At 40.5% G+C, this 72,089-nt stretch overlaps 1 protein-coding gene, 1 long non-coding RNA gene, 1 other non-coding gene and 1 pseudogene across 4 annotated transcripts, besides 1 other annotated feature; 1 reads left to right on the top strand and 3 right to left on the bottom strand.

Moving 5' to 3' along the window:
- Positions 1-12,829: 12,829 nt before the first annotated feature.
- Positions 12,830-19,489, bottom strand: XAGE2 (X antigen family member 2). 2 transcript variants are annotated; one of them, XM_011530836.3, is made up of 5 exons: positions 19,296-19,489; positions 18,415-18,517; positions 17,838-17,943; positions 15,841-15,966; positions 12,830-12,941 (listed from the first exon to the last, which is right to left on the bottom strand). In XM_011530836.3, the coding sequence occupies exons 2-5, from the start codon at positions 18,493-18,495 to the stop codon at positions 12,919-12,921; spliced, it is 336 nt and encodes a 111-aa protein (XP_011529138.1). In that variant the 5' UTR covers positions 18,496-18,517; positions 19,296-19,489; the 3' UTR covers positions 12,830-12,918. The 2 variants fall into 2 exon arrangements, with proteins under 2 accessions (XP_011529138.1, NP_570133.1); NM_130777.3 differs by having other exon boundaries at positions 18,415-18,503.
- Positions 19,490-29,693: 10,204 nt separating this feature from the next.
- Positions 29,694-32,547, bottom strand: LOC124905189 (uncharacterized). Its single transcript, XR_007068240.1, has 2 exons — positions 32,402-32,547; positions 29,694-29,990 (listed from the first exon to the last, which is right to left on the bottom strand). It is a non-coding gene; the product is annotated as an uncharacterized LOC124905189 (long non-coding RNA).
- Positions 40,984-42,183: an enhancer, noted in NCBI's record as "P300/CBP strongly-dependent group 1 enhancer chrX:52089469-52090668 (GRCh37/hg19 assembly coordinates)". NCBI's record gives its function as "activates an origin of replication core promoter dependent on BRD2, BRD4, P300/CBP, MED14 and CDK7 cofactors, with strong dependence on P300/CBP, by STARR-seq in HCT116 cells {active_cell/tissue: HCT116}" and the evidence as "EXISTENCE:reporter gene assay evidence [ECO:0000049][PMID:35650434]".
- MIR8088 (microRNA 8088) lies at positions 51,868-51,953 on the top strand. The gene has a single exon (NR_107055.1). It is a non-coding gene; the product is annotated as a microRNA 8088 (primary transcript).
- LOC100421603 (family with sequence similarity 156 member A pseudogene) lies at positions 61,820-62,344 on the bottom strand (annotated as a pseudogene).

Here is a 72,089-nt window from a genome sequence, read left to right as displayed (position 1 = left end):
TTTACCTTTAAATTACCAACTTGCTTTATATTTTTATTTATCATATCTGTTTTTTATTCAGGTTTTTCTGTTTCCTCCCTTCTCTTAGACGAGTTGAACATTTTATACTACACCATGTTAATCTCCACTATTGGCTTATTAGTTACATATCTTTGTTTTCTAGGGATTGCTCTATGGATTACTACATGCATCTTTAAGTAACAGTAAGCCTTCAAATAATATTACTCCACTACATGTACAGGATGTAGTGGCGTAATATTTGTTTACATTTGTTTTTCTTCCCTGTGCTTTTGGGATCATATCCAAAAAATCGCTGCCCAGACCAATGTCATGGAGTTGTCTTCTTGTGTTTTCTTCTAGTAGTTTCATAGATTCGGGTCTTACATTATAAGATTTTAATTCATCTTAAGTTTACCTTTACATATGGTAAGAGATGATGGTAGAATTTCATTCTTCTGTATGTGGATATACAGTTTTCCTGATACCACTTATTGAAGGCTGCTCTTCTCTCACTCTGTGTTTTTGATAACTTTGTCAAAAATCAATTGGCTGTAAGTGCATGGATTTTTTTCTGGGCTTGATGAGTCTTCATTACTATTTTATTTATTGATGCTGAACATAATGACAAATAAATTCACTATAATAAATCTAACAAATCTGACTTTCGTAGTTAAACTCCACTCAAAAACACAAACGTGAGTTTTGTATGTTTGACTAGTACTTCCATTCCTGGTGAGGTTCAACAAGAGATGAACTTTCTGAGCTTCAGTAACTACTTCCTACCTTGCAAGATAATTGCAAGAATGAAATAAATGACAGTGACAATAGTAGTAAAGATCTCACAGGATATAAGTACCTTGTCTACCATCTCAAGGCCTGTATGTCAGAGCCATGATGGAAACCCATGGTTATTTTGTGCCATAAGGGGACAATGTAGCTAGGACCCAAATAATTTTGCTTCAGCAAGTTGTGGTGGTTGCTTTCCCCTTTCTTCTACCTAGGGCCTAATTCTTCATCTGGCTCTGTAGCCTAGGGACTTCTCACATATTCCATGGCAAATGGGATCCCCTACATTTAGTCTCACTTTTTATTTGAACCCTAGCTTTTCAGTCCTTTTGGATCCAAAAATGTTTTAAAATCTTTGTAACAGGGAGAAATAATTGCTGTGTATATTCTTCTGCCCCTCCCTAAGCAGCGTGGATTCTGAGTAGGGCCCATTGTTGGAGAATTATCCTTTTGGGTGTGAGGATATAAATGGAGCTCAGGGTTGTTAGTCGTGTATTATGTACAAGAAGAGGCATATTAGGCTGGATCCAGGCAGCTGCAGGGGCTTCTGATTGAGATGTGGTGACTGTCAGGCTCAGAAGAAAAAGAAAGGTTTGGTGTTTCTCCCTCTCTGCCTTGTATCATTTAAAGAAAGGACATGTTTGCAGGAGATGTTGTGGCATTTTTCCATGGGGATTGAGACATCAGTTCTTTTCTCCATCCCACAAACTATTTCAAAAGAATTTAGTATTCTTATTATATTTTTTCTGTTGCACAGTAAAACAGGTATGTTATTATTAATTTTTAAAATGCTTTCATAACAATGATTTCATCTGGGAACCCGTGTTAGGTTTATGTTCCACATTTTGACAAATACTTCGAGAGAACAACAAATCCTTTTATGTTAAACAATAAAATATATGTATTTTATATATTACCATGGATTTACATGAAAACATCAGATTACCACTAAAGTCAATATACACAACACCAGTTCTGCATTCAACACTTTCAGAAGCATTTACTTTCAGGAAGCACAAAGACTGTGAACTTAGACCTTGAATCCCCATATCTGCTTCTTACTAGAGTCATTTATTGTAAATTTTATGAAAACTCTGGCTCACCTTTTTAGTGGATTTAATAATGAGGTCAGAAATAATGAAACACAGCTCAGATAACCGGTTAACAGATACTAGACAATCTATAAATATGAGTTATTATTTCCATTAAAGAACTCAATAAATGCAGTTATCATCCTAACTATTCACAGCTTTGGTGTAGTCAATCCATTCAAAAACATACACCACAGATCAAAATCAGGTAGGCAGGCCAGGCAAGGTGGCTGTCACCTGTAATCCCAGCACTTTTGGAGGATGAGGAGGGAGAATTGCTTGAGTCCAAGAGTTCAAGATCAGCCTGGGCAACTTAGCAAGAATGTATCTCCGAAAAAACTTACGTAAGCAAATTAATAGAGTGGCAACTTTTAACTGGCTGTATACAGAGGTTAATGTCAGTACAGAAACAGGAGCAGGTAGTTTTCAGAGTGACGGCATAATTAGAGGCATCTTTGTAGGGAAGAGAGGCACCTTACAAAGTTTAAAGGCATGGAAACCTGGAGCTGCCCCTTCTATCTTTCTTTTAAGTAGTGTCCAAAGCTGAAACAAAACAAAACAAAACAAAACAAAAAGACCTGCAATCTGGAAACAAACACACATGGGAAACCCTATCTCCAAGTGATTCATTCTTGCAGGGATTTCAGTTCCAGAGCATAGAAAGAGGTTTTATATCCCAATTCATTTCATGAAGCTAGTGTAACCTTGATACCAAAGTCCAACAAAGAGAATACAGATGGCGCCCACTTATGATTCTGCTTCTTGGTTATACTCAGAAGAAAATGCTTTAATATTTGATGATTCAATATAGCTTTGACCCAATTTGTGTCTCCATCTGGTGGTGTTTAAATCTTGCAGTTAGGCATCTGTGGTCTGAACTAACTTTCAAAGTAAGTCTGCATTTGAACTCTGCTTTCTGTTTTTAAAGGGGCAGTAATGTTCTCTCTTTGTATTATCAAAATTATAATATTGTGGAAAACAGAAAGCACATAATTTTGCATCTTAATGGACAGCATACCGCCTTCTGGCATTTTAAATTGATCTGATTTTGGCAGAATCTTCCCCTGGACATCGGACTATCTCCCCATTCATCCCCCGTCTTTGACTGAGACAGCTCCTTGAGATCAGCTTCCAGGTCAGGCACTAAGAAATATTAAAGGGTATCAATTGAAGCAGGCAAACAAGAATGATAAATAAGGAAATTATAATATTGTTTTTCTCAGTGTTAGGAAATAAAATCCTGTAGGCTATTGTGGTAATAAATGTGATGCAAAGATCTCATGTCTTTGTTTTCCTATATTATGAAATCTTATTTTAAATGACAATCTGAGGGTAAATCACACTACACCTCCATTTCCTATACTTTACCATTGTGTATTATAAACAGTGAGTATCAGATATCTAGGAAATCTGAAGCCTGCTGCATGGATAGCATTTTAATCATAAATTAAATGTAACTTTCTGAAGGATTAGATCAATGTAGTGGCAGGTTTATGACAAATCTTATAGCCCTGACATCCATCCCCTGTTTAGGTAACTTGAAAATTTTGGGGTAAAAATTAGTGAAAGTTATGCTTAGGTCCAAAGGCCCCATATATAACTTTTTTTCCCACTTTTTTTTTATTATTATTATACTTTAAGTTTTAGGGTACATGTGCACAATGTGCAGGTTTGTTACATATGTATACATGTGCCATGCTGGTGTGCTGTACCCACTAACTCGTCATCTAGCATTAGGTATATCTCCCAATGCTATCCCTCCCCCCTCCTCCCCACCCAACAACAGTCCCCAGAGTGTGATGTTCCCCTTCCTGTGTCCATGTGTTCTCATTGTTCAATTCCCACCTATGAGTGAGAATATGCGGTGTTTGGTTTTTTATCCTTGCGATAGTTTACTGAGAATGATGATTTCCAATTTCATCCATGTCCCTACAAAGGACATGAACTCATCATTTTTTATGGCTGCATAGTATTCCATGGTGTATATGTGCCACATTTTCTTAATCCAGTCTATCATTGTTGGACATTTGGGTTGGTTCCAAGTCTTTGCTATTGTGAATAATGCCGCAATAAACATATGTGTGCATGTGTCTTTATAGCAGCATGATTTATAGTCCTTTGGGTATATACCCAGTAATGGGATGGCTGGGTCAAATGGTATTTCTAGTTCTAGATCCCTGAGGAATCACCACACTGACTTCCACAAGGGTTGAACTAGTTTACAGTCCCACCAACAGTGTAAAAGTGTTCCTATTTCTCCACATCCTCTCCAGCACCTGTTGTTTCCTGACTTTTTAATGATCGCCATTCTAACTGGTGTGAGATGGTATCTCATTGTGGTTTTGATTTGCATTTCTCTGATGGCCAGTGATGATGAGCATTTTTTCATGTGTCTGTTGGCTGCATAAATGTCTTCTTTTGAGAAGTGTCTGTTCATATCGTTTGCCCACTTTTTGATGGGGTTGTTTGTTTTTTTCTTGTAAATTTGTTTGAGTTCATTGTAGATTCTGGATATTAGCCCTTTGTCAGATGAGTAGGTTGTGAAAATTTTCTCCCATTTTGTAGGTTGCCTGTTCACTCTGATGGTAGTTTCTTTTGCTGTGCAGAAGCTCTTTAGTTTAATTAGATCGCATTTGTCAATTTTGGCTTTTGTTGCCATTGCTTTTGGTGTTTTAGACATGAAGCCCTTGCCCATGCCTATGTCCTGAATGGTAATGCCTAGGTTTTCTTCTAGGGTTTTTATGGTTTTAGGTCTAACATTTAAGTCTTTAATCCATCTTGAATTGATTTTTGTGTAAGGTGTAAGGAAGGGATCCAAAAGTACCAAATATAACATCAAAATCACTGTCTTCAGTGAGAGTATGGGAACCTGAGGGCAAACAAATTAATGGGCATTGTTGACAGTCATATTCTGGAAACCTTTTAACAGTGAATTGCTAAAATAATCCATGGCCCAAATTTGGTCAGTATTTAGCTTGAAAATGCTACCCTTTGAGGAAATAATTTCTGTTTCATGACAATCTTATTATACTTTAAACTGTCTAATTATAAAAGTATTGAAGCAACTTTTAAAAGTCCCTTAAAAACCATACTAATATAGCCAATATAGTAATATACCTGTATGCCAGTATCCTGAATTATCCAGCTTTTCCCAAACATACTGTAAAAAATATTGATCGAAGGGAACAGTGGCTGTTTCCTTTGGTCAGTATTCTTTTGATTGAGCTCGTTTCTGGAGTTGCTATCCTGTATCACTGAACTGTGCCTTTTCCTGAGCCAATACTGAAGTACCTTACAGGAGAAGCACATTCGAGTATTAAGCATTTTAAGCAAAATCAGTCATGTTTTCTAATAACATAGACAGTAGGACAAATACAAACTTTGAAATGTAATTTGAATTCTTTGTCCGTGAGTCAAGGGTTCTTGGTAAGCCTCAATCTCTAAGCCTCAGTTTTCTTATTTATAAAGTGGGGCTAACATCCCTATGCAAATGGGCTTTATTCATGGTGTTACAGGGTAGGGTTACTTGGCACTCTACATGCTATTAAAGGGTGCTTACAACACCATTGACACCATGGCTGAGATAATCATACAACAACATTCTAAGAACATCAAATTAAACTAGTGAAATAATGTACATTTGTATATATAAAATTAAATGGTTTCATCTGATTTAGCAAGGACTGTATTTTTAAGCATGCAAAATAAACCTCAAAAAAAGAGAGAAGATTCGTTGCATCCAGGGACTTCATGAAGCTGCAAACTACACTCTTCACTTTTCCAGCCACATTTCAGCAAGTGTTTGAGAACCTTTTCTAATGTTTTCTTTCTTCTGTTACTGTTTATGGCATAATGCATGATGCACATATAGGCCTCCTCTGCCCCCACCGCCACCATAGACATTCTTTCTTTCCCTTCCCAGCACCTTTAATCTCAGCAGCACCCTGATCTTCTTCTCTCTCCTGACCATGTGTAGGATCTTGACTTTCAGTGGGTGGTTTCTCTTCTTGAGGTTCTTCATCACTGGGCTGCTGGGACGAGGGGTGTGTGTTTATGCAGATTAGAAAGTTCTGTTATCAATATATGTCAATAATATAAATGTACAGAATACATATTTTTCATCATAAGTCTAAAGACATTTCTCCAACACTATTCCATATCCTTATTCTTCATAAAGTTACTCTTCCCACAGGGAGGTCATACTCTAAGACAGTTACCTTCAAGGGCTTTGGAAGCCATTTTAATTTATGTTGGGAGGAATGTGTGTAATCTGTTATGAATAAACATGGGGAGGAAATCATGGGTGAAATCTGGGGAACACAAGATCATTCATCCACACAAAACCAGAATGTAATCCTCTTGGGCTTGCCTTTCCTTCATGAGATGCCATGATCATTTTTCAGCAGCAGACCTTTATTAGTATATGTACGCTAGTTCAACAAGACTATCACAAATAGAAATTTCTGCTAACAGAAAACATGGAATGTTAAGGCACTAATGAGCATAAGCCCAATCAGTCCAGGAAACTGTAAACTTCCTCTTGGTCTAGGCTTATATGTTGATCTTCCTTGCCAACTCATATTTCATTCTGCAAACAGAATACTGTGATTGGGAAAGTGCACTTGAGAGGATTGCTGTATTTGACCACTTCCATCGCCATATGTAAACTTGTAATTTTATTAAAATTTGGAAATACTTTGAAAGTAAGTCCCAGGACAAGTTTAAGTGTGTGTGCCTTCTGAATCGAATGCTTGCAAAGCCACTTAAGGTGGTCAAGTTAGCAGTGTCTTAAGGCTCCTGGCAAAAGACACAGGGTATTTCTGATGAGGTTTAGTTTCACAACTGGACTTTCCATAGTGGAGACATATAGGAAAATACAGCTACAGAATTCAAATTGGAGTGAACACAGCTTTCGTTACACATCTGTTAGCTAGGCCCATTTTCCCTCTAAAATCAAGTTTTGTTGAAATGCACAACCCAGCCCATTCGAACATCCATGGGGGAGTTGAAGTTGCCACACAGCACTGGCCACTCCTCACTGGACACCTATGTGGGCACTCTACAGACCTCGGGGCCTGGGTCACCAGCCCACAGCATTCCCACTTCCCAGGCCTGTTCCTTCCCACCCACCCTGCCCCTTCCTGGTTCCCCACCGAGGAGTCTGGAATCTGTCTTCTACTGGGGTTTCCAGGGGCTTCCAGGACTCAGATACCTCCAACATTACCTTCAGCACTCGCCCCATCTTCACCTGAGCTACCTCCACTCTGTGGTCCACCTTACTCATGACGTCGAAGGCTTTCACCTGCTGAGGCCAGGGACTAGGCTGCCTGAAGCTCAGGAAGTCTGCTGGCTTCTCCTCACATTCACTCACACTACACCTCCTGGGGGGACTGGCCTTCGCACCTACCAGCTGTGTCTCAGTAGAGGAGAGAGTCTAGACCACAGGACCGCCACCCTCCCACCCTCACAGCTCCACGGCATTCACCATGTGGTCGAAGGGGCCGACTGGACCATGCCCAGTGAACATGCCCACTGAGGTACAAGGAGCATGTGCAGTGAGATGGGTGCCTGCCTTGTAGGCTGTGGTACCCTGCCTCACTGCATTCTCCACTTCCTCCAAGGTATCCACTAAGGACTCTGGAATCCATCCTTTTTGGGCAGTTAGTTCCATATGCTCTAAGGATTCAAATACCTCAAATAGTGTCCCCCTTCATAACTCACTGTATGCTCACCAGGCCCTCCTCCCCTCTATGGCCCTCCTTCTTCCCTTATCCGGCACCCCCAAGCAGTGCATCGCTGCCTGTTAGGAGGACAACAACCTCAAGGCCCTTCTGCCTAGGAGGCTATAGACTGTGCCCGCGGGCTCCTCCTCACACTCACTCACACTGAAACTTCTGGGACAACTGATCTGACAGCAGGGCACATGGGCAACAAGGGGTGTACACACAGAGTCAGGCACATGCAGGGCCAGCCAGGGTTTTCCCGCTGTCCCCAGACCCACATCCACAGGCTATTTCTAGTAGAAAGAAAATGACTTAAGAGATCTTTTTTTTTCTCTCTTGCCAAACCATTCTCAGGGGGCCCATGGAAACATCGCCACATGAACCTCACTGTCCAGGAAGCTTCTTTCACAACATAGACCATGGAAAACCCTGGCAGGTATAATTTCCACAAGCATTTGAACAACAGGCACTCCCATCTCTTCTGCTCTCCCTTGTATGGCTACTGCTAGAATCTTGATAAATACCCGTCCCAGGATCCCTTGCAGAGGGTGGTGTGCCACAGCTTCCCAGGTGATGCTAATAATATGCACCTCTTAAAAGATTTGGGAAGTAGAAGTCATTTTCTTATTTCACCCCAAAATGGTCAAAGGTGTGTATGGTCAATACGGGAATGTTTGGGCAGGTGTGAATGGTGAATCTGAAAATGCTTGGGAGGTGTGAATGGTAAATGGAATGTTTGGGCAGGTGTGAATGGCGAACATGAGAATGCTTAAGCAGGTGTGAATGGTGAATGTGGGAACGTTTGGGCAGGTGTGAATGGTGAATGCTGGAATATTTTGGCAGGTGTGAATGGTGAATGTGTGAGTGTTTGCAGTGGCTTCAGGATTCTCCTACTAATCATCTGTCTCAGGACTTCAAGGGGCAGATAGGTTTGGCAGACGTCTCCTGCAGTTGCCTGAACAGGCATATTTCACTGTACTCCAAATCTAGTATGATTTCCATGATAACTGTGTATTTTATGAGACTTGATTATTCTTCCATACTATTTTTTTACTGATGCTGAACACATATAATTTAATAACAAGTGACTTCATGATAAGAAATTTCCAATACTATAATACTCTCACAAAATACCTCATTCAAATCGAGGAGGGGTTTTGGCATTTAGTGAGAGTAATATGGTATTGGAAACAGGATGAGAGTGAAAGTGAGAAGTAATTCTCTCTTGGTCATGAATTCAGGTTTTGAAGTTCTCTCATCACTGCTCAGTTGCTCAGATATAGACATCATTACATGGTTATTACATTAGTAGAAGAAGCAGGAGTGCTAGCTTATAAAATAGATACAATAATACCTCCACAAGGGCACTAAAAGTATTTCTATCTGTTTGTTAAGGCTGCCATCAAAAACTACCACAGACTGGGTGGCTTAAACAACAGACATGTATTTTCTCACAATTCTGGAGGCTACACGTCTGAGATCAAGGTGTCAGCAGAATTGGTTTCTTCTAAGGCCTCCCTCCTTGCCTTGTAGTCTGCTGTTTTCTCCCGGTGTCCGCCTTAGTCCTCCCTCTGTACATGTGTGTGTCATCATTTCCTCTTCTTATAAGGGCACCAGGCAAATTGCCTTAGGACCACTCTAATGACCCCATTTCACTTAATTACCTCTTTAAAGACCACACCTATCTCAAATATAGTTACATTCTGTGGCACTAGGGGTTCAGACTTCACCATATGAATTTTGAGCAGACACAACTCAGCCTATATGGTACTAAAGACAGTATTAAAATAAGGCTGGGCGTGGTATGAATTTTGAGCAGAGACAACTCAGCCTATAACAGTATGACTGTTAGTTTTATATTAACACTGTTTATTTTTGAGACATAGTGATTCATTCAGAGGACAGAAGCAATCTGCTGGGAATTATCAGAGGTTCCCAAACCCAGTCTACCCGTGTCTGCCCTGGCATTCTCTGTTGCCCTTCTACATACAATGCTCTTAACTGAAGCCAGCCCCTCACCTCAGCTCAGGATCCATACCCCCCACCTTCCCAGGGGCTTTGCTCCTACAGTGATCACTCCCCTCTCCTGAACCATCAATGGCTCCCTCTACATTGGATCATTCCCAAAGCTAAGGGGGAACTCACCTTCTTCTCCCATGTCCTTCTGTAGCTACTAACATGTTTATCTGCTGCCCTTCAAAGGAAAACTGCCTCAACTTATACAACTAACTTCACTGGAGTAAATTTTCAAAGTTACCTAGAAAGGAAAATGAGCCAGAACAGCCAAAACCATTCTGAAGTATAACTTTGGGGAACTCACACTACCTAATATCAAGAGTCATGTTAATTCTATAGTAATCAAGAGAATGTGGTATTGGGGAAAAATCAACAGATCAGCAGGAAGTCCAGTAATGGACTCACAGACATGATAAACTGATTTTCAGAAAAGGCACAAAGGCAATGGAGAAATTATCTTTTCGAGAAACTGTCTTGTTTTACTCCTGCTACTTGGCCACCACATTCATTGTTTTTATCCCCCTGGGTCCCTTCCCTGTGTTTCTCCTTTGCACTTCAGCTGCTCTTCTGTTTAAGGGTCTTCTGTAAAGGTGCCCTCCTCCCCCCACCAACAGTGTGACAGCCTCCACAGCAAGTACCACATATTGTTGGTTGGTCTTCTCATTTCCAGCATCCAAGACATTTCCTATAACATGGCAGTCATCAATGCATATCTGTTGAATTAAATTATCAGTCTTTTGTAATGACCCTAACAGAAAAGCATCCCCTCTATTTAGGAGTCATTATTGGAGATGGTATGTTTCTAGGCACCTTACATATGGTTTTGTGTCAGACACTATAGGGCAAAGGCTCTGCCATGGTGTCTTGGAGATCTTGCAGGTCACCACATAGGACACGTAGGCAAAGCCAGACTGCAGGCTAACCTGAATGTTGGAAGAATACCTGGATTCCTTTTGTTGCAAGGGGAGATAGGCAGCGTGGTGGGAGCTGCCACAGGTATTTTCTCACCAGCTCCCTATCTGGTTGGAGGTTGACACGAGACCATTCTTTATCCATTTTCCTAGTTTCCATTAAGCACGGGCCTTTCCTCATCTTAGGGTACAACTGTGGAGTATAAAACTGCTCACTGTCTTAGGGTACAGCTGTGGGCTCCTCACAGGCAGAGAGACCCACCGTCTGTGCTGTCATTGTATACCTCCGATTCAGTGTCATACTGTGGGACTAGGGACACAGTGCTGACACAATGCTGACCTTGCTTTTACTTTGCCTGCAATCAATCAACCATTTGGACCCATTTGGGCTCATTGTCTTCTTATTGGTCAAATCTATGGATGTGTGACAAGCCAAACTAACAACGGCAGTGGGGCTCCTTGCTGCCGTTAGCCACTACAGGTGTACTGCTTGAACACTTGACACACTATTGTGTTGTGTGGTGTTGGCTGACCAGAAGGACTTATTCTTCACGGCATCACACACAGCAAAGGGCACAGTGTTCGGCACATTCCATTGACTTAGGGTTGGCCTTGTCAGACTGCGTTTATTCACAAACCAACTTTAGAATTGATGTCATGTCTGACACCAGCTACCCTGGTTTTTAATTAATATATTTATTTAAATTAAGTAAGTCTCAGAAGTCAAATTCATTTAAAAAGGTAACTTGATACCCCTACTTGAAATTTAAGAGCAGTTATTACTTACTAAACATGTGGTTGTAAAGGCAAAGGGAATGAAAAAAATTGAAATTTTAAAAGAAGAAATATAATAAACCAAATTTATCTACAGTGTATTGCCTAATCCATATGTTATTTCATTTATTCTTCATAACAAGTATTTAGTGTAAATATTCTAATTCCTACTTTAGAAATGGGGACATTGCCTCACAGATTATAATATCTTGCCCACCCCCTCAAGGCCAGTGTGTAAGAGGCAGGATGGAATCCCATGGGTATTTCATGCCATAGCCTATAAGGAGACAGTGTAGGTAGGACCCGTCATCTTGCTTCAGCAAGTTGCCCTGGTTCCTTGCCGCTTACTCCTACCTAGGCCCTAATTCTTTCATCTAGCTCCATAGCCTAGGGACTTCTCACATATTTTGTGGCAAATGGAACACCCTTAGAAAAGATGCAGATGAGGGGACACATAGGGTGAGGTATGCAGGGAGGGGCAGGGAGTTTCCATGGCCTCTACGGGCATGCTACCCTCCATGTGTTCAGCTAGCCAGAAGCTCTCTGAACCGTGTCCTTTTGGGTTTCATGGAGGTTTTCATTATGTAGGCATGACTGATTAAAATGTTGGCTTGCCATTGGTGAACAACTTAACCTTCAGCCCCAACCTTCCCTGAAGTTTGGGCATGGGGCTGAAAGTCCCAACCCTCTAATTCCTCATCCTAGAGCTCCTAGGGACTGCCAGACATTGGTCAACTCACTAGCATACAAAAAGACATCACTTTATAGGAGTTGTATGCCAGTAAGCACAGTCAATGACCAAATATACATTTCACCATACCACACTTGTGTATCAGCTAACTCAGAATACAAAATATCAAAAATGATACTTTTTTTTGAAACAGAGTCTTGCTCTGTCATGGAGGTTGGAGTTGCAAGTGGCGTGAACATGACTACCAGCATCCTCGACCACCTGGGCTCAAGGGATCCTCCCACCTATGCCTCCAGAGTAGCTGAGACTATAGTTGCATTCATTCATTCACTCATTGTAGTAGAGAGGGGTTCCTATATTCCCCAGACTGGTGTCACTTTCCTGAGCTCTAGCAATCCTCCTACCTCAGCATCCCAAGGTACTGGGATTACAGGTGTGAGCCATTACACCTGGCCACAATTCTCAATAGTATCAAAATACCTGGGAATGAAATTAACAGAAGAGGCTGGGCACGGTGGCTCATGCCTGTAATCCCAGCACTTTGGGAGACCAAGGCAGGCAGATCACGAGGTCAGGAGATTGAGACCATCCTGGCCAACATGGTGAAACCCCATCTCTACTAAAAATACAAAAATTAGCCAGGTGTGGTGGAACGTGCCTGTAGTCCCAGCTACTCAGGAGTCTGAGGCAGGAGAATTGCTTGAACCCAGGAGGCAAAGGTTGCAGTGAGCCAATATCATGCCACTGCACTCCAGCCTGGCGACAGAGCAAAATTCCATCTAGAAAAAAAAAAAAAAGAAAGAAAAAAAGAAATTAACAGAAGATGTGCAAGACTTCTTTGGAGAAAAGCTTAAAACTTTATTAAGATATTTTAAAGTAAAATATCTAATATAAAAACAGTTTGTGTTGTTTCAGCTTATCTTCCTTTAAACCTGTGATTTCCCTTCACCTGTAATAGAAACATAACAGGTGGAACATTACTAGCAGAACTGTATTTAGATCACATTAAGATATGCAAATGACACCAAAGTTTTTGTTTCGTACAGTGGACTAAGACCATAAACCCAAGAGTCACCCTCTGGCTTACATTCAATTAGACCTCTGTGGAGACTTTGGAGATAAACTTCCAAACATATACATTATTAATATTTTTTAAACACACCCTGCTTTCTAGTGCTACAAGGAAACCAAAAGACAGTCCGAGGTCAGAACACATTAAATCAAGTGAAACTCTTAAAAAGGGATTTAATGTATAAAGCAAAAATTGTGTATAATTTTACTAAAAATATAACAAATACACACAAAAAAACTAAGAAACAAAGGAATTTATAAAAAATGTACAATTTAATATTTTGGCTTGAAACTATGGTCTGGATGTCAAATAGGCTCCTGGAAATAGTATGAAAACTATCTTTTAAGAAAAGAGTTAATGTCACATTAGAAGCTGCATATGCGTGGTGAATAGAAAGGACAGTATTGCATTTGTTTTTTCCTCTATTGTGCCAAAGTGCAAAAATGTTGCTTTGGGTTAGTTTACCCTTCTGTAGATATTAAGGTATGGTAAACATCTGTCCCCAGTTTTCACCTATAGTCCTGATGTTAATACAAATATCTCTTTTTACACTTGAAAAAATTCCCCTTTGTATAATTAATTATATGATCGCATTACTTTTAATCTATCATTATCATTATTGATATCAAAATATGAAAGAGGTATATATCATGAACAGTATGGCACGAAAAAAAAGAAACGGAAAGGGAAATGGAGATGTAGAGGAAGACATCTAGAATAACTAAATATTTATTTCTAAAAGTAAATATTATCAAGGGACAACTAGCAAATTTCACAAGTTCATGCACAGTCTTTGTGATGAATAGATATTCAGGTACTACTGGGATATATTTAATAATGCATGCATTCCTAGCTTATCAACCATTTCATCTATATTCCGAAAATATTAGAGTTTAAGAACGTATTCACTTTCAGCTGGGCGTGGTGGCTCACATCTGTAATCCCAGCACTTTGGGAGGCCAAGGCAAGTGGATCACCCGAGGTCAGGAGTTCGAGAACAGCTTGTCCAACATGGCGAAACCTCGTCTCTACTAAAAATACAAAAAATAGCCAGGCATGGTGGTGCATGCCTGTACTCCTAGCTACTCAGCTGAGGCAGGAGAATCACTTGAACCTGGGAAGTGGAGGTTGCAGTCAGCCAAGATCATGCTGCTGCACTCCAGCCTGGGTGACAGAGCGAGACTCTGTCTCAAAAGTAAAACAAAAGAAAACAAAAGAATGTATTTACTTTCAGTTATACTACATATTCAATATCTGTGTCTTCTTCATATTCTGTATTGTGCTTTTCCCATTTTCTTCAAGACTGGAGAAACAAATAGATAGTCTATTCATAGCTATTTTTAAAATAAACAATGTGTTAAATGTATTACTTTTGGATTAGTTTTCCTAATCCAAAATCCAGGTTCCTACCTGTCTGTTATTAAGTACCTCTTTCCTTTTCCATTAGGTTTATTCTGTTGCTCTTTTATTATTATATTGATTATTACTTTATCATGTAATTTGCTATCTATTCTAATAAGATGTGCATTTAAGGCTGTGATCTTCCTAAGAATACAACTGAGGCTTGTTCAATCGGCTCCTGAAAACTATCTTTTAATGTAAATAGTTTAATGGAATGGTTCAGCAGTGCAGAGTAAAACATTTAGGTAATTTCTTCCCTAAACATGGAGTTCTTCCTTTAAATTCAGAAGCTCTTCTCATTAACAGTCAGCAATTTATAAAAAAAAATGTGTAAAAGATACTTATGTTGACTACTCAAGAATTAGTACATTATAGTCTTTGAACTTTAAGTCCTATCATCTGATGTCTCAAGGCAGAAACCTGTAATATGTAACCTATGATATGGTTAGAGGTGATTATATCATGTGTGTCTTTATTACACACAGTAGCTCATGAAGACTGACAGGAGAGCAAAAAGCATGCTTAGCACAGGCATCTTACACCCACCTTGAGCATGACTGACCTACATGCATTCTCCCTACTTCATTGGCCACAGAAAGTAGACTGTCTCTTGCCATTTTATTATTCAGTCATTCAAGGCTTCACGGTGGGAAGGCTTTAAAATACAATTATTCTTTAAAAGCCAGATAATTCAGAATTTGACAAAATCCAAGAACACTCATTCAAGTCTCCATGCTGGAAAACAAACATCAAGCAGAGTGCCTGCTCATTTTCTTAGGAGCAATGAAATCTCAGCTCAGATATTGTAATTGGACTGAAGCTGATTGTTAGGAAAAACAAATCATGGGAATCAGAATATCTTTCTATTCTCTCCAACAGAACCAGAGCATGCAGAAATCAGCATTGAAACGGATTTTAATACATTTGATCTGCATTCACCATTTTCAATAACAGCAAAGATGGGTGTAGAATTTATGGAATTTGTCCAGATTCTCACAAATTGTCATAGAGCTGCTACTAGAATCTCCTTCAGTACTCAGCATATTTCACACAGTCTGGTATTACAAATGCATTATGTATTTGTTAAAAGCAGAAATTAGAAAAGAATCTGAAAATTGTTAGCTGTTGGTTATACTCAGAAGTAAGAAAATGCTGTCATATTTGATGATTCAATATGGCTTTGACCCAATTTGTGTCTGTATCTGAGAGCATTTAAGTCTTGCAGTCAGGCATTGGGATCTGAAGTACCTTTCAAAGAAAGTGTGTATTTGAACACTGTTATTAAAGTGGCAGTAATATTATCTCTCTATGATCAAAAGTATAATATTGTAAAAAATAGAAATCACATAACTTTGTGTCTTAATGAATAACACACCTGCTTCTGGCATTTTAAAGTGCTCTGCTTTTGGTAGAATCTTCCCCTTGACATCAGTACCACCTTCACATCCATCCCCAGTCTTTGTCTGACATAGCTCCTGGAGATCGGCTTCCAGGTCAGGCACTAAAAAATACAAAGGTTATTGAACTTGAGTACAAAAACATGAAGTATAAATAAGGAAGTAATAATATTCTATTCCACAGAGTTATGACATAAAAGCCTGTAGGCTAGTGTGATAATAAATGTGATGCAAAGCTGTCACACTTTTGTTTTCCTGTATTATGAATTCCTATTTTATTTGTTTTTTAATACAGGGTTTCACTCTGTCATCCAGGCTGGAGTACAGGGGTGCAGTCACAGGTGACTGCAGCCCTGACCTCCTGAGCTCAAGTTATCCCCCTGTCTCAGCCTTGTGAGAGGCTGAGACTATAGGCACATGCCACCACCAAGGCTAATTTTTGTATTTTTTTGGCAGAGAAAATTTTCTGGTGTTTCCCCATGTTTCCCAGGCTAGTTCCTAACTCTCAGGCTCAAGGGACCCACCAGCCTCGGCCTTCCAAAGTGCTGGGATTACAGGTGTGAGCCAATGTACCTGGCCTGAAATCTAATATAAAATGACAATCTAAGGATAAATCACACTACACCTTCATTTCCTATACTTTGCCAGTGTGCATTATAAACAGTGAGTATCAACTATGTAAGATATCTGAAGTTTGCTGCATGAATAGCATTTTAATAATAACTCAAAGATAATTTTCTGAAAGACTAGATCAATGTATTCCTGGGCTTATGACAAAAACTTACAATTGTGACAACCATATCTTGCTGAGGTAATTTGAAAATTATTTGGTTAAAATTAATTAAAATTATGCTTAGGTCCAAAGGCCCTAAATGTAACTTTTCATAAATAAATCCTATTGAGAATATAGTACCAAAAATAAGAGGAAAAAAAGTCACAGTTTTCCCATGAGAATTCAGGAAATTGAGTGAAAGAAAGTAATGAGTGTTGTTGACAGTCATATTCTGGAAACCTCTTAACCGTGAACTGCTAAAATAATCCATGGTCCAAATTCCGTCAACTTTAGCTTGAAAATGCTATCTGTTGAGGACACAATTTCTGTTTCATGATAATTGTATCATACTTTGAGTTTTCTAATTATAAAAGTATTTAGGCAACTTTTAAAAGTTCCTTAAAAAGCATACTAATATACCTACCTGTATGCCAGTGTCCTGAACTATCCACCTTTTACCAAACATACTGTCAAAAAATACTGATCAAAGGGAACAGTGGCTGTCATTCATTGAGCCCTTTTCCGGATTTGCTATCCTGCTTCACTGAATTTGTTTTCTCCTGAGCCAATACTCAAGTACCTTACAGTACAGACACATTCGAGTATTAAGCGTTTTAAGCAAAATAATTCACGTTTTCTAATAACGTAGATGTTAGGAAGAACACAGACCTTGGAACGTAATATGAATTCTGCCTCCATGACTCAAGCGTTCTTGGTAAGCCTCTATCTCTGAGCAACCATTTCCTTTTTATAAAATAGGGCTAATATCCCTATGCAAATGGGCTTTATTCAGGGTGTTATAAGGTAGGGTGACTTGGCACTCTATATGCTATAAAAGGGTGCTTATAACACTGTGGACACCATGGCTGAGCCAATCATACAGCAACATTCTAAGAAGATCAAATTAATCAAGTGAAATAATGTACATTTTGATACATCAAATTAAACAGTTTCATCTGATTTAGCAAGGGATGTATTTTCAAGCATACAAAATAAATCTTGAAAAAAAGAGAAGATTTATTATATCCAGGGACTGCATGAAGCTGCAAACTATACTCTTCACTTTTCCAGCCTACTTTGAGCAAGTGCTTGAGATCCTTTCCTAATGTTTTCTTTCCTCCTATTACTGGTCATGGCATAAGGCATGATGGACACATAGGCCTCCTTCCCCCTATAGGCATTATTTCTTTCCTTTCCCAGCACCTTGAATCTCAGCTGCACCCTGATCATCTTCTCTCTTCTGATCAGGTGTAGGATTCCGACTTTTAGTGGGTGGTTTCTCTTCTTTAGGCTCTTCATCAGTGGGTTCCTGGGACAAAGGGGAGGCAGTATGTGTGCAGATAAAAAGTTTTGTTAGTAATACATGTCAATAATACAAATATACAGAATACACAGGTATTTCTAATCACAAGTAAGTCTAAAGACACTTCTCCAACACTGTTCCACATACTTATTCTTCACAAAGTTACTCTTCCCAAAGAGAGGTTACTCTAAGACAGTTACCCTCAAAGGCTTTGGAAACCATTTTAATCTATGTTGGGTTGGATGTGTGCAATCTGTTATCAGTAAGCATGAGGAGGAAGTCATGATGGGGAACACAAGATTATCCATGAAGGCAAAATCAGATTGTAATACTCTTGGATTAGTCTTTCCTTCATGAGATGCATGATCATTTTTATCAACATGGAAGACCTTTATCAGTGTATCTATACTAGTTCAACAACACTATCACAAAAGAAATTTCTGCTAATAAAAAACATCAAAATATTAAAGCACTCACAAGCATAGCCCCAATCAGCTCAGGAGGCTGTAAACTTCTTCTTGGCCTAGGCCTATATGTTGATCTTCCTCGCCAACTCATATTTCACTCTGCAAACAGAATACTGTGATTGGGAAAGTGTGTTTGAGAGGATAGCTGTATTTGACCACTTTCATGGCCAAATGTTAAATTTCAGTTTTTAAAAAAGTTTGGAAATAATTTGAAAGTAAGTCCCAGGGCAACTAGAAGTGTGTACATCTTCTGAATCGAATGCTTGCATAGCCACTTAAGTTGGGCAATCTAGCAGAGCAATGTCTTAATGCTCCTGGCAAAAGATACAGGATATTTCTGATGAGATTTGGTTTCACAGTTGGATTCTCCATAGTGGAGACATTTAAGTTTATACAGCTAGAGAATTAAAACTGCAGTGACCACGGCTTTCGTCACACACCCATTTGTTTGGACGATTTCCCTCCCTAAAATCAAGGTTTTGTTGGAAAGCACAGTCCCGCCCATTCGAACCTCCAGGGTGGAGTTGAGAAGTTGTGACACATCACTGGACGCTCCTCGCTGGACATTTCTACCCGGAGCTCTACAGACCTCGGGGTCGCGGTCACCAGCTCATAGCATTCCCACTTCCCAGGCCCCTTTCTTACCGCTTACACAGCCCATTCCTGGGTCCCTACCAAGAAGTCTGGAATCTGTCCCATTGGGAGTTCCAGGCACTTTCGGGACTCAGATACCTCCAACAGCACCCCGAGCATTCACCCTATCTTCATCTGGCTCCCCTTCACTCCGCGGCCCACCTTCCTTATGACCTGGAAGCTTTTTACTCTCTGAGGCCACAGACCACGCCGCCTGACCCTCTGGAAGCCCGCTCACTCCTCCTCACATTCACTCACATTTCAGTTCCTGGGAGGACTGGCCTGCGGACCTATAGGCTGCGTCTCAGTAGGAGAGAAAGAGTCCAGACGGCTGGAACGTGCCCCTCACACTCTCACAGCTCCCCAGCGGTCACCACGTGGGCAAAGGGGTCGAAGGGAAGATGCCCAGTGAACATGCACACTGAGGCAGGTGTCCAAGGAACATGCACACTGAAGTCGGTGCCTGCGTTGTGTGCTGCAGTGCCCCGCCTCGCCCCACCCCATCCCGCGTCATGCAGTCCTCCCTCCCCTCCCTGGTTCCCACTGAGGACTCTGGAATGCATCGTCTGTAAGCAGTTTCATATGCCTCGCGGACTCAAATACCACAAATAGTTTCCCCCTTCAAAACTCACTGCTTGTTTACCTGACCCTCCTCCCATCTATGGTCCTTCTCCCTCCCTTGTCCGGCACCCCCACCACAGCAAGGCCATGGCTGCATCGCTGCGTGTTAGAAGGACGGGGACCTCAAAGCCCTTCCACCTAGGAGGCCATGGATCGTGCCCGCAGGCTCCTCCTCACACTCACTCACACTCAAACTTCTAGGACTACTGAACTGCAGACCTACTGGCTGACTCCTAGTCGGCAAGACAGAAGGAAGTCACGATGTCTCTTTGCACAGCTCTGCTGGGACAGAAGGCAGACAGTAAGGCGCATGGGCAACAAGGGACTTGGGCAGTAAGGGGCGTTCACACTGAGTCAGGCACATGCAAGGCCAGCCAGGGTTTTCCCACTGTCCCAAAACCAGAATCCCCAGTATGTTTGTAGTAGAAAGAAAGGGACTTAAGAGATATTTTTTTTTCTCTCTCTCTTGTCCTACCATTCTCATGCATCCAGAAACTTTGGGAACAGAGAGTCCCATGTCACCCTTAGTGGTTGATGTGTCTCAGAAAGACCTTTTGTGACAGAAATAAATTATTTTAATGTTTATATTTATACATGCTTTTTTTTTCCAGACAGGGTGTTACTTTGTCGCCCTGGATGGAGGGCAATGGCATGACTTTACCTCACTGCAGCCTGGATCTCCTGGGCATAAGCAATACTCAAGACGCAGCCTCCGAAGTAGTTGGGACTACAGGTGTGTGCCACCATGCCCAGCTATTTTATTTATTTATTTACTTAGAGACAGAATCTCACTACATTGTCCAGGCTGGTCTCAATTTCTGGGATCGAGTGATCCTCCCACCTTGGCCAATTTTTATTCATACTTTGATTAATCACTTCCTTCTCTGGTCTGAGGTTTTCTGCCATGCTACCAATGAATAGAACCACTTCTGTAGACTAAATAAATTCACACCTCTTCCTTTTTTAGGTGGTATTATTGCACATTTTAATCTCTGGACTGGTAACTGATTTCCCTGAATATACCTGTAGGTCATTCAGACAGTGTATGGTTCAGAAATATCCATACATATGATGTGGTTTGACTCTGTCCCCACCCAAATCTCTCCTTGAATTGTAGTTCCCATAATCCCCACATGTCATGGAAAGGACCCTGTGGGAGGTAATGTAATCATGGGGTGGTTACCTTCATGCTGTTCCCCTGATAGTGAGTAAGTTTTCACAAGATCTAATGGTTTTATAAGGGGCTTTTCCCCTTTTGCTCACTCTTCTCTCTCCTGCTGCCATGTGAAGAAGGATGTGTTTGCTTCCACTTCTTCCATGATTGTTAAGTTTCCAGAGGCCTCCCCAGCCCTGCAGAACTATGAGTCAATTAAACCTCTTTCCTTTATAAATTACCCACTCTCAGGTATGTCCTTATAGCAGCATGAGAACGGACTAATACAACATTGGTCCTAGGATTTAAACTTAGTTTATTGTGACATGATGTACAGCAGTGGTGACTGTGCTCATCATATACTCTACTCCCCAAATAGCAGCCAAATAACCTGTTCATAAGACAGCGCTGACATTATTTAAATAAAGCTATAAGGTAGAGCACTACCTCCACAGAGGCACTAGTATGTCAGATGTGGAAGGGCTTTGGGTATATTTGTTGTGCTTTTCATGTCCGGTATAAAGTGGGTATTTTAAAGTGGGGGATGGTTTGGTTAGAATTGGGTAGGAATGACAATGATTTAGGATTGGTGGATGCAACAAGACTTTTTAGGCAATGGGTTCAAAGAGTTTTGGGATTGAAAAATGTCATTTGACACTTTTTATTGAGGAGTTGATGGATCTTTCAGGCAATTGCTGGAAAGAACAATAAAGTTTTTTTGAAACTTTTATTTTCCTTGGTAAGAGATTCCTGTATTAGTAAAATTATGATAATGAAGACAGTGGAATATAAACTCTTGTTAATGTAGACAGTAAACTATGTCCATGACTCCTGTTCTTATTACTTTTATATTACCTAGCAGTTAATGTGGGGAATAGTATATGGAAGGGAAGGATAGGAAGGGAGCCCTGATCAGAATGTAGCCTTTTATAAATAAATTAGGATATATTGTTGAACTGACATCTATATATTCTATCTAGTTGAGCTTCTTTTTTTTTTTCTTTTGAGACGGAGTCTCACTCTATTATCCAGACTGGAGTGCAGTGGCATGATCTTTGGCTAACTGCAATATCTGCCCCCCAGATTCAAGTGATTCTCCTGCTTCAGGCTCGCAAGTAGCTGGGATTATAGGCACGTGCCAATACACCCAGCTAATTTTTGTATTTTTAGTAGAGACGGAGTTTCACCATGTGGGCCAGGCTGGTCTCGAACTCCTGACCTCAAGTGATCCGCCCACCTCGGCCTCCCAAAGTGCTGGGATTACAGGTGTGAGCCACCGTGCCTGGCCACAGCTGCACTCCTTTTAAGGAAATACCCTGAGTAGGAAAAAAGAGATTCCTCAATCTCTGTCTCCAAAAAGTGGCTTGAGTAGTCATTGTAGTTCTCAAAGTTTATTTAAGGAGTGAGGGCACTCATAAACTATTATTTAGTTTATCTGTTATCTTTTTTGTTTTTTCTTGGCAAGGACATTGTCATTACTAAATTTTACTTGCATTTTTCCCTTATTAACTCCGGTTTTTAGTATAGTGCACTCAGAAATGTTCAAAGAATGAGAGATAGTGACATCTGGGTTTAGATTTTCTGTGAGCATCGAATTAGCAAATGGTCAAAGTCATGCCATCAGATGGCTGGATGGATGTGCTTCACAAGGACCTGGATTTTAATGATTCCTGAGTGGACACACTCCAGCTTCAAAGGGCAGGTTTTAACTTCCTCCCAAATTTGAGCTTCCTCCTGTTATTCCCATGGCAGGTGACCCTGGTCCAGCTGGATGAGTTCAAAGGATCATAATTGGATTGGGATGGGAGCAAGTTGTGAAGTAGCCCTTGTGACACTCACAGGAAGCAGCAGAAAGTATGAGAAACTCTTTAGAGGCAAGAAGACTTGCCTGATACATGACGCTAGCAACTCTGAGGGCTGCTAAAGGAGAAGTTGGAGCTGGGACCAACACAGCCCATCTACCTGTGGGTGGGCTCAATTTCACCACATGACAAGACCTTCCCATCCTCCAAGCACTGGAATATGAACAAACTGAGATTTCCACAGGACTGTGGCTGGGTGGGACAAAGTCTACAGATTCTGAGCAGCTGGCAGTTTTCAGAGTACCATAGTAAACACTGTCACCTGAGCTCTTCAGATTGCTTGTTGGTTGAGGTCAAATTATTTACTACCTACCATGTTAATTGCAACTCCCCTATTTGCCTCATAAAGCGGGAGCACAAAAGGGAAATGGAGGTCCCTGTGCATTCACAGGGAGGTCCGCGTGAATGGATGCAATTCATGACATTCAGCTATGCTGCAGCCCAAACAAAGCCTCCTCATGATACCAAGAGGACAAGAGGTCACATGTACTTTCTGTCCCTTTTGCATGTGATTTTATGTCTGTCCAAGTAACACTTCACCTGTGCAAAACAGACATGGTTATCTGCTGATGGAACACACATTTCCTCTGTAATTACATATTTCGTGGTAGCCTTTGTGGCCCATATCAAAGACCACGTTTTTGGCCAAGTGCAGTTGCACACACCTGTATTCCCAGCAATTTGGGAGGCCGAGAAGGGTGGATCACTTGAGGTCAGGAATTCGAGATCAGCCTGGCCAACATTGTGAAACCCCATCTCTACTAAAAATACAAAAGTTGGCCAGGTGAGGTAGTGCAGTCCTGTAATCCCAGCTACTCGGCAGGCTAAGGTGGGAGAATCGCTTGAACCTGGGAGGCAGAGGTTGCAGTGAGCCAAGACTGGGGTGACAGAGGGAGACTCTGTCTCAAAACAAAAAAAAAAAAAACAAACAAAAACGACCATTTTTTTTCTGAAAAGACTGAATTCCGAAGGAGGAAGACAACATTGGGTTCTCATGTGTCTTTTCATATACTTCTATAATAACACTTATTAACCATTGAGGATATCTTGTGAAAAGGCTTTAATCTTTTCCATACTGGTTTGTCATCCATAGTGGTTCATAAGATTAACGTTGTCCTCCACAAACAGCATTTTGAAGAAATGAGATAAAATAAATTAGTAAATAGCATTCACTGCATATAGAATATTCAAACAGACTGCACACACACATACACATACATATATTTATTTCCCTACTGAATTATATACAAACTATGTATTTCCCATGAATTGTAATTTAAAAAGTTTGAAGGTCATTACTTTAGAAGTTATTGGACAAAATGTCTAGGGACAATTTCTTTAGCCATTGATGAGGATGATAGATTAAGACTTGCTAAGAGCAAGTTCACTGTTGTCTGTAGCTTTCTACATAATGCTTGAAATAGCTCTGAGTGATGTTTAAATTTGTCAGTTTTACTGTGAGCATTTGACTCTCAGCAAACTCACTTGTGGACTCATGAGTTGGTGAGAAGGAAGGCTGATGAGTTGTGGGGCTTTACTTCCCACCATGTCTTTCTGCAGCTGCAGGGTGTGTTCATGTGTGTGCTTCTGCACTCGTGTGATGGTGCTTTGATATGTTCCCTTTTATTTCCCCCTTTATTATTGATTGTGTCTTATGGTTCCTATTATGTACTTTATTGGCATCCAGTGACAGCAACATCTGTGGTATTCAGTTTTGATCCATTTTACATGTATTCAAAGATATTTTCAAGCACGAATATTTATTCTTAAAAACTTTTCCTTACATAATTGGAGGAGTTCAATGCAATTAAATATCAGTATTTGATGTTAGATCTTATTGGGCAATAATCCTGCTAAATTTTTAATCATACTAATTCCTGTTACACCTGAGCTTTTATGTCGCCATAATGCTTAGATAAATGACACATTGACTATGACAAAGATGAAAGATTTTTAACAAATCAACTTGAGAAATATGCAATCATGGAATATTTGGAAGCGTTCTCCTCTTATAACTGATGCAAGACAGGTGAGCCCAGATTTGGAGCTTAGCCCAGGAGGGTTCTTGGCTTTGCCCAGGAGAGAATTCAAGTGTGAGCTGGTGGTGTTAGACAGCAATACTTTTATTGAACAGTACTTCTCCTTTCCAAGTAGGGCTAAGTCACAGGCAGTGAGCCAGAAGTCAGCAACCTATGGGCTCTTGGCAACTGTATTTATACTCGTTTATACCTACTTTAAATTATGAGTCAGTTTAACGCAAATTGAGGGGTGGGTTATTTAGAACTTTCTAGGAAAAGGGTGCCAGCTTCTGTGTCATTGCCATGGAAAGTGGTAGTAACTAACTTCTGGGTGGTTGCCATGGAAAGGGGTGGTAACTTCTGGAATGCTGCCATGTCGTGTAAACTGTCATGAGTCTGTTTTATGCTGATAAGCAATGAATGCAGCTAGGGATTGCTCTTATCGCCATCTGCTGCTTCATGCGGGTTTCTTCACTTCATCCTCTCGGGACCAGGAATTAAGTCCTGCGTTTCTTCTACTTCAAAACTACAGAGGGAATGTAGTGTTTTCTTTCTCATTAAAATCAGGTATCCCTTTAATTATTGGCATATTTCTCATTGCATACAGTCATTCAAAGTTTGCATTTTATACAAAGTCTTGTCCTAAATCTTCTATTCAGCTTCACTTTCAGCTTAGGATGTTTAGGAAGACCAAGTAGCCAAATTTGATGCCAACAAGATTTCCGGGATCCCTGTACTAGGTGTGATCCTTATCATTCTTATGTGACCATCATATCTAATCAATGACACATCATCAGTACTATAAGCAAGCCATAACACTTGGAGTTGTGGTTATCATGTGAGCATTTGCTTTCAATGATAGGTAATATTTTTAGATGTAACTCTGAATAAAAATCTATTTATATGCTAAATATGTTGCTATACTGCTACTCCGTGAAAGTACAAATGTATATTTGTCATAAGTAGAGTAGCATTCTGAAATAATTAATGATGATTATAAAAACTCCTAATATTATGTTTAGAAACAAAGAAAAAGGTTTCAAATGATTAGTTGGGAAATAGATTGACAGTTCCATAAAATATTAAGAGAGCGAATGCGAGTTTGAAAATATTTGGAAGAATGTTATGTGCTTTTTAAGTGGACCAATGTTTCTAAAATGTATGCATGATAACATAAATATGTCTTTACATTAATATAAATTATTTTAAACATAATTAAAAACATTCTTTTGTATCTTGAGTTTTTCATGTTGCTTGTTGAAAAATTATAAAACAGAAAATTATAAACAAAAAAATTTCAGCAATGGGTGATTTATAAAAATACCCATTTTACTGCATCATTATGAAAAACATCCATTGGGTATTTCTTGTTTTTTCAAAAATAATTAAGGGTTTTCTAATTTGACTGAGAAAATTTAATGTCATTTTTACTTTATTTTTTATTCTCAGATTACTAGAAAGTGTGTAAGTGATCATATATCTTTGTAATTTGAACTGTTTGGGTTCTAATTTTCTACTTTATTTTTATATTTACTTTTATTATTTCCACTGAGCTTTAATTTTTTTTTCATTTCAAGGGTTTTTTTTTTTGTTTTCTTTTTTGAGACAGGATCTCACTTTATCACCCAGTCTGGGGCTCACCATGTAAACATGACTCACTGCACCTTATACCTCCAGGGCTTAATCTTCCTGTCTCTGCTCCCCAAGTAGCTGGGACAACAGGTGCACACCACCACGCTCGGCTAATTTTTGTATAGCTAGGGTTTCACCATGTTGCCTAGACTGGTCTCGAACTACTGAGCTAAAGCAATCCACGCCCCTCACCCTCCCAAAGTGTTGGGATTACAGGCGTGAGCCACCGCGCCCGGCCCATTTCAAGACTTTTGTGTGTGTGTACAAAGAATATTTACACTGTCATATTATATAAAGAATAATTTTTCTGTTTATATATTGTTTTAAGGTTGTTGATGGCTTTCATTATTTTTTTCTTTTTTAAGAAATGTTTCATTAATAAATAATAATTATATATATATTTATGGGGTACAATATGATGTTTTGATATATGTGTACAATTTAAGAGATGAGTAAATTATAAAAGACTGGATAGAAGTGCAACAAATTGTTTACCACAGAGTGGTGAAATTGTGGATGTTAGTTTTGATTCTGCTATTCCATATTTTATAATTTTCTAAAAAAACCATCTACTACTTTTTAATCAGAAAAGAAATAATATTTAACATCAAGAAAATTAATATTAAGTTTCTTTACAGAGTATACAACCACAAATCTTTGATGAAATAAATAGTAATGTGCTATCTTGAGTACATTTTCTTGGTAAAGACAATTTTCCTTTTTAGGTATCATTTGGTGGGTGGAGGATAGAGAGTACCTTGGATTCTGATTTTGCTTGGTTAAAGTTAATGGAATGTAGCTTTTTGTGCCAGAAAGAAGGCTATGATATTTGCTGTAATAGCATGTCCTGACATCTATCCCATCTTTATCTTTATTCGTTTTATCACTGCAGTGAAGGCAAGGAATCATGGTGTTCAGTCAGCAGACAAGAAACAAAAGTTCATCACTCTGAATGCTCAAGGATATCTCTGCTTTTCAGAGTAGCCACTTAGGAGTCTGTCATCTGTAAATGTGCCTTAGTCTCTTCCAAATATATTTATATTTTCTCATCTATCATTATGTACATGGGGTTCAGAAGTTGGCTATTTTTATATAACTCTTTTTGTGCAAAACTTACATAGGTTGGCTCCTTTACTAACTCCCAAACTTCTCCACTATCATGACTATGGAGCCAGTCCCTTTTCTGTGAAAGCAACATCAATGACATTGATTCTTCTACTAATGGGTTCTCTGGTTTAACTATTACAACAACCTGAAGGAACCAAAAACCTGTGGCATGTGTCTTAGTGGGCACTGAGCTAAGAGATGAAAGAAATTCCCTCTTATTTTTTTCTACCTTATACTCATTGAATATCACATTTAAAAGAAATTTCTAAAATTAAAATTGGAATAAAAACATTATAAAACTGGCATTGGCTACACTATGCAACTCCAAGCAGTTAACAATTGTGAGAAACTTTCTCCCCAAAAAAGTGAAAATTACCTTTTTACTTTGCTGTTTTTAATAGCAAAGGTGCGTTTCTGTAGTCCCAGCTACTCAGGAGGCTGAGGTGGGAAGATCACTTGAGTTTAGAAGGTCGAAACTGCAGTTAGCCTTGATCATATGACATAGATTGAGACCTTATTTCAAAACAAAAGCAGGACAAAACAAGGCAAAAGATCTGAATAGATATTTCTCAGAAGAAGATATACAAAGGGCCAAGAGGTATATGAAAAAATGCTCAACATCACTAATCATCAGGGAAATCCAAATGAAGACCACCAATGAGATCTCATCTCACACCCGTTAGAGTGCCTATTATCAAAAGGATGAAAGTTCTGGTGAGAAAATGGAACACTTGTACATTATTACTGGGAAAAGAATATGGAGGTTCCCCCTCAAAATTGCTAGCCCACTACTGGATATATATCCAAAGGACATGAAATCAGTATGTTGAAAAGTTATCTGCACTCCCATGTTTATGAAGCATTATTTACAACAGCCAAGGTATGAAACTGCTGCAGGACAAGTGAGCCTCAATATTGTGGCTTAATCTAGGATGATTCTTGACTTCACCCAGGAAAGAATTCAAAGGTAAGCTAGTGGTGTTAGACAGCAGTCTTTTATTGAATGGTACTGCTGCTTACAGAGCAGGGCTAACTGATAGGCAGTAAACCAAGAGTCAGCAACCTATGGGGTCTTAGCAACTATATTTCTACTCACTTATACCCACTTTCAATTACGTGTATATTAAGGGCGGGTTAATGCAAATTTAGGGGTGGGAGCAGGTTATTTCGAACTCTTTAGGAAAGGGCTGGTAACTTCCAGCCCATTGCAATGGCAAGCTGTTGTAACTTCTGGGTTCTTGCCAAGGCATTTGTAATCTATGATGCTGCTGGGTGGGAGCGTCCCATGCTAATAAGCAAGGAGGGCAGCCAGGGATCACTCTCATGGCCATCTGCTAGTTTCTGCCAGTTTCTTCCCTTTATCCTGTCTGAATCAGATCCTGTTTTATTTTATTTTTAAAATTTTTTCTAGACAGAGTCTCGTTCTGTCACACAGGCTGGAGTGCAGCCGTGCGATTTTGGCTCACTGCAACCTCTGCCTCACGGGTTCAAGCGATTATCATGCCTCAGCCTCCAGAGTAGCTGGGATTATAGGTGCACGCCACTATGCCTGGCTAATTTTTGTATTTTTAGTAGAGATGGGTTTTCACCATGTTGGCCAGGCTGGTCTCGAATTCCTGACCTGAGGTGATCCTCCCACCTCAGCCTCCCAATTCAGATCCTGTTTTAGTCAGCAGGGTTATAGCCAGAAACAAGTCCTGCCGGTCTCCTACCTCAGATATATGTTTGTGTATTCACCTGAGCCCTGGGCCAAGTTTCCCAGATTGAGACCATGGCATCATAAAGCTGGATGCTTTATTGAGGGGATAGGGCAAGATCAAAAAGTAATCCATGCTTTTCAATATGTGAGTAAATAAATAAATGGATGAAAATGTATGCAATAATATAAAGCAGAATAATAGATATTAGATGAATACAGGGTCACCAAATTTTTCTTTAAAGGGCCTGGTAGTAAATACTTCAGTTTTTATGGGCCACATCGTTTCTGTGGCATATTGTTGTGTTTTTAAAAAATAATACTTTAAAGTGTAAAAAAAATCCTTATCTCCAAGGCTGTGCAGAAATAAGCCATGGGCTGGATTTAGCTTGCAAGCCATACCCAGCTTGTCCCTGGATTATATTTTAATTCAAATATTTCAATACTGTATTTTTGTACCAGTAGTCAAAATATTGACAAAGGAGAGCTCTACCTCCACATAAGATGCAGAAAGCCTCAACAGAAAGTCACTTTACCCCTAACAATGAGAAAAAGCCTAATAATGTATGACATTACAGTTTTTTATTAGATCGTCAGAGAGCTAACAAGTCAGCCATGTTCCCATGATATATGTTCCATGATATAAAAGGGTGACAAGTCATTCTGAGGAGAGATGAGACACACAAACTGCGTCACCTCCGGCACAGCATGTATGGAAGAAATGACAGCCATAAAAGTGGGTAAGAAGGAAACAACTGAAAATGTAACACATTCATAAAGGCCAAACACAGGCAATTGGGAGAGCTGGAATCCCTGGAAGTCTCAGACACAAGTGGAATCCATGTTCACAGACAGAATGAGATCCTGTCTCAAAAAAAAAAAAACAAAACAGTCAGAGTTTATAAGACTGGGTAAAAAAAAGCAAGAACAAATTATATACTGTTAAAAAGAACCCCAGTTAGAAATAAATAAGTTAAAAGTAAAGGATGGACCTTGCAAATATAAATCACATAAAAACTAGAGGTACTAAATTAAGACCTCACAAAGCATACTTTATAGTGGAGAGTATTACAAGGAATGAAGTGGGGCATCACACAACAATCATAGAGAGTTGCATTTATTGAGAAGGCATAAAACCATGAATATGTATGCAACTTCAAAATATATGAGAGAAAAACTGATACATCAGAAAGAAGAAATAGACACATCTGCAGTTATAATTGAAGACTTCAACATTCCTCCTAGCAATTGGTAGAAACAAAAATTCAGGAGATATATATATATATAAATACTTTAAAATGTAAAAAAAAATCCTTATCTCCAAGGCTGTGCAGAAATAAGCCATGGGCTGGAGTTAGCTTGCAAGCCATACTCAGCTTGTCCCTGGATTATATTTTAATTCAAATATTTGAATGCTGTATTTTTGTACCAGTAGTCAAAATATTGACAAAGGAGAGCTCTACCTCCACATAAGATGCAGAAAGCCTCAACAGAAAGTCACTTTAGCCCTAAAAATGAGAAAAAGCCTAATAATGTATATATATGTATATGGATATATATAGACATAGATACATATATACATATATATATATATATATATATATATATATATATATATATATATATAATATCTATATATAGAGAGAGCACTATCCACCAGCTTGGCCTAATTGATATTTTCAGAACAACAGTAGAATACCTACTCTTCTCAAGTGTAAATGGAATGTTCACCAAGACAGATGATATTCTGGGCTGAAAACCAAACCTCAACAAATTCAGAAGGAACGAAATTTTACAAAACATGTTCTGTGACCACAAAATATTTGAAATAGAAATTATTTATAGAAAGATATGTGGAATCCATGAAATATTAGAAATTAAACAATACTTTTAAGTAATTCAGAGCTCAAAGAAGAAATTACAAGGAAAATTTAAAGATAAAAACACAAAATATCAAAACTTGCAAGATGAAACTAAAACAGTGCATAGAAGGAAACTTATAGCATGAAGTACTTACACCAAAAAGGAAGAAAAGTTCCAAATCAACTATCTAAGCTTCCACATCAGGAAACTAGAAAAATAAAATGTACCCAAAGCAAGAAGAAGGAAAAATTAATTAAGATATGAGGAGAAATAAATTAAATAGAAATGAGAACTTCAATTGGAAAAAAATCAGTGAAACCAGAAGTTGTTTAGTTGAAAAGATCAGAAAAATTAATAAACTTTTAGCCAGACTGATGATAGAGAGAAAGAGAATACTAGAGGACACATCAATACAGATCCTTCAGATATTAAATGTATGATACATTATGAAAAATATTATCAAAAAAATGTATTTTTTTAATTTAATGGGAAAGTTCCTCAAAGGACCCTAGCTAACAAAACTTATTCAAAAATAAATAGATGACATATATATCTATATAAAAATAAAAGGAATTCATAAAAACAACAAATAAATAAAACAAAGATTTTTCTCAAATAAACTTCAAGTTTCTGGTGACTTCATTGGCTAATTCTGCCAAGCGTTCCACCAAACGTTTGTGGAAGAAACAATTCCATACCAGGAAAGGGAGATGGAAAAAAAATTAATGTCAATTCTACACAAACTCTTCATGAAAATTGGTGAGAGATCACACTTTCCAAAGCACTTTACAGAGCTGGCGTCAACCTGATATCGAAACCAAACATTATGAGAAAATAACATGACAGACCAATATAACTCATGAACATAGACACAAAATGTGTAATAAAAATTAGCAATATATAAAAACTAGCAATATATAAAAAATTTACATCATAGCCAAATGGAATTTATTCCATGACTTGAACATAAATGTGAGTTTAGCAAAGTAACATGCTCAAGATAAATATGCAAAAGTCAATGCTGTTTTTATATACCAGCAACAAACAATTGAAAATTAAAAATCAATATCACTTAATATAGCACCAAAAACCCCATGAAATATTTAGTGGTAAAATTTAACAAAATGTGTGCAAGACCTGACTGAAAAGCATTGCTGAGAAATATTAATGCAAGCTGAAATAAATGAAGAGACATACCATGTTAATGGATTGCAAGACTGAAGATTATCAATATATAAGTTTCTCTCAAATAATCTATACATTCAATGTAAACCCAATCAAAATCCTTGCAGCCTTTTGTTTCTATAATAGAAATTGGCAAGCTGACTTTAAAATTTATATGGAAAAGAAAAGGGAATATAATAGCCTAACAATTTTATAAAAGACAAAGAATATTGGAAGACTCTTATTACCTGATTTCAAGATGTGTATGGTAACTATGGTAATCAGGACAGTGTGATATTGGACAGTGTGAGATGGTCTCCTCTCTTCTCCTTTCAGTTGTCCTTCTCCTGATCTCATCTGTGATCCCACAACAAACAGCTGTCCCTAGCAGACTGACAACCTAGCCTGGGCCTTTTCTCCTGTGCCCCAGCCTGGGGCTGCCCTTGCCTAGGAGAAGGACACTAGTCTCAGGATACCAGAGTTATGACTACCACAGAACCATCCTGAGCATCAATGTCCCATGGCAGTGGTTGACCTTTGAAATGAAGCTTCACTGCACACCCCAGCTGGCCCTGAACCACTTTTTTTTTAATCACAGAAAGCAACACAGAGGAGGAAGGTGCCCACAATCCTTTCTCGGGAATATTGTGTCCTGCTCCATGGTGCTGTGTTATTTCCTTTGTACCGACTGCAACATTCCTATCCTTTTGATGTAAATAAGAGTTTTGAGGGTACTTCTTATGAATTCTAAAGTGGTGGCCAGAATATCATTGCCCACTTTGGGGCATTTTGGAGGGCAGCTTTGATTGTTGGAATGATTGGCGGAGTCTACTGGCATTTGGGGACTGAGTGTTACAGTGAGGCAAATGACTTTTTCCAGAGTCTTAAATAAACTGGATTTTCCATACATGTCACTCCCTGTAAACTGAGAGAGGCTTGTAAATGGTACTTCATCTGGGAACTTACAAAGACTAATTGACTGCTTTGGCAATCACATCACTGCAGAGCATTCCATTCTTGGACTCCACTCTCACACAACATACCAGTATCAGTTTGCTTTGTAGCTCCACATGCCTTGGGGAAACAATGAGGGGAATCCAACTTACCTACCAAAGGGATTGTTTCCAGGATAAGCTGTTAATTGATGGGGAAAATCAAGTGGAAGATGTTGATAGTGTGATCTCTCATGAGTTGGTGAACACACCAGCTATGCCTGTTGCTGTTATTTCACTGAACTTCTCTTTCCAAGTGTATCTCCCTCACCAGGTTTTCAGGTCATTCCTGGAAGGTTGGAATCGTATCCAGTAGATCGCTGTGTCTTCCGGATAGAACAGAGTACATGACAGGCAGAAGGAGAGCAGAGAACCCTTGTGGAATTGTAGTGATTTCTAATGGTTGGATGGCCAAACCCTGCATCACAGTGATGAGCCACACGGATGTCAGTCTGTAGAGGGTGGGAGGGGAACACCACAGCACTCTGCCTTAGAACCCATGCAGCAGAGTGAGACCAACCTGCAGTACTGATCTCTGTTATGCCCTTTAAGGGTCCCAGATGTAAGCACCCTATTGGTTCGGGCTCCTCCGTGTGTGTGTGTGTGTGTGTGTGTGTGTGTGTGTGTGTGTGTGTAGAAAGAGAGAGAGAGAAAGACAAAGAGAGAGAGAGAGATTGTTGAAATTGATGTTGAGGAACTGGCTCATGCAACTGTGGGGGCTGGCAAATCCAAATTATGTAGGGCAGGACATCATTCTGGAGACCCATGTAAGATAGCTCAAATTCACAGACAGTCTGCAGGCAGAATATTTTCTTCACTGGGGGAAACCCAGTCTTTTTTCTCTTTAAGGCCTTGAAGTTATTGGATGAGGCCAACCCACATCATGGAGTGTAATTTGCTTTACTCAAAGTCTACTGATTTTAATGTTAGTCTCATTTAAAATTACCTGCACAGAGATACCTAGTCTGGTGTTTGAACAAATACCTGTGTACTCTGGCCCAGTCAAGTTGACAAATCAAGTTTACCATCACAGCCAATTAATACAAATCCCAGTAACCATGAAGGTTTATCTTAGAAAGGCAGCTGACTTCCTACTTAAATTTTTGCATTAACCTTTTTTGCCCAACCCAAGCCACCAATTCAGGCTCAGCATAGCTCTGGCCAGTAAGCTGAAGCTGATGTGAAGGCCTTTCATAGCTAAGTCAGTATCAGGATAGTTAGGGGGCACATGCAAGTACATGATTATATCCCTGGAAACCTAACATTTACCATTTTAAGTGCACCCTCAGCAGGACATACATTAGTCAGGCAGGAACTTGCAAAGGCCCCCAGGGTGGCCTCCCACTGTGGGACCTTTCCCTCTAGGGTTCCCTGTGCATTCCAAACAAGTCATTTGTGTCCTTGGTTTCAGAGGGACTGACAGAAGGCAGTCAGTCCAGGTTCTGTTAACCATTGACACCAGTTCTTCCTCTTTACAAACCTGGATGACATCTGTAGGTGTTCTGAGTGGGATGTTCAGGAGCTGGGTTGCCCCTGCTGTCCCTTCGCTAGTTGCAGCTCTGTCAGATGTGATTGTGTGCTCAGCAGTCAGTGTGATTTCAATATACTTACAGTAGCTTGGGATGGCTGAATGGGGAGCGTTTTTTCAGGAAAAAGGGAAAGTTTTCAGAAACCATTTTGAAAAACAGAGATCATTAACGTCCCCTCTCTCTGGCTTGACTCTTTCCAGGTGTCAGGTTTCGTGTTTTCTTCATTGTTAGAAAATCAGTGTGTGCCATTCTGTAATCGAAACTTTCCATTTCTTCTATTATCATCGATTCTCCTCTAGACCTTTTGTCTGAAATGGTCATATGCAAGCAGAACAAAATAATTTTCATAGAGGTTTTTTTTTTTTTTTTTTTTTTTTTTTTGAGACAGGGTCTTGCTTCATCACCCAGGCTGGAGTGCTGTGGTACAATCATGGTTCTCTGTAGTCTCTACCTCCTGGGCTCAAGGGATCCTCATGCCTCAGCTCCCAAAGCAGTAGAATTACAGGTATGAGCCACTGTGCCCAGCCCAGAAAAAACAATTTAATAAATAACCAGTAATACTCATGATGTTCTGAAATTGATTGGGATGAAAATTCACATTTTAAAACAAATTTAGATGGGTTTGCATAACTTCTTATCCCTTTTGTCTCTATCATTTATTTAGTGAGCAGGCTGGAAAAGTTCAATGCTTTGCTGGTGACAGCTGTATTGAATGGTCAAAGTGCCTTACCAAAGTGTGTGCACCAGGAGAAAGGTTAGGGAAGCAGAGTCAGGCTATTAGTCCTTTGTTATGTAGGGGCCATGGGCCTTGGCCCTTTAAAGGCTCACTGGAAATCCCTGACATGAGGCAGATTAATAGGAGAAAAGGCATACAAATTTATTTAATATGTATGTATGGGAGCCTTCAGAATTAAGATCCAAAAATATAGGGGACATTGTCCATTTTCATGCTCAGGTTCAACAAAGTATGGACAGCCAGGCAAAAATATGATTGGAAAAAAAGGGTATGATCTAATGCAAATAGATTGAGTGGGGAAACCCAGCAAGACCCGTCTGTCTGGATTCTTCTAGGCCTTTCTGAGCAGCATTCCTTCCTTCTGGGTATGGGGGGCAGGACCCTCTCTGGAATGGGTGTCTTATGACTTATATAGTTGAACAAGGTAGGACAGGTAATTTCTTTATGGCCTGTTTTTTACACAGAAAAACAGAGGGAAAATTAGAATCATATTTTTAGGCTTGATGACTAGCTTGGAGAAAAGGACTTCTGGTTTCTAAGACCCACTTTGGGGAGGAGGGATCCTAGTTTCTATGGCTAGCCTCAAGGGAGAATGGGACTGAGAGATAAGAGGGCAGGATAAGGTCACAGAAAAACTTTTACTTCTGAGGCTGCTTCTGAGGCCTCCATTCTGGGATATTGTTTTCTGAGCCACAACACTTGCAAACTGCAATTAGTCTAGAAAGTGGAACCTGTCCTGACGCAGTGGCTCATTCCTGTAATCCCAGCACTTTGGGAGGCCAAGGCAGGATGATCCCTTGTGGCCAGGAGTTTGAGACCAGCCTGGCCAACATAGTGAGACCCCATGTCTACACACACACACACACACACACACACACACACACACCAGCTGGGCATGGCGGTTTGTGCCTGTAGTCCCAGCTACTTGGGAGGCTGAGGTGGGAGGATCACTTGAGAGGGTGGTGGACACCACAGTGAACTATTATTGCACCACTGCACTCCAGCCTGGGTGACAGAGTGAAGCCCTGTCAAAAGAAGAAGAAGAAGGAGAAGGAGAAGGAAGGAAGGAAGGAAAGAGGAAAGAAAGAAAGAAAGAGAGGAGGAAGGAGGAAGGAGAAAACAAAAAAGAAAGGGGAACCCCAAGTCAATACCAGTGACATATTCCCTAGAGGAGATCTAGAGACTGATCTGTCAGGAGTGCATGGAGGAGTCACTCTCTGTGATATATTCTCCCCTTCCCTTCAGTTTCGGCAGGAATAACAAATGAGGAATGTAATTAGCCTTTGCATCAGAAATAGAGCTGATAAGCCCCTAGATTGTAAATGGTCCCATCAGAGAATAAGCCCTTTTCCATGGGCAACTGCAAGTGACCCAGATGGCCCAGCAAGCATCCTTGATGTTTCTATTGTTGAAGTCTTTACAGAGGGGTTTCTTGAATCTGTAAAAGTCAGCCACACATGGTGGCTCATGCCTGTAATCCCAGCATTTTGGGAGGCCGAAGCAGGAGGATCTCTTGAGCACAGCAGTTTGAGACCAACTTGGGCAACACAGGGAGACCCCATCTCTAACAAAAGATTAAAAAAAAAATAAAAAATTTTAATTCTGTAAAAGTTACAGAGTCAGAGTCCTGTGTATTGAGCCTGTGCCTGCTTCAGGTTCTGCACAGCTCCTACTGAGGCTGAAATAGCCCATAGCAGACAATATCAATTTCAGCTTACAGTGAGGTCCAGGCCATTAGGATCTATGAATTCAGCATATGAAAAAACAAAACAAAACAAAGAGACTTTTCTTTGGCAGCAGCAAAAAGAAGAAGCTGAAAACCAGACAGCCTTGTTCCAAGCTGAAGTAACAAGCAAAATTATCCTAAGCCCAATTTTCTTGTCAGCCTTAGAATTTAATGGACCCACTCAAAAATGTGCACATCTGGCTGACAAATCTTCACTCTCTAAGGGTCAGATATCTGATTTCATTAGAGTTCATTAACAATTGAAAACCACTTCAAAAACTCTAAAAGTGCACCTCCACCTGGACATTGCCTATCTTTTCATGTTGCCTTCCTTGTTCCAAAGGCAATCATCAGAGCAAAAATCCTATTATGGAGATTCGTTTTCTTTGTAACATTCAAAGCTAAATTTGACTTTAAATTCCAATATCCTCACCTGAGTCAAAAAGCAAAAAAGTTGTATCCCATTAAAATCTTTTTCCTGTCCAGCTTTCCCTGAAGGGGATGGTCCCTCTAGCATTTATGACATTATAAGTATATAACATTTCACATCACTTTTATTATATATCTGGATGTAACAGCCATAAATTAAAAAGCCACTTTTAATTCCTTTTTTTTTTTGGCTCTCATTGCAATTATAAGGTTAACATCATAGCTGCCAGGAGAGATTCTTTCTGGAAGGCTGGGAGGGGCTGCAGTAGCAGCAGCAAAGCTGAAGAAAAGACTGGAGGATTTTTTCCTTTTCCCTCTACTTGGTTTATCTAAGCTTTGCTCCAGCGCAGGGAACTGATTTAATATTTTTCCCTTCCACTTGGAGGAGAGAGAAGCCCAAATTTTTAACATTTTTCGCCACCCTAAAATTACTTTTGTGCATTCCCAGCCCCTTTCTTCTATTTGGAGGAAAGGAAAAACACCAAAATCTTCACCTGGCTGTGTTCCCACCCCCCATCTCCAGCATGGCGAAAGACGCCAAGGAATGCAGTGATTCAGGTCTCCCAGAGTTGGATGTGTTCTTTTTAAAATCTATAAGTAACATTTACCTCTCACAAGAGACAAAAGCTAGCTACTGTTTCACAGTATGCATAAGGCCATAATCACCTGAGCACCTTCATCACCCCCTACTCCTTCAGTCTTTCTTTACTCAAACAAGGCTTTCACCATATTTTAGTGAGTCAGGCTTATTCTGGCAAATCCAACCATTGTGACAACTGTGTCAGGGGTCCCCAAGACCACTCCCATTTTTTATTATTTGCTGGGAGGACTCACAGGACTCACAGTCAGCATATAGCTGGACTCATGGTGATGAAGATTTATTACAATGAAAGTATACAGCAAGCTTAGCAAAGAAAAGGTGTATGGACCAATGGCCTGAGGAAAGCAGCCCAAGTTTCTAGGAGTTCTTTTCTAGGAGAGTCACAGAATTCGTTCCCCCAGCAATGAATTGTGACATGTGTGACGTGACATATTTTCTACCAGGGCAGCTTATTAGAGAGTCAGTGTCCAAGACTTTTACTTGATGCTGGTCATGTAGGTACCCTCTGATTAGCATGTGCTAAGATGCCAGACTTCAGGAATGGAAGCACCAGGCCGGGTACGGTGGCTCATGCCTGTAATCCCAGCACTTTGAAAGGCCAAGGCAAGCGGATCGCTTGAGCTCAGGAGTATGAAACCAGCCTGGGCAACATGATGAAACCCCATCTCTACAAAAGGTACAAAAGTTAGCTGGGCATGATAGTGTGTCTGTAGTCCCAGTTGCTCAGGAGGCTGAGGCAAGAGGATCACTAGAGCCCAGGAGGTTGAGGCTGCAGTGAGCCAAGATTGCATTTGTTCTTTGAAAAGTTTAATACAAGTTAGAGGCCACACAAAAATGAAAAGGATGCTATGAATAACTCTACACATATACATTCAGCAGCTTAGATGACAATGGAACAATTCCTTGAAAGACACAAACTGCCAAAGCTCACTCAAAAATAAACATAATCTGAATAGATGTATACCTATTAAAAGATGGAATTGACAGTTGGAATATTTACCAAATCATCTTAAAAGATCAGCATTATTCTGACACCAAAATCAGACAAAGATAGCTTAAAAAATATAATCTAATCTCTCCTATGAACATAGATGCAGAAAATTCTCAACAAAATATTAGCAAACAAATATTTTGTTAATATTGAATCCAATAATATATAAAAAGAATAATGCACCACAACCAAGTGGGGTTTGTCCTGAGAATACAAAGCTGGTTCAATATTCCAAAAATAATCAATGCAATTCAGCATACTAACATGCCGAAAAAATAAAAATAAAAAACCCCAATCCCAACCACATGGTCAAACTTTGATGCAGAAAAAGCCTTTGACAAAATTCAACAGCCATTTATGATTACAGACAACAGTATCAAACACTTAGCAAACCAGGAGTAGAAGGAGCTTGCTTAACTTGATATGGAGCAACTAAAAGCAAATCCTACACCTTACATTATACTTAATAAAGACTAACTGCTTTCTCCATAACATCAGGAACCAAGCAAGGTTGCTAACTCTCACCCCTGCTATTCAGTATTGTACTAGAAGTTCCAACCAGTTTAAAAAGGCAAGAAAAGGAAATGAATGGTGTACAGATTGGAAAGGAGGGTCTACAACTACTCCAACTCACAGATGTTATGATTATCTTGTTGGAAATCTTGCTGAATTCATAAAAAATATTTCTAGAATGAACAAGGGAGTTAAGCAACATTGCAGGATACACGTTCAACAAAGAAATCAAAGCACTTCTATAGACTAGTAATGAAGTTCCAGGAACAAACATTTTAAAAAATACACAATAAGATTTACAATAGCTGCTCCTCAAAATCTGACAAAACATGTGCAGGAGTCATATGCTGAAAACCATCAGAAGTGAATGAAAGAATTAAAAGAAGAACTAAATAAAGAGAGGGACATACTGTACTCATAGATTGGTAGACTCAATGTAGGCATGATGTCCCCAAATTGATGTATAGATTTAATGCAATTCCAATCAAATTCCCAGCAGAAATTTTTTTTTAGATACAGACTAACTGATTCTAAAATTTATGAGGAAAGGCAAAGGAACTAGAACCATCAAAATAACTTTGAAAAAGAACAAAATTTAAAAAGTATTATAATACTAGAACAATCTTGACAGTTTCATACATAGCCCAAAAATAAAAGCACCTTTGTAAAAAAAGAAAAATCAATTGATCTTATTTTTGTAGGCAATTCAAAAGAAAGGGGATGGTCTTTTCAACAAATGGTGTTGTAAAGATTGGACATCTGGGATATTTATCATAGAAGAATGAAAATTTATATTCACACAAAAATTCATGCACAAACGTTTATGGCACAAATGTTCACAATTACACCAAATTAGAAATAACCCAAATGTCCTTCAATGGGTGAATGGATAAAGAAAATCTGCTACACTCATACAATAGAATATTATTCTGAAAAAAAGAACTATTGATATATTCAACAACTTGAATTAAACTCAAAGACACTATGCTGAGTGAAGAAGCCAGTCTCAAAAGACTACAGGCTGTATTATTCCATTTCTATGATATCCTGGAAAAGACAATAGTATAGTGATAGAGAACAGATCCGTGGGTGCCAGCGCTTAGGGGTGGGAGAAGGAAGTGACTATACAAGGGCAGCACAAGGAACCCAGGAAGTTCTTTGGGGTGATGCATATGTTCTGGATACTGACTGTGATGGTGGTTATATCTATCTATACATGCGTTCAGATTCGTAGAACTATACCTCAAGTGTCCATTTTACTGTATAATTTCAAAAATTAAGAAAATTTGCCCACCAGGCAAATTAGAATCCTTGCTGTCTGTAAAATTGTTATAATATAGGCATATGTATGCCTAAACACTATTGTTATTTGCTTTTGAGCCATGTAGAAAGGGAATCACATAGCGTGTCCTCTTTTGTATTTGACTTCTTTCACCTAATGTTATGTCTCTGCATGGTCTAGCTCATTCCTTCTCATAGCTGTGCAGTAATTCATAGTGTGAATCTGGCAGAATTTATTTATGTGACTTCTTATTGGTGTGTAATTGGGTTGTTTCCAGTTTTTAGCTATTACAAGTAGGGTTACTCTATGAACATCACTGCATGTACAAGAATTCTCATTACAGGTCTGGATGGTCAAAAAGTAAATCAAACACTAATTAACGATCCAATAGGAGAATGACTGAATAAACTATGGCTACACTAAATGATGGCATATCATCCAAATCAGGTCAGAACAGGTGAGTCATTATTTGGATAAATTACCCAAGTGTTAACCTGGTGGCTGTTGTGATGATGATGCATGGCTCTAATGACTGCATGTGGGTCACAGTGACTCACAGTGAGCTCACTGGGCTCATCTCTAGGCTCCCCATGGGCAGGGGTGAGGACAAACAGGAAGAAACAGTGACACAGCGGCTGGCCACCCCAGAACACTATAGAGACAACCTCACCTGGTCCCCAGCCCACAGTTCTTGCTCACTGCCTCAGAAATTGCCCCACCTGACTGCCCTGAGCACTTCCAGGAAGGCAGCCCCTGGCTTTCCCCGAGGTGGCCTCATCCATCCTTCCCCACCAACCTTGACCCACTCTTCCTTCTCTTGGGGCAAATCTGCTTTCTCAATGCCTCAGCTCCCTTCCATTCACGAGCATCCCCTGCATGTTGGGGCTGAATGATGCCCATTGCACAGGTGAGGAGACTGAGGTCGGTAGAGGGAAGCAGCTGGGCCTGCAGCTGCACAGCAGGTCAGTGGATCTGTGCTGGGTGGGCCGGGCCTCACCCTATAGCTGTGCACCCTCTCAAGCTGTACAGAGATTGTCTGCTGCCTCCTCTTCCGAGGGATCCTTCCAGCCCGTATCTCCCCCAGACCACCAGTCCTGGAGCTTCTAGACCCAGAGTTCAGGCCCTGGGAGATGACTGGGTGGAGGCAGAGCTGGCAGTTGGCCAGGATCTGGCTAGGAGGTTGGTGGCCTTTTCCTGAGCCCCAGGCTCTGTTGGGGCCTGTCCCCAGTGCCTTCAGGATTCAGGCCGGTGCCCTCAGGACTAGCCAACCTATAGCCTGATCTGCCCTGGGCACAGGCCTCTGAGCCAGTGCATCTTGTAGAAGAAAGCATATGATGCAATCATTAAATAAGAAAAGGAAGATAAAATTATATGAGAATTTTCCTTTAGCCATGGAAATGAGCTTCTGGTACAAGGAAAGGGAGTAGGAAGGAGTGAAAAGCCATCTGCAGATGACCCCGAACAGCACTAAAACCTGGCCCTTGGCTGCCCCTACCTGTCCACATGCAGAGAGGGAGGCTCCAAGGGACACCCAGCCTGGAGTTCATGCACCCTGAGGCCTGTGACCCCACCAGTCATGAATGTTTTTGTTTGTTTGTTTGTTTTGAAACAGAGTCTCACTCTGTCACCCAGGCTGGAGTGCAGTGGTGTGATCTCAGCTCACTGCAACCTCCACCTCCTGGGTTCAAGTGATTCTCCTGCCTCAGCCTCCTGAGTAGCTGGGATTAAAGGCCACCACGACTGGCTACTTTTTTTTTTTTTTTGTATTTTTAGTAGAGACGAGGTTTCACAGTGTTGGCCAGGGTGATCTCGATCTTCTGACCTTGTAATCCACCCACCTCAGCCTCCCAAAGTGTTAGGATTACAGGCCTGAGCCTGGCCAGGAGTGAATGTTTAAGACTGTTCCTCTGTCTTCTCTGAGGTTTTTCCAGTCTTGGAGATGAGATGCCCCCTGCTGGCAAAGGTGGGTATCACTGCAACATGGATGCACTGTGCCTAGAGACACCAAGACCTCACCGTGGGACCACAGGCTTCAGTCAGGCTTCCCTGACTGAAAGGAAAAGGTCACTTTGACTTAGCAGGAAGCTCAGGTTTGGACTTGGTCTCACCCTGGACAACAGACACGGAGAAGAGGGAGTGGAGGGGTTGTAGGATGTGGGTGGGTGACAGCAGGGCTAAGGGCTGAGGACCTAGAGAGCAGGGGCCACTGTGAGACTAAGATGCTAGCTCTGGCCAAGCGTGGTAGCTCATGCCTGTAATCCCAGCACTTTGGGAAGCCAAGGGAGGTGGACCACTTGAGGTCAGGAGTTCAAGACCAGCCTGGCCATCATGGCAAAACCCTCTCTCTACTAAAAATACAAAAATTAGCCAGGTGTGGTGGCATGTGTCTGTAATCTCAGCTACTCAGGAGACTGAGGCAGGAGAATCGCTTGAACCCAGGAGGTGCAGGTTTGAACTGAGATCACACCACTACATTCCAGAGTGGGCAACAGAGTGAGACTGTCTCAAAAAAAAAAAAAGAAAAAAAGAAAAAAGATGCTAGCCCTGGTCACAAGGAGGAGGAGAAGGAAGAGGAGAACTGGGAAAACCTCTGCAAAGGACTGTGCTCAGAGATGGGGCTGATGAGAATACAGAAGGCCCTCACCTGTGAATGGGTGATAGAAGTAGAGTTGACAGTCGCGGAGTTGGGTGAGAAAAGCATGATTCATGTTAGGTGGTCAGCCAGTGTCTGGTACAGAATCATGGTGAGGTGAATGCTGATAGTATTCGTATGGATGGTTGTATTAGTCAGAGTTCTCCAGAGAAATAGAACCAATAGGATACCTAGCTATAGATATATAAGAGGAGACTTGTTATGGGAATTGGCTCACATGACTGTGGAGGCTGAGAGGTCCCGCCATCTCCGTCTACAAGCTGGAGAGCCAAGAAGGTGGATGGTGTGATTCAGTCTGAGTCTAAAGGCCCGAGAACCAGAAGAGCCAGAGGCATAACTCGTGGAGTCTGAAGGCTTGAAAACCTGGAGTTCTTATGTCCAAAGGCAGGAGAAGACGGGGTGTCCCAACTCCAGAAGACAACAAATTCCCCTTTCCTCCGCCTTCTTGTTGTACCTGTGCCCTCGAGGGATCGGACAATGCCCACCCACGCCGATCTTCCTCCATCAGTTCACAGATTCAAAGGCCAGAAACACCCTCACAGACACACCCAGAGATAATGGTTTGCCAGCTATTTGGGTTTTTCTTAACCCCGTCAAGCAGACACCTAAAACTAACCATCACAATAGTGATATAAAAGGCATCACTCTGTGAACTGCCTGCGACATGCTGTTCTCCTCTACAGGGTGGGCACTCACTCTCTTGGAGGCTAAGGTCCATCTGTCTACCTCTGTGGCCCCAGTATGGGGACAATGACAGTTATCATCAAGGCTTGCCAAGGAAGAGGGTATGTGGTAGGCAGAATAGTGGCCCCCTAAACACATCCATGTCATTATTGCTAGAACCTATTCCAGCCAGGGAGATGACAGTGGGCCTGTACTCAGCCTTGCCCTGTGCCCAGCACTGCTCTCGGTGACTGACCAGTTGTCTCACCTCTCCTTCACATAACCCTGTGAGGAGGGAAAGTTAGTACCCTGATGACAGACGAGCAAAGGGAGGCAGAGAGAGCTGAAGCCACTTGCCCACCGTCTGATCCGGGGCAATTTAGTCCCTGCCAATGTCACTCCAGCCCCTGCTCCTACCCTGCCTCAACTACTAGACCCATCTAACATGGGCTCGGGAGGAGGGCAGTACACATGTTTTCCCCAAAACCTGCACCTACCCTGCTTGGCGGGCATTAGCCTCCTTTATGAATGGGGAACTGAGGCTGGTCAAGGACAGGTGACTTGCCCAAAGTCACACCACCAGGGCTTGGGGTTCCAGGCTTCTATGAAGCCTGCCAGGCCCCAAAGCCCACGTGTCCTGGGCTATTGTGGGTGTAAATGAGGCCTGAGGGGAGATGGATCCCAACATCTGAGGACAAAATGGGCAGGTCCTGTCCATCCCCTGAGAGGTGGTGTTCCTGCTCCATGGCTGGCATCAGGAGCACAGGATAGAGGATTTCCCACCAGACAATCTCCACAAACAGGCCTGAGGGAGCCTCTGGAGCCTCCAGGATAGAAGGCAAGACCTGGAGCCCAGGGGAGGTTCTGCAGGAAGGAGGCTGCCTACACTGCGTGGTCCACACCAGGAGGCCGGGGCGCTGCGAGCCTGTGTGCAGGAGTCAAGGACACTCACGCTACTCCCACTTCCCACTGCACTCTGCTTCACTTATGAGGGTTTTTGTGTGTGTCTGTGCCCGAGAGTGTATGAAACATAAGTCTATGTTTTATAAGCTGTACATTCATGTAACAACCACATAGTTCAAGGTTGATCATCATCCCAGAAGTCCCCAGGGTCCCTTCTCAATCAGTGTGTTTTTCCTCACTGTCCCCCACCTTCCCCTTTCTGCCTCTCTCTTCCATCCCAGTTCCTTTCTCATTCCTAAAGTCCTGCCTTCCCATTGGAAGTAGAAATGTCATGCTGGCCATGGTTCCCATATTATCATTAATAATTTCTACTGGCTGGCTGGCTGACTTTCAGTGTGGATGGCACCTTCCCCCCAGCTGTGGGCTCAAGCCCTATGTCTCCTGTGGTGCAACAGAAGGTCATCCCTCTTTTAGGAATTTCAGGTGTGAGCAGGAGAGCAGGCTCAGGGCACTTCTCTGAGCCTCAGGTCCTTCATCTGTGACATGGGAGAACCCCATCTCCCTCTCAGGTTGTGGGAGAAATAGAGATGGGGACACCAGGCACCTGTCAATGAGTGCCACATGTCAAAACCTTGGATGAGCCTTTCTTTACCATCACACATCCTTGAGATCCCGGACCCACCAGGTGCTTCCCCTGCTCCAGGGCTGTTGCACTTGCTGTTCCTTCTGCCTGGAATGCTCTTCCCTCAGGTAATTGCAAGGCCTGCTCCTCACTGCCTCCAGGTCTCTGCTCAGTCATCACCTCTTCAGGGATGCCTTCCCCACACATCCTGAATAAAATAACAACATCCTGCCCATTTACCCATTTACCTGACCCTGTCTTAACTTTTTTTTTTCTAAGATGGAGTTTCGCTTTTGTCACCAAGGCTTGAGTGCAATGGCGCAATCTCGACACGCTGCAACCCCCGCCTCCAGGGTTCAAGTAGTTCTCCTGCCTCAGCCTCCCTGGCAGCTGGGATTACAAGCGCCCACCACCATGCCCAGCCAATCTTTTGTATTTTTAGTAGAGATGGAGTTTCACCATATTGGCAGGCTGGTCTCGAACTCCTGACCTCAGGCGATCCACCAGCCTCGGCCTCCCAAAGTGTTGGGATTACAGGCATGAGCCACCGCGCCCAGCTCCTGTCTTAACTTTCTACCTAGCACTTGCTGCCCTGTGATATGCTATGTATTTACTGATAACTTCTATTGTGTCAGAGTCTCTTTCGGTTTTGTTACCTGTTGTATCCTCTACACCTAGAACATAGCTCACGAAATCCTTCTTAAAGGGTGATTGGGAGCCAGACACTTTAAACACATCACTAAGATGCATAGATTCTCTCCAAGGAGGGTATTGGAATCATTTTATTGATTATGATTTCTATTGAGTCTTGAGAAGACAGTTTCCCTAGGCTTTGAAAATATGTCTGCATGTCTGCCAGGCTTCAAAACTCATAGTGTCCTGGACACTATAATAATGAGTGTTGATTTGGTCTGAGGGGAGATAGACTCCAATATTTGAGAACAAGATGGGCAGTACTCTCATTCTGTGATTAATTATGACTCACTCTGTGGTTGGTTTCAGAAGTCATGAAGTAAATACTCCTCAGTGAGATATCCACAAGTGGCATCAAAGGAGGCTGTATAATTTACAGGAGGATGGGGTGACTGCAACTGTAGGGGAGAGACTGAAGGTCACATAAACACTATGTTCATAGACAAGAAGGAAGCTAGGTTCACAGGAGGCTGGTGTGGACAAATTCATTGTTAATCACATCAGACCAATTTCTTACTGCATCTTTGGACACTGATCAGATTGGCAGGTCAGGTCCAGACTGCAATCACTTCCCATCTTAAATTTTGAAATGTGACAATGTTTCTCATCCTGGATATAGGTGTCCAGAAAATCCAGAAACCTTACAACCAAAGGTTTCTTGGCTGGGCATGGTGGTTCACGCCTGTAATCCCAGCACTTTGGAAGGCCAAGGTGAGAGGATCACCTGAGGTCAGGAGTTGGAGACCAGCCTGGCCAAAATGGCGAAACCCTGTCCCTACTAAAAATACAAAAAATTAGCCTGGCGTGGTGGCTCATGCCTGTAGTCCCAGATACTTGGGAGGCTGAGACACGAGGATCACTTGAACCTGGGAGGTGGAGGTTGCAGTGAGACAAGATCGCACCACTGCACTCCAGCCTGGGTGACAGAGTGAGACTCCGTCTAAAAAAAAAAATGATTCCGATTTGAGGAAACTATTTTGACAGTTTTGTGAGTTGTTTGTTAAGGGCCTCACTCTGCCGATCCTTCCTGGTAACCTCAGCACCCCCTAGACTGACCAGGCCATGACCAGAGCCTCTCCAATCTTCAGGGGATCTCCTGCCCACCTACGTCTCCTCTATCTGTGGTCGTGCCCTGGGCCTCGGGAAAGACCAAGCTGCTCCACGATGTCCATTTCTTGCATCCCCCACTCTCACCATGGGCAACACCCAATCCAATCCTAACAGCTCCCTCCTTCCAATGGCCCAACATCCATAGCCTTCAGCCTCAAGGAGGCCTCCTGTCCACTGACCCCAACGGCATTCCTTACCATTCACCTTCCTTACCCAGCTTACTCAAAGCTATTAACTCTCGCTCCTCAAACGCATCTCTTCATTTTCCCTCCTCCTACTCTCCTGGCAACCCCCGCCCCCCCCGCCACCAAACAAGTAGACAAACGATGTGCACCCTCCACAAGTGTATCTTCTCTCTCCTCTTCCTACAATAACCTCCACAAGGACTAGCACCAACTCTTCTCATGATATTCCTTGATATTCCCCTGAGAAAACAGGAGCAATTGGAGAGAAACTCTCACCACTTCCCAACAGCAGTGGGCCTGCACTTGTAATCTCAGCTGCCCCACTGGAGGAAGTGACAGGATCCTACTTGAGGCCAGCCCTTCACCTGAATCCTATGCCCTCTACTTTCTCAAGGTAGAGGCTTTTGTAGTAATTATCACTTTTTCCTGAATTGTCACATTCTTTATTTATTCTGGATTCTTCTGTCATCTACAAACATGCTCTTGTTTCTGACATTTTATACAAAATGTAATAAAACAGAAACCCGTTCCTTATCCCATATTTCTCCAAGGTAATGACACATTTCCCTGATGCTCCAAGCAGCAAATGTGTCTTCCCTTGTTCTATAACCATTATCATCACAAACCACTTAAATGCAGCTTCTATCTGCTCACCTCCCAACAGAAAAATGCTTTGGTTAAAGGCACCAATGGCCTTCATATTGCCTAACCCTATGATCACGTCCTCATCCTTTTATACTATATGTCCAAATGCCTTCAGTACATTTGACACCTCCCTCCTTCTCAAAGCCTACTCTCCTCCCTCCCTCCCTGCTTTCTCTCCTCTCTCTTTTTATGCTATATTTTAAATTTTAGATTTGTGAAAATACCTCTCCTGGTGTACCTCCAACCATATTGGTCACTCCACTCTTTCTCACTAGCCATTGCCCATTGCTTGCTCTTCCTTTCGGCATGAAGTTTAGCCAGTTCCCCTTCTCATTCTACACTCTCCCCCGGGTTGTTTCTTCCATTTTCCCATCATACAGCAGTATCCTTATAAATCTTAGGGTTTCTGCTCAGAGAAGCTTTCTCTGACTGTCCTGTTTAAAGTAGTGAGTTTGTAGACTAGCACCTAAAGTATTTGCTTCCTAACACTGATCGCAATCTGGACTTATTTATTCATTTATTGGTTGGTCTTCTGCTGCTCCCTGGTTCAGTGCTAAATTACCAACTTATATAAGACTACCAAATAGCTATTACGAGAGATTACACAAATATCTGTTTAATACTTAATAAAGAATCACTTGCGACTTTATGCTTCCTTGCCAGGGTGGAGGCATGACTGAAGAATCTCTCTTCAACTCTGCAAGAAATTTTGCAATGCGTATGTTCCCCACAATAACTCCTGTAGATTTCTGGTTATGTATAGTAAAGCCATAGGAATACTTTGCCCTGCCTTGTTTTTCTTCTTAATCATAAAATTATTTTACTGATGTTTTACATGGCATATACAATAAATTTGAGGGAAAAAGAGGAAGATGTTAGCTAATGAAAAGGTCATGTAGGCCTCCATAAAGTTTCAGAAATAATACAGACATGAACATACACCTGAGCTTGCCCCCGTAACTCCACAAACACACCACAAGCTTCAGGATAGTTTGTCTCTGATTCTCAAGTAGTCTCAGAAGTTATCAGACAATGCTGGGGATAGCTTGCTTAAGTGACGCTCTCTGGACACACATATTGAAAATGCTGATGCCACACCTTGTAAGCCCCTTTTAAAGCATGATGACTCCTGTGACGGTTAATAGTGAGTGTCAACTTGATTGGATTGAAGGATGCAAAATATCGATCCTGGGTGTGTCTGTGAGGGTGTTGCCAAAGGAGATTAACATTTGAGTCAGTGGGCTGGGAAAGGCAGAACCACCCTCAATCTGGGTGGGCACCATCTAATCAGCTGCCACTATGACTAGGATATAAAGCAGGCAGAAAAACATAAAGAGAATAGACTGTCTCAGCCTCGCAACCTACGCCTTTCTCCCATGCTGGATGCTTCCTGCCGTCAAACATTGGACTCCAAGATCTTCAGCTTTGGGACTTGGACTGGCTTCCTTGCTCCTTAGCTTGCAGATGGCCTATTGTGGGACCTTGTGATTGTGTGAGTTAATACTACTTAATAAACTCATATATATATGTGTATATATATATATATATATATATACACATATATATATATATACATACACATATATATATATATACACACATATATATATATATATATATTCTATTAGTTTTGTCCCTCTAGAGAACCCTGACTAATACAACTCCCTTTGAACTCCAAGTTTATTTTTACAGAGAGCTTGCCCTGCTACTGATGATGTATTGACTTGTATTTGGTAATCCCTTCCATTTTGAGTTTCTTTATCTGTTAGTCAATTTCCTTCAAACATTTCAAATGAATTTGAATTCTACAAGAGAAAGTACAAATCCTAAAGACTTCCCTTTATGATCTGGATTTACTATGGGAATCCTTATGTCAACATGAAAGATAAAGAAAATAAAAGAGTGTTCTGTTCCAGCCTTGGGGGTGTAGAAGGCATGGAGACAGTGTCAGATGGAGGTAAGAGACTCTCATCACAGTCTCTCTTCTATGGGCCTTATCTTACATGTGACAGGTGTGTCAGAGAAGTGGAAGGGAGTCCCAAATAAAGAGATTTTTTGCCCAGCTGAAATTTAGGACTCAGTTTACTTCTGCAGAAATAAATAGCAAGATCCTTGGTTAGAGAAATGGCTGGAGTTCAAGAATTTCAGTTTTTGGAGCTGATCTTTGTTCCTGCAGGGCGCTACATTCTCTGAGAAGGGAATGTGGAAGTGGCTGATTCAAGAGCCAGGAGTGTTACCATGAAGCAAGCATAACCCAGATAGGTGCTAGGTGACCCTGCAGCTGAGGCTGTGCTATGGACAGCCCTGCCCAGATGTGGGAAGGAGGATGAGGCCCCGATTCAGAGGGGTCTGCTGATGCCAGCACAGGTGGGCTGAGGCTGAGTCAGCCAGGGAGCACCAGATCCTGACCAAAATGAGAGAGACAAAAATGCAAGTTACACCAGCCAGAGAAATGGGTGAGCAAATCAGCATCGTCAGCAGAACCTGAGAGAGAAGATTGAGCCTTCCCTCATAAACAACTAAGGACACTGCAGTCAACATAAGATGTCATAGGCCCCTTCCCATATCACCATGAAGACTCGAAAGCCATACACACCATTAATCGTCTTGGAAAGGAGTAGGGAGGTGGGGTGGAAATCTGAGAGACTGATCATTTTCAGCAAAACAGGCTGAGCATTTATACAAATGGACCATTCACATGATAGCATCAGCTGACACCAGATTAGACATAACTCCAGTATTTTCTCACCTTACTGTCCAGTACAGAGGTTATGCACTCATAATGAAAATCAAATCAGCCTTAGCAAGTAAATGCACCAGACCCCCGTCTGGTCTGAGAAGCACGAATTAATTTGTGGTCTCTGCATACCATCTCTTCCAGCTCCCCCTCTGCCCACTGTCTTATCAGTCAGTGGAAGAGGGGATTGGGACATCCTTGCCTCTTCTTCTCCTTTAACCCAGGACAATTTTAACCTGCTATATATTGACCCTGACAACAGAGCACAGAAAGAGAAGACCAGAAGAGAGACACACAGAGTGGAGTTACTGATGAGAGTTATTGCTGAGGTGAGCAGGGCCTCCTCAAGGCTTGCAGCTGCCCTCCACTAGTGATTCCAGGCTCCACTGCCCTTTGCCAACACAGGCCTCATTTCCCATGGTCTGAGCCCTGGAGCTTAGAGTCAGAAAATGTTCGCAGCTCTGTGTACTGCTGGGGAAATTCATAGAACCACATGTTAGAACCACTGCACTTTCATAGTCATCTCCTAGGGTCTCAGTGCCCAGGAGCAGGCTTTCTTGGCATCTCTGGTCCCTCCCCTAGTCCCTTCTGTGGGGACCCCAAGATTTCACCTCTCTCCTCGAACCCTCTACCACATATCTATCCCCTCACTCTTAGCCACATCACATTCCCATTCTCACCTGAGATCCAAGCAGGCAGGGGGAGGGAGGAGGGCCTCGGTACTGGAAAGGGGTATGGATTCTGTTGTTTTGGCAACATTCTTCTTATCGGCACTGGGTCACTCAGCTCAGATCCATAGTTGGTTACCTGAGAATCTGAAGCCTAATCCATCTGACTCCAGAGAATAACAAACAAAGGAGTGGAAACTAAGACAGGATGTATCAAGGGAGGCCACCCACAGACATGGAATCGTGACTCTCAATAGATGTGTTTGTCACAAGGGTCCTTGAACATGCAGAGACACGTGTACACATGTGTACTCAGGAGCACTCATTGCTCCCTAGAGGATCACAGTGACTGTGGCATAAGTCCCAAATGTGTACATTGGGGACGCCTGGGATGAGGCGGGAATGTAGGCACATGGTAGATCATGAAAGATGAAGAGGCAAGATTTGTCTTTTAAAAATTATTACCTACCCTTTCTTTCAAGGCTGATTTTGACATTTGCATTACAGTTAGAGCCTCATGCACAACTATTTATTTAGAGTAAACTCTATACTAAATCTGTCTCACCTGAGAGATGAAGCCCCATTTCTTTTAAAAAGTCATAATAGTGCTGCAGTGAACATACGCGTGCATGTATCTTTGTAATAGAATGATTTATATTCCTTTTGGTATATACCCAGTAATGGGATTGCTGGGTCATATGGTATTTCTGGTTCTAGATCAGTGAGGAATCACCATAGGCTTAATACCTAGGTGATGGGTTGATAGGTGCAGCAAACCACCGTGTCACACGTTTACCTATGTAACGAACCTGCACATCCTGTACATGTACCCCAGAACTTAAAATAAAAATGAAAATTAAAAAAATAAAATGAAAACTAAAAACTGTAATATTACATTGCTGGCTCTTCTGATTTTGTTATCTTGTGTAGTTGCTCTTGAGTTCAGCGGATGCTGAAATGACAACTCTTGAACACCAGAGTAAGAGGTGGGTTGAACATGTTGCTTTTCATTTATAGTAGCTTAGGTCCAAAAAAGAAGATAGACCTAGATAAATAGGGACGGAAATGTACTCACTGATATTAGGAAATGAATGAATAGATGGAGAGATGGTGGTCCAATACACGGAAGTCTTAACCTACATATGAGAATTCATCCCCAAATTGTACTTTTTCAAGCAAAACTTTAGTTATTATTCTTCCTGCTGTGTGATGCATATTGAGTTAAGAAGCACTACTCAAGTGGGTATGTGGCATTTACATCATTTGTATATTTTCTAGTGCTCGGATGTTGGTCAGTGAGGAGAATTCCAGTGATTCGGCAGCCAAATAGATGCATTAAAAGCATCATGCAACTGCAAGCTTTTATTTATGAGCTGGTGATAAACATGTCACACAATGCCTAAAGGTGGCATTCGGGCCCGGAGGAGGTCACAGAGAACCATAGTGTTAAAATTAGGAAGAAGGTCCCTTTAGAGAGTCCGTTGATCTGCCTTATAGAATGATGCTGAGGCTTTTTAATGGAGTATGGCCTATTGAAGCTCTTAAAGTATATTTCTTGGATGGATAGATGGATAGAGTCATGATTGCATGCATGGCTGGATGGAGAGATGGATGGATGGACTTAAACAAGATTGTGCAGTGTCTGTGAGAGTTTCTTTGCTGATATAAAGGTATTTGTGTGATTGGCATAATAGAGGGAAGCCTGAGATCTTTCAGTGCAGACTTTTTAATGGTAACAACCACTGCAGGGATGATAGATTCAGCTAGGATTCAGACCCCTGGTCTTCCCTTGGTAATGACAATGTTACAGAGGGATCTGTATAAAATAGGCAGGCAGCACAAGTAAGTGGTCTTTTGCTTTGGAGTCATCTACCTCACAAGATACTGTTGGGAGATTAAACAAATCAAGGTATTAAAGTGTTCCCAGCACATACTAAATACTCAGTAATGTTCATTTCCAGTGTTACTTTTTGTGGTGCCTTAGAAGACCAAGGATTTGTACCTATTAAGATGAGTAGGAGTGTCAGTAGTCACATGACCATGCTCATTACATCTACAGATATTAGTATTGTAGCAGATTATATATTTTTTTCCATGTTTCAATTGTTGCTCATAATTTCTGGTCTTCAGTGAAGCCCTCCACTGCCGCTTTTTAATAACACATTAATTTTCAATAAAATCATCATTTGAGTGACTTATAACTCCAAGCAGAATCTATTGCACTCAGACCACCAACTTGTTATAACTTCCAATTCAATTGTACACTCCATAAAATACAGTGAGGAAACAGGCTAAAGAAAAATCACAAGATCATATCAATAGATGCAGAAAAAGTGTAGACAAAATCCAACATCTACTTATGATTAAAACTCTAATACAGCTAGAAACAGAGGGGAACTTCTTCAGCTTGATAAAGAACATCTGTAGAAACCCTACAGCTTACATTATTCTTAATGGTGAGACACTAGAAGCTTTCCTGCTAATATCAGGAAAAAAAGCAAGCAAGTCCCCTCTCACCACTCATTTTCAACATCATATTGGAAGTACAAGCTAATGCAATAAGACAAGAAAATGAAATAAAAGGTATACAGAGTGGGGAGGAAGAAATAAAACTGTCTATGTTTGCAGATTACATGACTGTCTATGTAGAAAATTCGAAAAACAATAGACAATAAACCATCCTGGAACTATTAATAAGTAACAAGGTTGCAGGATACAAGGTTAATATACAAAATTTAATCACTGTCCTATATACCAGCAATAAACAGGTGAAAGTGGTATAAATCTAACCAAATATGTACAAGATCTATATGGGAAAAAGTACAAATATCTGATAGAATAAATCACAGAAGAAATAAATAAAGAGATACTTTATGTTTATGGATAGGAAGGGTCTATATTGTCAAGATGTTAGTTCTTCCAAACTTAATGTATAGATTCAACACAATCGTAATGAAAATCCCAACAGGTTATTTTGTGGATACCAAAAAACTGATTCTAAAGTTTATATGGAGAAACAAAACACCATGAATATCCAAATCAATATTGAAGGAGAAGAACAAAATTGGAGAACTGACACTATTCTACTTCAAGACTTACTATAAAGCTACAGTAATCAACATGGCATGGTACTGGTGAAAGAATAGATAAGTAGAGCAATAGAACAGAATATAGAGCCCAGAAATAGACTCATATAAATATAGTCAACTGATCTTTGACAAAGGAGCAAAGGCAATATAGTGGAGAAAAGATAGTCTTCTCAACAAATGGTGGTGAAAGACTCTACATTGACATATGAAAAAAAAAGAATCCAGACACAAAAATTAACTCAAAATATATCATAGACATAAATGTAAAATGAAAAACTATAAAAACTATAAAACGCCCTGAAGAAAACATAGGAGAAAATCTATATGACATTGGGTATGGTGATGACTTTTTAGATATAACACCAAAGACATGATCTATGAAAGAAAGAATTGATCAACTGAACTTAATTAAAATTAAGACTTTAATTAATTAAACTTAATTAAAATTAATTATACATACATATATATATATATATATATATATATATATATATATATATATATATATATATATATATATATGTATGCCCAGCCTGGGCAACAAGAGCAAAACTCCATCTCTCTCTCTCTCTCTCTCTCTCTCTATATATATATATATATACACACACAGAACTCTTAAAATTCAACAATATAAAAATGAACAACCCAATAATAAATGGGCAAAAACCTGAAGAGACACCTCACAAAGAAGTAATACAAATGGCAAATAAGTATATGAAAAGATACTTAACATCACTAGGAGGTTGTAAGTTAAAACAACAATAATATACTTTTACATAGAATGGCCAAAATCCAAAACATGTACAACATTAAATACTGAGGAAGATGTGGGTGTGGAGCAATAAGAACTCCCATTTATTGTTGATGGGAATGCAAAATGGTATAGCAATGTTGGAAAGCAGTTTGGCAGGTTTTGTTTTGTTTTGTTTTTTTCACAAGACTAAACATACTCTTACCATATGATCCAGCAATCACACTCCTTGCTATTTACCTGAATGAGTTAAAACTTATGTCCACACAAAAACTTGCACATGGATGTATAAAGCAGCTTTATTAATAATTGCCAAAGCATGGAAGCAATCAATATGTCTTTCTGTAGGTGAATGGGTACACTGTGGTACACCCAGACAATTATTTATTATTCAGAGCCAAAAAGAAACAAGCTATCAGGACATGAAAAGACACAGATGAACCTTAAATGCATATTACTAAGTGAAAAAAAGCCAATCTGAAAAGACCACATACTGTGTGATTCCAACGACGTGACATTCTGGAAAAGGCAAAACTATGAAGATAGTAAAAGGATTGGTGGTTGCTAGGGGTTGGAGGGAGGCAGGAATAAATACACAACGCACAGAGGAATTATTTAGGGCAACGAGACTACTGTATGTGATACTATAATGGTGGAAACATGTCATTATACATTTGTCCAAACCCATATAATGCATGACACCAAGAGTGAACCCTAATGTACACTATGGGCTTTGGATGATAGTGATATATCAATGTAGGTTCATCAATTGTAACAAATGCACTATTCTGGTGAGGGATATTGATAATTGGGAAGGCTATGCATGTGTCGGGGCAGAGGCATATGGAAAATCTCTGTGTCTTCTGTTCAATTTTACTGTGGACCTAAAACTGCTCTAAAAACTAAAGTCTATAAAAGCAACCCAATCAGGAGTTCCACTTTTGGCCACCATGGAGTTGGCATAGTACTGCCTATCTCTCCCACTGATTATAACTAAAGATTCTAGACCAAATGAAAAAAAAAAACACCAAAAAAACAAAACAAAACATAAACAAAACAAAACAAAAAAACAAAATCAAAAACAAAAACACTTACCTGAGGAATCTGAAAAGTAAGCAGAAGCAGATGCCTTATACCAGAGAGTGAACCCATGGAAAAGTGACTGGTACAGGTTGAATTATAACTTTTCTTTTACTCTTTTCTCTTTCAGCTTTGATCTGGAAACAAGTCTCTTCGTGGATCTGTGCAGACCAGTGGCACAGGCGGTTGACAGAGGAAGAGAAAACTTGGCCCTGCTTTACGGATGGTTCTGCATGATATGCAGGAACCACCTGAAAGTGAAGAGCTGCAGAATTATCGTCCCTTTCTGAGACATCTCTGAAGGGCAGTGGTGAAGGGAAATCTTCCCAGTGGGCAGAACTTCAAGCAGTGCACCTGGTTGCTTATTTTGCTTAGAAAGAGAAATGGCTGGACATGTGACTAGGTACCAGTTGATGGGCTGTGGACAATGGTTTAGCTGAGTGGTCAGGCGCTTGGAAAAAATATGATTGGAAAATTGGTGACAAGGAAGTATGGGGAAGAGGTATGTGGATAGACCTCTCTGAATAGGTGAAAAATGTGAAAATATTTGCTTCTCATGTGAATGCTCACCAAAGGGTGACCTCAGCAGAGGAGGATTTTAATAATCAAGGGGATAAGATTATCTGTTCTATGGACACCACTCAGCCTCCTTCCGCAGCCACCCCATCATTGCTCAATGTGCCTATGAGTAAAGTGCCCATGGTTGCAGGGATGCAGGTTATGCACGGGCTCAGCAACATGGACTTCCACTCACCAAGGTCAACCTGGCCACGGCCACTGCTGAGTGCCCAACCTACAAGCAGCAGAGACCAACATTCAGTCCAGGATATAGCACCATTCTCTAGGGTGATCATCCAGCTACCTGGTAGCAGGTTGATTAGATTCGACTGCTTCCATCATGGAAAGTGTAATGTTTTGTTCTTATTGTATTAGACACTCTGAACAAGGATTTACCTTCCCTGCAGGTAATGCTCTGTCAAAACTACCATCTATGAATTTACAGAATGCTTAATCCACCATTGTGCTATTCCATATGACATTGCTTCTGATCAAGGAACTCAATTTACAGCAGTGGCAAAGGGCCCATGCTCTTAAAATTTATTGGTCTTACCATGTTCCTGACCATCCTGAAGTAGCTGGCTTGGTAAGACTGTGGAATGCCCTTTTAAAGACTCAGTTACAGTGCCAGCTAGGTGGCAATACTTGCAAGGCTGTGGCAAAGTTCTCCACAAGGCTGTATATGCTCTGAATCAGTGTCCAGCATGTGGTGTTGTTTCTCCCATAGCCAGGATTCACAAGTCCAGGAATCAAGGGATGGAAATGAGAGTGACACTACTCACTATTACTCCTAGTGATCCACTAGCAAACTTTTTGCTTCTCGTTTCTATGTCTTTATGCTATGCTGGCCTAGAGGTCTTAGTTCCAAAGGGAGGAATGTTTCTACCAGGAGACACCACAATGATTCCATTGAACTGGAAGTTAAAATTGCCAACTAGCCATTTTGGTTTCCTCATGTCTCTGAATCAACAAGCAAATAAGGGAGTTTCTGTGCTGGCCGAGGTGATTGATCCTGACTACCAAGGGGGAAACTGGACTGCTCCTCCACAATGGAGGTAAGGAACAGAATGTCCAGAAAATAGGAGATTTCTTAGGGTGTCTCTTAATATTACCATGCCTTGTGATTAAGATCAATGGGACACAACAACAACCCAGTAATGCAGGTAGGACTACTAATGGCCGGGAGAATTTAGGAATGAAGGTTTGGGTCACCCCACCAGGTAAGAAATACAATTAGCTGAAGTGCTTGCAGAGGGCGAAAGGACTTAAGGAATGGATAGTGGAAGAAGGTAGTTATAAATACCAGGTATGATCATGTGACCAGTTTTACAAACAAGGACTACAATTGAGTATTTCTTCTTTATTTTGTCATGAAATGTATGTGTGTATATGCACAGGGATGGAGGTTGTGCCTATATACACGTTAAACAAATAGCTTTTTTTCTATCTTTTATCCCCTTATCATATGAGATTTATTGACTTTACATTGTAGTATTTAAGTTACAGGATATCATGGAGAAGAGTCAACATCACCCAAGTGCATCCTTATCTGGGGAAAGGGTTAGTGCGCTTTTGGTTTTACATAGGATACTTGTATCTTGTTAGGTGGAAGCACAACCTCATTATTATATTTACTTGGAGATTAGGAATGGTTTAAAGATATGTATTTGGGTGCCAAATTGACAAAAGGTGGACTTGTAATACTTAATTTTACGTGTCAAGTTGGCTAAGCCATGGTATCTAGATATTTGATCAAATACCAATCTAGGTGTTGCTGGGACACTATTTTTTTAGATCAGATTAATGTTTAAATCAGTAGATATTGAGAAAAGCATACTACTCTCCGTAATGCAGGCCTCATCCAATCAGTTGAAGACCTTGGGAGTAAATAAGCTGGAGTCCCCTGAGGAAGAGAGAATTTTGCCCCCAGACTGTCTTCAAGCTTGATCTGCAATATAAACTCTTCCCTGAGTCTCCAGAGTACCAGCCTATCCCACAGATTTTGGATGCCACAGATTTTGGACTTGGTAGCCTCTACAATCATGTGAGCCAATTCCTTAAAAATAAAAGTCTTCCTTTGTCTTTTCTCTCTTTCTATATGTTTGTGTGTGTGTGTGTATAGATAGATAGTGTGTGTATATATACATATATGAGTGTGTGTGTGTGTGTATATATATATATGCACATTTGTTCTGTTTCTCTGGGGGACCCTAATATTTTAAGACATCCAGCCATACTTCTTCTAAAACTTATATATAAATGCAAAGAACCTAGAATAGCAAACTCAATCTTGAAGAATAAGGTTGTATTGTTTGTCAATGTTTTCTCCCCCAAAAACCTGCCTTGATTTTAATCAGTTCCAAGCTGGTTGTATCTTTAAATGTACATGCACCTATATGTATTTGGAATATTGCCAGAGTCATAAGAAAACTATTATATTTCTCTGAAAACATATCACATTTTACATAATGAAATTAGGCCATGACCTTTCAAATGTATAAAATATGCAATTTTTTACACTGTCCTCTTGAATTGTGGTATAAACAATACAGGATTACTTTAACTCTCATACTCTGATGAAATCACAAGCCTAGGATCCAGTCCATATTAATTTGTATGTCCTCAAGTGTTTATGTGTGAAAACATTATGGAGTTTTTGCTCTATTGCACCACTGAAGATTGCCTAAGAAAGCAGATTTCCCCAGAGCCAAACTTATTTTCCCATCAGCAGAATATTATGACCTGTGGTGGGATAACTCTCAGAGGGCTCTATAGGAAAGAAATTAGCACAATCAATTTCATATTATGAAAAGAAAACGCATATATACTGTTGGTCACACAACTGGCAGAAGTAAAAACAACATAATAATGCTCTGGGCCCCCGCGCCAATAGCAAGCATGAGAGTGCTGGGGCACCTGAGAGGGAAGAATCTATTGTGGAACACCTAAATCCGTGGCAGCTGCACAACACGCATATGCTTACATGGTGGGCAGGGTACTGCTTCCCACTGCTATCACAAAGCGGGAGTTGGACCATCCAATGGCTACTTCACATGCTGCCCTGATTATGGTACCATAAAGAGTAATGCAAATGTTTTCAAAGGTCCCTTTCCTACATCCCTATTCTAATCTGCAAGTAGTTCCCCTTGACAAACTACCATCCAAGTAATATTAAATAAAAATACACAGGTATTGTTGTTGACAATTGAGACAACACATTGGAAATTTCTTCAGGGAGGTGTTTAACAATTATAAAGGAGCATAAAAATATTTTCCTGGCCGGGGGTGCAGTGGCTCATGCCTGTAATCCCAGCACTTTGTAATGGTGGATAACCTGAGCTCATGAGTTCAAGACCAGCTTGGCCAACATGGTGAAACCCCGTCTCTACTAAAAAATGCTAAAATTAGCTGGGCATGGTGGCAGGTGCCTGTAATCCCAGCTACTCGGGAGACTGAGGCAGGACAATCTCTTGAACTCGGGAGGCAGAGGTTACAGTGAGCCGAGATCGTGCCACTGCACTCCAGCCTGGGCAACAAGAGTGAAACTCCGTTTCAAAAAAAAAATTTTTTCCTATACGTGCCTCATGAAAAGTAGTTTATCCAAACAATTCAATGTGAAGCCCACAAATTCTATTCACACATCCTTTTGTCACACATTCTTTTGATTCAAAACTTTAAAAGTGGATCTCATCTTTTTATTAACCTCAGAATTCCAAAACACAAATAAATTTCATCAGACATTGTGTTTTTGCTTTTTTTTTCCTTTTGGTCAATCCATGAGACTGAACAAAAACATTTCAAAACCAGCAAGACATTTACACTACACATATCCTTTATACCTTACTGGAAACAGGATGGGGAAAAAGAGATCTAAGGAGAAGAAAGACAGGTCCTATCATAAAAACTAAATAATAAGTTAAGAAGCATTGTTTATGAGAACACTTGGACACAGAGCGGGGAACATCACACACTGGGGCCTGTCGGGGGGTGGGGTCTGGGGGAGGGATAGCATTAGGAGAAATACCTAATGTAAATGATGAGTTGATGGGTGCAGCAAACCAACATGGCACATGTATACCTATGTAACAAACCTGCACATTGTGCACATGTGCCCTAGAACTTAAAGTATAATAATAATAATAAAAAGAACCATTGTTTACCCATCTTCCTTGCCGCAGAGTAGATCATCCCAGTATTTCCCAGATTAACTCTAAAATTACTGGGAAAATGATCGTTGCTTTCCTAGAACTAGATCAAATCTCATACTGATACAATTTTTTTTTGTCAAAATACTGGTTCTTGCTGCTTCTAATGACCATTCCTAATTGTATAGTTCCCAAAAATTTCCACCCAAGCAACTGGCTAAAATCAATATTCACACATCTGAATCAATTCTGATCTAATCACGAGGATTAGAGTCTTGGATTTATTTCGACTGTCATTTTAGGAGCCTAGGCTCTTTTGCCTTTCTTCTGGCTCTCATGATGGCTCTTCTCTCTTTACTTCTCTTGAGCAGCTCCTCTGGTAGATGACAGGTCTGTATGGTACCAGGGCTGAAGGTCAAGTGGTTAAGGCCCTGCACTAGCGTTTTCCAAGAGGATGGATTCTACCCACTAGGGCTCCTAGAATTATCCTCCCTATAGATCTGGCAGTAAAGATATTTACATTTATTTTTATCTTTATCATATGAGGAAGAGATTTTTACTTTCCCTTCAGCCCAGTAAGGTGCCATGGGATTGAGGATTTTCTGTCTTATGTTCTCCATGAATATCTTTTTCTTCTCAGGGAATGCTGACCTTTCCCATTGCCTCTCTTGTTGGGTCATCTCATCTTCATACTGCAGTTGGAGCAGCCCCTCTGGCTGAGGGTTGACGTAGTTGCTACAAGGACCATGGTTGAAGTTAATTGGGCCCAGGTTTTGCATTTCAGGGAAGGATGTTTGGGAGGTTGATGTAACTTTCTGGGGCATTTCTTTGGTTGGAATCAGAGATGAATCAGAATTCAAAGTTGGAGTGACTCTCTGTGGTGGATCCATGAAGTTACAGTCCCAGCTTGAAGCTCTTATTGGATCTTCAGGGCTGGACAGGAAATTGAAGCTTGACGTTCTCAAATTACTTGAAATTAGTGAGGAAAAGACCGCAGCCAAAAGTTGTTAAACTGCAAAAAAAAGTGGTGGAGGTAAAAGAAAGAACAGGGAGGGTCACAAAAACGCTTTGTATTTTTTTATGGTAGAAAACATCTTTCTACCCCAAATAGAAATTATACCAACAACAGTGAAGCATGTTAATAATTGAACATACAGTGAAAGTCATATTAAAGTGGCTTCCTTGGTCCAGGCTTGCTCCCCTCCTGAAAGCATGGAAGCCAAAGGTCTACTAGTTTTCTAATTATTATGCTGTATCTTGTGAATTTTATACCATTAGCTGCAATGAGCACACCTGACACCCAGGTCTTGGTTTCTTTATACCATTCTCTAATAAAAAGAACCAGGGCTTCTGGGATAAATGGCTGATTCTAGAAGACTGAGGCGACATGACATCTAAATATAATGTGGCATGCTGGAAAGACTGAGGAATTGTTACAGACTGGTGCCTACACAAATAACCCTTCAGTACTCATCCAAGACTTAAGGGGATGTTTTTCCAATCAGGGTCATTAAAAAGATTAATTAACCCAATATATATTCAAAGAAGCCTACTATATTTCAGGCAGTATCATGAAACAGTATCCTACATGCTATGTTCCAGCCAATCTGAACAACTTTCTGTTCATCAGATGGCCCATTTTCTCTCTGATTTTCATAACCTCACCCATGTTGTTCCCTCTGTGTAGGATGCTTTCCCTCTCCATCTGGCTAATTGCTACTTAATCTCCATCTTTCAAGTTACACTTATATTTCTCTAGGAGGCTTTGTCTGCCTTCTTGAAGTTAGATTATTTCCTGTCATGTGCAGACAAAATCCATACAATTGCCTTCTCCTTAATACAAAGCACTTATCACAGTTTCTTGTCAGTGCTTATTTTATGGAATCTTTCCTAACAGAGTAGGAGTTCCTTGAGGGCAGGGGTCATATGTATCTTTTCCCCCCTTGAATCCCAGGACCTAACATAATTTAGGATACTATTTTATGTATCTAGAGTGATAGTTAAATATCAGACATTAGTAAGGGGTAATAATCAAGTATGAAACCACACATCAAAAATTCCTACTCATCCAACAAAGGTTAAATCTGGATGGAAGAGCGTAGCTAATAATCTTTATATTTTTACTGGGTGGAACATGGGAATTCGTAATAAATTCCACAAATAGAACAATATTTTATTCAGGTTCAGAATGAGCTGACTGGAAGTGCAATCTAATTTCTGGCATTTCAGGAGGTTTCCTTGCTCATAATAGAATCCACATAGCAAGTGTCAGGCCCTTGTTTTCCACTGAATGTCATTGTGTCTGAATATGGTGCCTGGAATTGTAGCCACAATTTTGGTAACACGAGGAGATCCTGGCTGAGGAGAAGCCTATCCAGTAAGGACAGAAGCCCAAAAATACAGAGTTTGTTACTTTACAGTGTCATAGAACTATGAAATTAATCATGCCTGAAACCATCATACTTATGGACTTTTTGTTATATGAGATAATTTTTCATCATAGATTAAACCTATTTAGTCATGTTTTCTGCTATATAAAAAATGTATCTTAACTAAGTTACCCTAGCTCTGTCAAGGGGTTCATTTCTGGTCCTTTCTCATCACCAGGGAGATATGGATCAGTTGTCTGCTGACCCTGGGGACCATCTCAGAGAATTTGACAAGCCTCATCCATCCCCTTTGGCTCCTCAATAGATTTGTTAAACCCACTCAGGGTTGTGCCTGTTCCTACAATGTTCATTGAAAAGCTGGGACTCCACTGTTGGTACGGATGACTACAAAATAAGCTATGAGGATTAGCTCCATAACTTTGCAGCATATTATTTTACCTCTTCTTAGTACAACTTAACTAAGGATAAAGTGAAGCATGTACATTGAAAGTATAAACAAAAAGAAAAGTACTGGTGAGGTAATGGGGTGTGGAAGGATGACACTGATGTGTAGCATTTGCTAGCTAATGTCTGTGGTGTAAATACTTCCATCATCGCAGATTTCAAGTTGTTGACAATTTCATAAATGGTTTGAAAAATTCCTGGGGTATTTAGAGATCAGCTTTTGTGACTTGATATGATCTGGGTCCAGAACACCACTGAGTGCTGCTAAGCTAAATGAGATTTTCAGGGGTCCTGGCACCCTTCATCTCCTCACTGATGTGTGACTTATGCAGGCCCGTGGTTAATGGTACCTCCTAGCCTGTAACTAGGCTGTCTGTATCCTTCCATTTCCCATACTGAAGAGAGCAGGGGCAGTAGGGATGGGTCTTGTGGTCTCATCTTCACAGAATGGATGAAGTCATAGGAGCCATGTTCAAGTCTCTGACCAGGGCTCAAAATTTGTCTATGTCTCTCACTCCTCTTACCCCTCAGATGTGTACAGCAAAACTGAGGCACCCAGAGCTACAGTAACTTGCCTAAAAAACAGTTAGTAAGTGATGGAGCTGGAAATTCTGCTTCAGATCTTCCTATCCCCAAAGCCAGAACTCTTCATATCTGTGCCATGAGGCCTTTCTTAGGGAACAGGTACAAAAAATCAGAACATTTTACTGGCTTGTTCTGGAGGATCAGGACAAAGGCATGTTTGATTTAGTGATATATCATGATATAAAGACTGAAGAGAAAGAAAGCTTCAGTTATAGTTCTTTTATTTAACAAGAGAAAATTATTATCCAGAGCAAGATTGTCATATAAAGGTTGAGACTTGCTTTACTTCCTTTTTAATCCTACCCCTGGAAAAGATACTAAAACTAATTAAGCAAATAATCAAATAATGTTGGAGAGGATAAGGGATATCAGTTACCTTCATACACTTCTGGCGAGATTGGAATCCAGGCTAAGAATATGCATTGCATCACAATTTCAGTGTAAAATCTATACGATCCAGACATATTACTTATAAAAAACTTTTCATGAAATGATTGGACAGATATACAAAAGTTTCTCTTTTTTTGAGTTGTTCAAATCCTCTAAAGTCTTTTTTTATTGTATTTTTTATTATTATACTTTAAGTTTTAGGGTACATGTGCACAACATGCGGGTTTGTTACATATGTATACATGTGCCATGTTGGTGTGCTGCACCCATTAACTCGTCATTTAACATTAGGTATATCTCCTAATGCTATCCCTCCCCCCTTCCCCCACTCCACAACAGGCCCCGGTGTGTTATGTTCCCCTTCCTGTGTTCATGTGTTCTCATTGTTCAATTCCCACCTATGAGTGAGAACATGTGGTGTTTGGTTTTTTTGTCTTTGTGATAGTTTGCTGAGAATGATGGTTTCCAGTTTCATCTATGTCCCTACAAAGGACATGAACTCATCCTTTTTTATGGCTGCATAGCATTCCATGGTGGATATGTGCCACATTTTCTTAATCCAGTCTATCATTGTTGGACATTTGGGTTGGTTCCAAGTCTTTGCTATTGTGAATAGTGCCGCAATAAACATACATGTACATGTGTCTTTATAGCAGGATGATTTATAATCCTTTGCCTATATACCCAGTAATGGGATGGCTGGGTCAAATGGTATTTCTAGTTCTAGATCCCTGAGGAATCACCACACCAACTTCCACAATGGTTGAACTAGTTTACAGTCTCACCAACAGTGTAAAAGTGTTCCTATTTCTCCACATCCTCTCCAGCACCTGTTGTTTCCTGACTTTTTAATGATTGCCATTCTAACTGGTGTGAGATGGTATCTCATTGTGGTTTTGATTTGCATTTCCCTGATGGCCAGTGATGATAAGCATTTTTTCATGTCTGTTGCCTGCATAAATGTTTTCTTTTGAGAAGTGTCTGTTCATATACTTTGCCCACTTTTTGATGGTGTTGTTTGTTTTTTTCTTGTAAATTTGATGGAGTTCATTGTAGATTCTGGATATTAGCCCTTTGTCAGATGAGTAGATTGCAAAAATTTTCTCCCATTCTGTAGGTTGCCTGTTCACTCTGATGGTAGTTTCTTTTGCTGTGCAGAAGCTCTTTAGTTTAATTAGATCGCATTTGTCAATTTTGGCTTTTGTTGCCATTGCTTTTGGTGTTTTAGACATGAACTCCTTGCCCATGCCTATGTCCTGAATGGTATTGCCTAGGTTTTCTTCTAGGGTTTTTATGGTTTTAGGTCTAACATTTAAGTCTTTCATCCAACTTGAATTAATTTTTGTATAAGGTGTAAGGAAGGGATCCAGTTTCAGCTTTCTACATATGGCTAGCCAGTTTTCCCAGCACCATTTATTAAATAGGGAATCCTTTCCCCATTTCTTGTTTTTCTCAGGTTTGTCAAAGATCAGATAGTTGTAGATATGTGGCATTATTTCTGAGGGCTCTGTTCTGTTCTATTGGTCTATATTTCTGTTTTAGTACCAGTACCATGCTGTTTTGGTTACTGTAGCCTTGTAGTATAGTTTGAAGTCAGGTAGCGTGATGCCTCCAGCTTTGTTCTTTTGGCTTAGGATTGACTTGGCAATGCAGGCTCTTTTTTGGTTCCATACGAACTTTAAAGTAGTTTTTTCCAATTCTGTGAAGAAAGTCATTGGTAGCTTGATGGGGATGGCATTGAATATATAAATTACCTTGGGCAGTATGGCCATTTTCACAATATTGATTCTTCCTACCTATGAGCATGGAATGTTCTTCCATTTGTTTGAAATATACAAACATTTCTAAACAAAGGTATTTACACTACCTATATTTGAAACTGTGGAAAAGTGGAAACAAATATACACCCGTAAGGGTTTAACTGCAATAAATAGGCTACTTCCATGCATGGAGTTATATACATTTTACATTCTAAGTATGTCTTGAAATATTCAGGCTACATCCAGTAAATAAAACTTGGCCTCCGTTAGAGTAGGTGTTAAGATCACAAAGAACATAAGACTCCAATGTGTTGTTTTGGAGTCAAAGTATCTCACACATGCTTTTTGTGTTAGTCCAAGCCTTTGAGAAGCTGATACTGAAGTAGGATTCAACCTGCACAAAATTTATGAGGGGAAACAAATAATACATTTATTGGGTGAGAGTGAATGGCAGACTAGGGGGAGCTGGGTCTGAACTTGGGTCCCTCAGGTCTGAACTTGAGTGAGGAAGAGAGAGAAATAAGGAATCAGGTGGGATGAAAGCATTTTAGATTGCACACCAGTTCTAAGTAGAGTTTGGAAAGGTCGTTGGGGAATCCTTGAGCCAAAGTTGGTCATCAACTTGTTTCTAGACAAAATGGAGTAACAGTAACCAGATTTAACCTCCCACCTGAAACAACCCTCCCCCACCCCCATAAAAAAACAGACAAGATAGATAAAACAACGACTGGAAAGTCACTGTACATCAGGCAGCAAAGGACAGTGATCCTGGAGAGAAAGGAAACAAAAAAGGTGGGACCAAAGATTGCCTCAACTTATTGCCTTGAGAGAGCTTTCAGGCTTCTGCACATGTAGAGGGAAACCAGGTGGAGCCCAATGGACTCCCTGAGCTGAGTGTCTGAGGAGATCAAGACAATTGGAGCTCAGAGAGTACCAGAGAAGAGAAAGTTGCAAAGGGAGAGAACCCCAGGGATCTTAAAAGAGTCTCTCTCAGGTATTCAGCAGATTACTGTTCTGAACATGCATGTTAGGTAACTTCCTGAGGCCAGGGAAAGAACCATCTCATAGGATTAGAGAGAAGAGTAGCTAGCACAGGTACAGGACTGGAAATAGTGCCTGTTCTCACCAGTCACACTAGAAAACCTCAAGATTCATAAGACATTCGGTAGAGTACTCATAAGGATCTTTTTTCTCAGTAGTGTGGTGTAACTTAGCCCTAGACTGAGCACTATTTCAGTCCTGCCTAACAATTCACATGAAATATAAGTAAGTAAATGAATGAATGAAAGAGCAAACACATAAATAATATTGGAGAATATGAAGGATAATGGTTACTTCTATATACTCCTGGTGACACTGGAAGGCAAGCTAGGAATATGCATCAAGATTTAAATATAAAATCTATAAGGTCTTAATAGGGTCTCCCTCAGCACCTCACTGTGAGGTAACTTCCTGAGGCCTAGAAAAGAACCATCTCACAGGATTAGAGGGGATAATACCCAGTGCTCTTGCAGAAATGGGAATAGCATCTGTTCCCACCAGTCAGGCTATAAAACCTAGCAGGCATGAAAATAGTCATTAAAATTCAACCCATAATTAGAAGATAAGTCAATCAATTGAAACTGACCCAAACATTAGAAATAGCATATTAGGATATTAAAACAGTTACTATACCTGTATTCCGTATGTTCAAAAAATTAAGTTGAGTCGTGAAAAATATCAACAAGACACAAATGACCTATAGATAAAAACGGCAATGTGAAAGATTAAAAATACACTGGATGAGATTAATGGTATATTAGATATCGCAGAAAAAAAATACCAAACTTGATGACAGCAATACAAATGATCCAAAATGAAACCACCAAGAAAAGACAATAATTTAAAGAAACTAACAGAGTATCAGTGAGCCAGAGGACAACTTCAGGTGGTCTCATACATTTGCAATTGGAGTTCCTGAAGTAGTAGAGCAAGGGGTGAGGACAGAGAAAATATTTGAAGAAAAAATGGCCAAATTTTTTTCCACATTTTATGAGAACTATAAATGCACAGGTACAAGAAGCTCAACAAGCCTGAGCACAAGTAACATGAAGAAAATTTCTTTTTTTCTTTTTCTTTTTTTTTTTTTTTTTTTGAGACGGAGTTTCGCTCTTGTTGCCCAGGCTGGAGTGCAATGGCATGCCATCTCGGCTCACCACAAGCTCCACCTCCTGGGTTCAAGCAATTCTCCTGCCTCAGCCTCCCGAGTAGCTGGGATTACAGGCATGTGCCACCACACCCGGCTAATTTCGTATTTTTTAGTAGAGATGGGGTTTCTCCATGTTGGTCAGGCTGGTCTCAAACTCCTGGCCTCAGGTGATCCGCCCACCTTGGCCTCCCAAAGTGCTGGGATTACAGGTGTGAGCCACCGCACCCAGCAAAGAAAATTATACCAAAGCACATGATAATAAAATAGCTCAAAACCAGTGATACAGAGAAAAGTCCTAAAACCAGCCAGATAAACAAGACACGTTAATTACAAAGAGGAAATTTCTTTTCTGAACAATGCAAGTGAAGACATACAGGGATATCTTAAAGTACTGAGTGAAAAAAAAATCCCTGTCAGCCTAGAATTCTATACACAGTACAAATAACTTTTAAGAACAGTGGCAAAATAAAGTCTTTTTCAGACATACAAAATCAGAGAATTCATCACCAGCAGAACTGCATTACAAGTAATATTAAAGGAAGTCCTTCAAGCAGGAGGAAAATGACACCAGATGAAAATATGGATCTAGACAAACGAATGAAGAGCACTGGAAATATTAACTGTATGGGTTAAGGTATATGATTTCATTACTATTTAAACTCTTTGAAAGATATTTGTTCATGAAAAAACAATGTAGTGTAGGGATTTTCACATATGTAAAAGTAAAATGTATGAAAAGTAACACAAAGATTGGGAGGAAAGAGATGGAGTATACTGTAACATTCTAATAGTATAAATTAAGTTATATAATATTACTTAAATGTATACAATGACAGGTTAAAAGTATATTTTAAACCCAAGAGCAAACACTGAAATAACAAAGTTATTGCCAATAAGCTTACAAAGGAAATAAAATGAATCCACAAAAATAAACAAAAAAAAAAAAAGCAGAATAAGGGAAAAGGGAACAAAGGGCAGATGGAATGAACAGACAATAAAGTCAGCCATCACAAGAGTCCCTTGCCCCTTGGGAACAGTCCTACCTTAGTGTCTCTGCTACACTCAGTCACAGGCAAAGAGCAGCCTGCAAGATTCGTGGTCTAGTAAAAACATGGAGATGCATTTTAGAATGTAGCAGCTGGTGCCCTCTGACAATTACATTCCCTGTAGGCAGAATTCTAAGCTGCACTTCCTAATGGAAGGTCATACCTTTGCATCTTGTTTAGAAAACTCTTCTCCACATCCTGGCTAACTCCTCCTATCCTTTTAGTTCTGAGATTCGTGGCACTTCCTCAGGGGAGCTCATCTGACTTGCCCAAAAGCCAAATGCTGACAAAGTACTCTTCATTCTGACATAGGTAGTGCTTACACGTTTCTTGTAATTGCTTGTGCAATTCTCTATCCTTCCCACGTCCCCTAGACTGTGATTTTAAAATTGTGACACAAGTGCCCAGCTCAGTGTGCTTGGAACTCAGAGCATACAAACTCCTCTTTGTGTGCATGAGCTGTACTCGGTGCCTACAGCATTGTTCCTCTAGATACCACTGTTCCCTTACTCTTCACAGTCTTCAAGTATCTGCTCACATGTCATCTTCTCAATGAGGCGGACCATGAACATCCCATTTAAAATGGCATACCCACCAACCAGCACTCCCAATCCCCCTTTCCTGCTCTACTTTTCCTGTAGCATGAATTGCCAACTACTGCACTGCATTATTTGTTGACTTATTTAAATTTATTATTTATGACTGTCTCCCCCACAAGAATATAAACTGAACAAAGGCAGGCATTTAAGACCGCTTAGTGCACTGGAGAATCCCCAGCTCCTAGGACACTGCCTGGCACACAGATGGCCCTCAATTAATGTTTATATCTGGAATGAATGAAGTGTCTGGCACAGAGTGGGTGCTGAGGGAATTACAGCCTTTATTATTGCTGATTTCCTGGTTGAATGAAACTGGAGAGGAGAGGAGATAGTCAATCACAGAACAGTGCAAGTTGCTGAATCACTGAGGAAGGAGTTGCTTGGATGTGGTCACCACCGTCTACCTAGTTGCCTAGACTAGAACCCTAGCAGTCATTCTTGATTGAGCAGGTGCCACCTGGTCCACACCCAGCATGGAGATGAGGCAGGAAGTGGGAGCTGGAGTCCTTTGTAGCTTACTCCATGCCACCTCATCAAGCCTCAAGTTTACTTTTTAAGTGCTTCAAATTCCCAGTCATCCCATGTTCAGTTGTCTGTTAATAATAACTGATATATTACCCCACTAAATATGAATGCAATTCCACTGCAATCTGATCATTCCATTCTATTAAATGACTATCAAGAGTAATGACAATGATTATTATTTCCATTCGCCATGTGTTGATCATGAGAAATTCGAATAAGAATTATTAGGTCTCTTTATCTGAGGAAACTGAGGATCAGCAAAGGAGAGTAACTGGACCAAAGTTAATGTAGCCGATAAATGACAAAGCACTGATTTAGCATCTCAGCCTGTGAACTTTCTTTCACACAATTACAGGAAAATATTGACAATTGTGAGAAAAGCAGTATTACAGCTGAAACTCAAATATTAGGATGGGACTCACAGGTAGATATGAATTAGTGGCCAGGTTCCCTGTTCAACAAAGGGAGGCTAAAGCTGCTTAAGAATTCACAAGTGAAATGACAAAGTTTTTTTATTACATTTTAAGTTTTAGGGTACATGTGCACAACGTGCAGGTTTGTTACATATGTATACATGTGCCATGTTGGTGTGCTGCACCCATTAACTTTACTCAATAGAATATCATGGAGTTTCACTATAAATTCTCCGAATGGAGCAAGATCTAATTTTGGCTTATTTAAAGATAATTAGAAATATATTTTTACATT

The sequence above is a fragment of the Homo sapiens genome, chromosome X (genome assembly GCF_000001405.40).
Source record: "Homo sapiens chromosome X, GRCh38.p14 Primary Assembly".
NCBI lineage: Eukaryota > Metazoa > Chordata > Mammalia > Primates > Hominidae > Homo > Homo sapiens.
The sequence above is the reverse complement of the archived record's forward strand: the minus strand, read 5'-3'. Positions and strand labels throughout refer to the sequence as shown.

Excerpts from the sequence above, each read along its gene's own strand:
- XAGE2 (XM_011530836.3), bottom strand. The coding sequence starts at position 18,495 with ATGAGTTGGCGAGGAAGATCAACATATAGGCCTAGGCCAAGAAGAAGT. Across the intron at positions 17,944-18,414 it reads AGCTGATTGGGGCTATGCTT|GAACCCACTGATGAAGAGCC; the intron begins GTGAGTGCTTTA and ends CCTTTGTCCCAG. Across the intron at positions 12,942-15,840 it reads CTTTAAAATGCCAGAAGCAG|GTGAAGGGAAATCACAGGTT; the intron begins GTGTGTTATTCA and ends TTTCTATTACAG.